This window comes from Convolutriloba macropyga, chromosome 3 (genome assembly GCF_964194025.1).
Source record: "Convolutriloba macropyga chromosome 3, txConMacr16.3, whole genome shotgun sequence".
In the NCBI taxonomy this organism is placed as follows: Eukaryota; Metazoa; Xenacoelomorpha; order Acoela; family Convolutidae; genus Convolutriloba; species Convolutriloba macropyga.
The window spans coordinates 50,321,122-50,385,535 of record NC_134470.1 but is presented as its reverse complement, the minus strand read 5'-3'; the positions used below and the strand labels follow the sequence as shown (position 1 = coordinate 50,385,535).

At 36.2% G+C, this 64,414-nt stretch overlaps 1 protein-coding gene across 1 annotated transcript; it reads left to right on the top strand.

The window, feature by feature from the left end:
• Window positions 1–8,061: 8,061 nt before the first annotated feature.
• On the top strand, window positions 8,062–43,095 carry LOC142336259 (SWI/SNF complex subunit SMARCC1-like). Its single transcript, XM_075384951.1, has 2 exons — window positions 8,062–12,525; window positions 41,952–43,095. Exons 1-2 carry the CDS (start codon window positions 8,077–8,079, stop codon window positions 42,300–42,302), a joined length of 4,800 nt encoding a protein of 1,599 aa, XP_075241066.1. The 5' UTR covers window positions 8,062–8,076; the 3' UTR covers window positions 42,303–43,095.
• The last annotated feature ends 21,319 nt before the right edge of the window (window positions 43,096–64,414 follow it).

Here is a 64,414-nt window from a genome sequence, read left to right as displayed (position 1 = left end):
GTGGAAATCTCTCATTTCCGAGAAAATTTGGGATCTTTTCCGTTTGTGCCCGCCAGCGTAGTAGTCGCATATTATTTACACCCCCCAGACGCACGTGCCATATTTTTACATGATTTACTATGTAATGGCACGTGCTCTGTACCTGGGGGAGGGGGAGGGGGAACAAACGGAAAAGAATCAAAAGTTGAAATACAATGAACTGTTTTTTCAATGATCGAATTTGCCTTGTTGAATGTATTTTCTCTTTAACCGTCTTTTATGTCCATATTTTTTGTTCAAACCCTCATTTTTACTGCCAAATTTTAAAGTTTGTTAACACCCCCTTTTAGTGCTAAATACCCCGGTCCGAATGGTTAAGCTGGCTGTGGGCCCAAAATTAAAAGTGCTTTGATTGCCCGGAATTCGGTACTGCTATTAAGCGAGTTAAATTGGATGTCATCAATGCCAAATTTAATTGCGCACGTTCTTGTTTTGCAACTTATAATCACCGGGGATCGCACGCAAGTCGGTAACATTGAAGCTGTATTTGTGCATCTCTAAAGAAACTCTCAACATTTAGAAAGGATTCGCGCATAAAATATTGGGTTGGTTCCTGCTTCTGCTCCTAAAAATTGCATCTGTAAAGCTGTCTTTCTTGATCGTTGATGATTTTGATAGCTGCTGTCAGGATTTGTATTGGAATGCTCATCTTCCAGACGTTGGCTTCGTTGATTTTGTTCTCTTCTAATGTATTGTTTAGTTTATTGTTTTTTATATTTGATGTGGGGTTTAAAAATTTTTTGCAGCTTTTTTCTCAGATCTTTCGCCAGGTATTAAATTAAATTAAATTAAATTAATTTGTTCCTTCAGGCATCAAATGGTACCTGAAGAGGACAGCTGAAGAGCGGGAAAGCTCATCTAGCAGCTGCCCCAAGAAGTATGAAATCAAACAAAGACAAGGAAACAAATAAAGACACGATAAATACAATGAATTGCGGAGTTCAGATTCAATTTAAAACCTAAAAAAAAAAAATTAAGTAGATACTACCTTATATAACTTATATATTGGTGCAACCCCCGACGGCATGCAGGGCGCCTCACAGCGCTGCCGACTTGAGAGTCTAAGTACATTCTGAAATGATTAGAATGACTTTCGAGTGCTCAATTAAGGCCACCTCGTGAAGAGAGGTTCAGTTCCACACCTTTGAGCACTGAAAGACACCCCGCACAAGCCAGAGGTTGCACCAACTCAAAAACAAAAGCAATACACTTTATGAGACTGTAGGGTTTATATTAAGGAAGTTACAAAAATTTTAAAACTATTTGAAAACTAAATCCACAAGTTGTGTATCGAAGAGTAGAATATTATCTTTAAAATTATGAAGTAATGCGTAAAAAATTGCCTCGCAGAGTTTTCTGTGGCGTTAACGTAGAATGCATGGGCTGTTTTTGACGTTGTAAATGAATTGACAAATACAATGTAAACAATTTGAAGTGTTGTTATTTATTGTTTTAGCCTTAAATACAGGTATTGTCCAATTTTGATGTTTTTAATATATTTGTGTCGTAAATGCCACAATTGACTTTAATTTGTGGGTCCATAAAGTTCGAATTTTGAAGTACACATATTAACTAATTTCAATTTATTTATTTCAATTCATTCGCGAATTAGAATTTATCTATTTTTCAGTCTCCTACAAAATTCTATGTGCAGTTTTGATTTATATTTCTTAATCTGTTCTCTTGAAAAGGAGTTTATATCAAAATATCATGATGAGAGCTTATATTTGTCTTTCTTTCTTCAGTAACTTCTCTCTCATAATAAATTATGTAATTTGGTTGTTTAAATGTCTGCTATAGATGAGGGCTAGATCTTGATAAATACATGGTTCATATGCTCAATCGCTCTCCCTAACGATCGGTTGCTGGCCTATCAGAATTTAGGAAATGTAGTGAAAACCTCATTGTATGTTCCAATTGAGCCAATTGATTACACAATAATAAACAAACGCGCGTATCGCATGGTTCAGCCAAAAAGGAAAAAACGTTTTGGTTAATTAATATCAGGTCCTGCGGGCCGCTGAAGCGTGGATTTCACGAGCTCTTCTTCTTAGTAGCCATTTTAGGTTTTTTTAATTTTTGTCTTTAAACATGGGAATCGAACAGTTAAACAGACGCTAAAGTTTCATAAAAGAAAAAGCAGCGAAAAACATTTAGTTTCCTTTGTTTAAAATCTTAATTGATTTTTCCAAACAATGCGGTGCCTTGCTGTTGTTTTTTTCTGAATTCGTGTCACAGAGAACAAATGCAATTGAACTATTATTAATTGCTCTTGAACGCAGTTCATAGCAATTATTGTAAACGTGTGTGTCTTTTTAAGCAAAATTTTCGCTGGACAATTTTGACTTTTCGAGTGACTTTTACGCCCTTGACTTTTTGCGTTTTGCGTGATCTAAAGTTCTCTTTCTATCACAATTTCAAGCAGCTGAACTCAATTGGCGGCAATTTAATACTGAAAGTCAAATGAAAAGTGCGCCGAAACTGGTGTCATTTTTTACTTTAAATCTTAATAGTTGGTATATGTTAACCTCTAATGTGATTATTTGAAGTTCACTGTTGAACTTCAAATACCCCCCCCCCCCGACTGAAGCAGGCTGCAATTGATTAGAGCTCCCACTAGTCGTTCAAGAGCAATTCTTCCGACGTTTAGTCGGTTATGTTTTCTCATGTAGAAGATTACTACAAATTATTTTTCTAGAAGAAAAGGAGATTAAATAGTTCGTTTATCTATTAGGTGTTTTCTCTGGCCTCTCAAAAAATTATTTTTTGTTCAAGGTAGGACCGCTGTATAGACCATTTGATGCAACGGCAAACGTATGGACTCCTTCTTCTTTAAAGAAAAAATCATAAGTTCCTTTTTTTTAATTAACTTAATTTTGTAAAATTCTGCGAGCAGCTGTGCTTAACTCAATACCGCCTCCCATATTTCATTTCAAATTTGATTTAATTGAGATTTCTAAGATCTAGCCGAATATGGGTTTTTTGAGACGAGAAAAACGTAAAACTTAATTTGGCAAGAAGGGATTTTTCACTTCTATATCAAGTTGATTGTTCCTGATAAATGTTCCTGGTGAATTTAAAAATTGAGCTCTCCCTTGGCGTCCGGTTGAACATTAGGTGAATAAACCGTTAAAATATGACCAAAAATATATTAAATTATAGTTAAAATATAATTGGCTTCAAATAAAAAATCAAGGGCGTTCTGACTCCTCATTTTATGCTTCCGGCAGTTTAGTTGTAAATCTGACTTCAAATAGCAGAACTGGTTCTATCAACGATCAGAAACATAACAACTGGAAAACAACGACGAAAGTGTTTCTTTTTCAATCTCCTCAATTCAGACTTAGATTGACTTGGATTCTTGCTCTATTCATTTGGTCTTATTTTAAATAGCAGACCGATTTAATGGAATTTCAATAGGAGTCCTCTATGTTTTTTTGGCTTCAAATATTAACTTCAAATATAAAATAATTAAATTTTATTGAGATAGCAAAATTTTTTCTCAGTCGCTTCAAACTACCAGCCAAAAACAACTACTCTAGTTAATTTAAAAAGCAACTACTCTAGTTAATTTAGGGTCCTATTTATCTGTGATCAGTTAAGAACTTTGAACTTTTTATCTGTGATCAGTAAAGGAAATTTGTAACAGATGAAAAGAGAAAACAGCCAGTTGAGAAGAAAATGAAAAATAATATCTTTGTCAACACTGCAACCGTCAATCAGCTTATGCTTGGCTGACTTTTAAACGTTCTTTCTCCATTTGAACCAAATGCTACTGAGTTCTCAAATTACAAAATCTACTGACGCGATTCTATAATATACGGAAAACATCAGTAATCAAAATACAAAAAGTTACTTCGAAAAATGTAAAAAATATATCCAAAACTATTCATCTAAAATATTTCGACTTTTCACTAAAATATTAAAAACTTTTTAATTCAATTGAATGAATTCAAAATTTAAAATATTTGAATTAAGCAACACGGTATTTAACATAGTTTCAAACAGAGTTCTTAGCAAAAATACACTTGACATAGACAACTTTTTTGATGAATTTTTGATATTCGGTTACATTTATTTTGAAAAGTTCTCCACTGGGTCCTCAGTCTAATTGGTATTAATTAACTATTTGGTAAAGATTTTAACAGTTACTGTTGGGGTTTAGAAAACAAAAACTCTCCAACCCCCTCCCCCTACATGCACCCAAATATAAATAATCGAAATTTTCTTTTTTTCTGTGCAATTTATTAAATCTGTACCCCTCTTTCACTTTAAACCGTTTCCCTTTAAGTTTGACTTCTTCAAAACAAAACTAGCCTCAAACAGCTACAACATAATGCATCTTTTTTCTCTACGATGTGTAAACAAAAAAGGAAATTTCGACTGAAAAAAAAGACGCACACCAACTCTTGCTAAAATATTTGAAAGCACTCCAACAAATGCTAGAACATGTAGAATAACACAATAAACAAAAATAAATTGTATTTTCTGAAAAATAAATCGCCGACTGACACCGTCATTTCATAAACTGAATCAATAAACAAAGTGGTAGAACGAAATGAAACTGTTTTTAGTATTTGTTAGATCTGGCAAAAGCTTTCAACTCAATTCCTAACGAAGGTGTTAAAAAATATCCAAGTAGGGATTTTGGTATAGAATCGAAAACTATGCTAGGATCGTTTCTATCTAATAGAAAACATTGCGTTAAAAACGGAATCATGTATTCAGATTGGGTGACAATTAACCATGGAGTCCCTCAAGGTACAGTCCTTGAATTCGGATTTTTATGCTGTATGTTAACAATTTCTCGCAAAATGTGAAAAGCGAAGAAGTTTTTCAATTCGCAGATGAAACATGCATTATATATCACTCCAAAACAGATCAGTAACTTCTAACATAAATTGAAAGCATTCTTTAAAAATTGATAATTACTTGACATAGAATATGTGACCATAGGATCACTATCACGTTAAGCAATTTCATTATAATGGTAAAATCATAAAACCGAAGGTCAGTTGTCGTTATCTGGGCTTAATGATTGACATTGAAATTTCACGCAGATGTGAACAAAATATTGACAGAAGTGGCGACTGCTATTAGATCAATCTACTTAGTAAGACACCTGATACCGTTAAAGACTAGAATTGTACTTTTCTTAGTCCTGTCGCAATTTTAGTGCATTTTTCTCCAATCGTTGCGAGCTTCATAATTTCAGAGAATAAATAGGCAAATAAATTGGGGTATTAAGGTTTGCCATATGCGTAAAATTTTAAGTGCCAGGGATCTGCTAATAAGAGATAAAATTTTATCTGCAGAGCTCTTCATTAAAACTTTTCTCAAATTTTTTGATTTAATGAAGCATTACAAAGAAAGCAGTCAAGTATTCGGAAAAAAACGATCAAAATTTAGGAAAATATGAAATGAGAGAAAATTGCCGAACTGTCCAGCTTTTTCCGAAAAATTGTTTTAATCTAAATGGAGTGACCGATCAGTAATCAGGAAATTCTCGAGAAAGTAACAACCTACCAATAGAAATCCGGAAAGAAAAAAATAAAAACAAATTTAGGGCTAATTTAACTAGAGAAATGATGAAATTACATGAACGCGTTCCAATAGATAAATAAGTACAAGGTTTTAGAAGTTATTCCTACTAATAAGTTACTATTAAACCTTTCATATGTTTAGAAAGTGACTCTTAAGATGTAAATGTTTAACCAAACTTTTTGTTATGCTTATAAAAATTTGAATTTACATTTTATAGATTACAAAATATATTCCCCTATTTAGGAAAAATTTGGAAACAAAAATAAATAGACGCTTAAGAAGAAAACCCATAACATTTTTCAAAATCATTGATCCAATTGTTCCATACTTTTTGCGTAACTGCTCTCGTTGGATGCAGCTAGTGATATATGTATCAATGTAGTTACTCGGGAGGCTAAAGCAAACTTTAAAGAATAATGCACAATAGAGGTTTATTTATAAGTAGTGATGTTTGGAGAACTTTCTGAAGAGTATTTATGACATCACAATTTTTTTTAAAATGTGATCATATTTACAATTCTCAGCTCACCACTCAAATACACATGTACAGAAATGGTCCTCGCCCATTGAGGTAGCAAATAATCTTAAGTTTGTATAAACTACGTATTATATATAGATATGAAGGAATCATTCTCCTCGCTAATGTCAAGGATAGTATAGAATAGATCAACAATGCCTTTTGTCTTCAAACTATGCTGCTTGCTGCATGTTTTCCCTCAAACTTTCTATTTTAATAAAAATTCGCGGTGCGGCACACAATATGGGCACTAAATCGCTATTTTCAGGTAACAGTTTTGCGCACTGGATCCTAGGGTAAAAGTTTTTTGGTCTAGGAAAATCGAGTATTAATTTGGGGCAAATTTTAAAGCAAATTACTTCAAGATTTCAATTTTGACGTGTAGCTCAAATCGTACTTGCTCACACATGGTTTACGTAGTTTTTCTTACATCAAAATGAAATTTTGCACCCTTTTTTAGTAAAACTTAAAAACGGTATTATCTTTTGTACTTGTGTTACTATTATCTCCTGATTACAGAAGCAAAAGTAGAAAAAATGTATTGATTGTTTTTCCACGCTGTTCACAAAGATTCGCATTATCAAGTTGCTCTCAAAAGAAATTCTTAGCAATTATTTGTGCATTAATCGTCTTTTTTGCGATTTTTCGTTGGATCAAATTTTTTTCTGCCGCTTTGAATCTTAAGTGTTGTCTTCCGCCTGACTTCGGTATTTTTGCTTGATCTTAACTTTTTTCGTTCAGAACTAAAGACGCTATTTTGATTCGCGGCACCTTCATACTAAAAGTCGAATCAAAAGTGCGCCAGTTTGGTTGAAATTTAATGCTTGGTAGTGGTATATAATGCTCTTCTACCATCATTTTACGCCCCTTAGTTTCATTATATGGCGTATACCACTAAATTAATGTACAATTCATGCCCATTTGTCGTTTGAGAGCAGTTCGACTGACATTGTTCAGTTATGTTTTCTTCTATTTATTGCAATTTGCGAGGAAGTTTATGTTGAGTAACTTTGACTAAGGTGAACAATGCAATGAAAAATCGAGAATTGCCCAAAATAGCCGATGCGTTGAAAATTCTCAATTGCTACAGCAACAGAAACAACTTTATTTAACCAGCAACGGATGGGTTAGAAACCTAAAATCTAATAATGTGAAGTGTTGTCGTTTTTCTAAGGAAATGGTTTAAACTCGGTTGGTATTTTGGCCTGATCTGCGCAATTGAAGTTGAAAGTAAAAAATAATGTAATTATGGGGGACGAGATATTAGGCGAAAACTCGATTACGCGAACACGTTTTTGTAGCCATCAGGCGTAAATTTTGAAGTTTTGTGGACATTTGGCGAGTACCAATTAAACAACTTATAAGAGGTACTTCAATCCACTTGACGCTATAAAGTACTCAAGTGTTCCTAACAAATCTCCTGAAATGAAAATGATTAAATAAAACCTATTTAAAATGTAAAATTTTTGCCCCTCGGTAACATTCAGGCAGAAGTATTTGGCAAAAAAAACGGAGGAAAGAGTCGAGAACATAAAACATATTTTTTAAGCTTTTATTATATGGGACACTCTATAGCGTCAAGTGGATTCTGAAGTATCGCATATAAGTGTTTGAATTGGTTTTCGCCTAATGTCCACAAAACTTGTTGTGCTCGCCTCGATTAGGCTAGCACAAATATGTTCGCCTAATCGGGTTCTAATATCCTGCGCCCCGTAATCTAAAATTCCCCATGAGATGCAAAAGCGGTAAAATAGAATTAGAAGTCTTCCCTGTCCTTTTTTGTCCTGTCGTATTGTAGTTACTGATTACTAGGGTTCTAGATAGGACACAATTTTTACCCTAATAAAGACTTCCAATATATAGAACTTGTTCGCTAAAATTTTTTCATTGTATATAGCTATAATATTATTAATTAGAAACGTTGATCCTTTGGAAGATATTGTCATTGTTAATAACAGCTGTGCTTCAGAGTAAGAATGATTCCTGACTTGATTCGTAAAGACGGACAGTCTTTGCAAAAGTTCTTCGAAGACAATGAAACTCTATCAATGTTGGAAGAGGTACGCAAATGGCTAACAAACAGCGAAGTGTTCAAAAAGTTCCTTTCGTCTGATGTAGTGTCAACTAAATCTCTGGCTGGACTCATTATCCAGATGCTTAATTGCTATGAGACGTCATTTGGACGTAACGTCAGTAAACCTGTCATGACTCGCTTGCCAGTTAAATTTTTCCTGGATTTCAAAGCTGGCGGAGCGCTTTGCTTGATTCTGGGAACTATGTTTAGAATTAAAAGTGAACGAAATTGGCGTCGGTTCGATTTCACATCTTCGAATCGATTGGACAGCGTAGCAGAAGCGTTTATGGCGATTGAGGAATGTCTAGTTCAAGCTAAGCTGTTCACAGTTCCGAATGTGTTCATAAGACCTGATGTTGATTCGAAGCTAACCGTAAAACTGGTCGAAATTCTCAAAAGGCATAAAGGGAATGTGACGTCAAGTTTCGAGGGCGCAACTCATGTTATCTACCCACCAGGACCGCCACCACCAACAGACGAAGATTTCGTGCGACCTTTATACAATAACGGAAGCAATTGTTTAGTACATTTGTGGTTCTATCCTGATAGTTGCAATTGCTTCCTCCCGTCTAACTATGTACCAACTATTGAACCGAGAATTGACCTTGAAGAGCACATTGGGTCTGCTGAGAAGTACGAAGTGAACGCCAGGTGGGTTTTGGATTTGGACGATTTCAATGAATGGATGTGCGAAGATGATTATGCGCTTGATACGAAAGACGGACAGAAATTCATGACAGCTCCTGTTTACAGGAACACAATTACGCGATGTATTCCTGTTTCTTCCATTAATGATCGAATTTCGGGCAAGCGAAAGAAGTCGCCCTCACCTGTTTCGAACTCGGACAGAAAGAAACGTAAGACAGCACCGAAAAAAAGACGCGCGGACGAGGATGAAAGCAGTAATGATATGAATTTTGACCAAACTAGTCAGAATTTACCGTCACCTACTAAACCCAGTGGGTCTGATTCAACTAGCAATGATATTCCCTCTTTCGCTGACAATGCAAAGCAAGGAACCCAATACCTCACTGCTGAATCAGATGTAAATTCGAGCTCGGCAACAGCATCAACTAAAGAACCCCTGGTGGCAAAGGAAATTAAAGAAGCAGTACCTCCAATTAGTGGTCCAATAGAGAAACCAAATCAGAACAATGATTTCACCAAAAATCAGGTGACTGTGTTAGAAACTTCAGCAGCTGCTGTTAAAGATAGTACTTCGAGACACGAAACAGCCACAGAGCAAACGCATCATATCATTATTCCGTCATATGCCGCTTGGTTCGATTACAATGCAATTCACGCTATTGAGAAGCGCGCTCTTCCGGAGTTTTTCAATGAGAAGAACAAGTCAAAAACACCCGAAATCTATTTGTCCTACAGGAATTTCATGGTGGACTCCTACAGAATCAACCCCCAAGAGTACCTATTTTCCACTGCTTTGAGACGCAATTTAACTGGTGATGTGTGCGCTCTTATGCGAATCCATGCCTTCTTAGAACAGTGGGGGCTAATCAACTTCCAAATTGACCTGGTTGACCGTCCAAAGCCAATGGGACCTCCATCAACATCCCATTTCCACATCTTGGGAGACACCCCGTCGGGGCTGAAGCCAATTCAGCCGGTACGACCGTCTCTGTTTATGGAACCCAAAAAAGAACCCGCAGGTGAGTCGAGAGAAGCAAAGACTTCAACTGAAGCATCTTCATCAATTGGTGGCCATGATGGTAACACTCAGAGCTCGTCCACTGCTCCTAGTACTTCTGCAGTAGCACTCGCTCAAAATTTAGGACTCAGAACGGACAAATACTCCAAACCTAAGGATAAGGCCTGGTCAGATAAAGAGATGCTGATGCTGTTAGAAGCGGTGGATCTTTACAAAGATGACTGGAATCGAGTTGCCGAACACGTTGGAACTCGTAATCAACATCAATGCATCATGCAGTTTCTCCAACTACCCATTGAAGACCCTTATGTTGATCCATCTAATCTGAACGGACTTGAAGATCTCGTCCCTGTGCCATATAGTCAACAAGGTAATCCACTGATGACAACTGTTGCTTTCTTGTCATCGGTCGTGGATCCGAGAGTGGCCAAACAGGCGGCGGAATCGGCTTTGGAGAAGTTTGAGCAGATCAAGGATGAATTGCCCAAGGCGTTTGTGGAGGAAAAAATTGAGAATGCAGAGAAACTTGGAGTGACGGATGTGAAGGGAATTGTCAAATTGAGTGACATCGCCGGCTGTGACGAAGAGGAGGAAGAGGAAGAAGAAGAAGAAGATAACGACGATGCCATGACTGAAAAGGCGGATGAAACTCCTGACGAAAAATCAAGTGAAGAAATCAAAAAGCCTGAAAGTGAGTCTGTGGAACCAGAAAGTGAAAGTAAGAAGCCGCCAACAGGTGCGCCTGATGAAACAGAGGAATCGAAATCGGACGAACCTATGGAAACTGATGTTGGAAATACAACAGCCTCAGAGACCTCTGCTGATTCTGACGCAACTATTGAAGCTACCGGATCTGGTGCTGGAAACAATACAGAAGAGTCAACTGAATCGTCGAAATCGGAAAGCAAACCAGAGCAAGCTGTTGCGTCAGTAGAGGACGAGACAGGTGATACCGAAGAGAAAATGGACGATGAAAACACTGCAGTTGAGGTTAAAAAGGAATTTGATCCTGAAGAAGCAAGAAAGAGTTTGACAACTGCAGCTTCTACTGCTTTGGCAGCATCTGCTGTTAAGGCGAGACATCTTCAAAGTCTAGAAGAGAGACGAATCAAAAGTCTGGTCGCTATAGTTATTGAGACTCAAATGAAGAAACTTGACATGAAGATGAAATACTTTGAAGAGCTTGAAACTATCATGGAGAGGGAGAGAGAAACGTTGGAGTGCCAGAAAGCTGAGCTGGTGAAGGAGAGACAACAATTTTACATGGAACAGATAAAGTCTACTGAAGACAAGTTGAAAGGAATTGGAATGGCAGATATGGCTCTAGAGACGCTTTCTGCCAAACAAAACTCGAGCCCTGCAGTAGCGGAGCCTTGTTCATCGTCAACTGTTGTCAACGAGAAGGTTCCTAGCCAGGCATCTGTACCAGATTATCGAAGTGGGCCTGGACCAGCAAGTCATGCACCTGTGCAACATTACCCAGGACAGTCTCAACCCTCTGGATCCTTTGCCCCTCCGTCGCAGCCAACTGCCCGTCCACATGCATCAATGCGATCATCGCCTGGACCCGCCAGTCACCCGTCTTTCGCGGGACCAGGTACTGCAGCCCATCTGCCACCACATCCTATGTCTCGTCCCATGCCATCAGCACCTGGACCTGCATCGGCGTCACTGCACGCAGGATCCGGATTCCATCCTGGTACGTCACATGGTCAAATGCCACCGCGTGCTCCAATGGGACAGCCAATGGGGTATGGATACCCGACGGGTCCTGGTTCACCAGCGAGTAATCCGAGCCCTTCGACGGGTAACATGCAAGCCGGGCGACCGGTTTCGGAACATCAGCATCAGGCTACTGTTCAACCGAGACCTAATTCAAGGAATCATCAAGCTCCAAACATGGCAGTTTCAAGCCAGGATGCTGTGAGTGCTGGAGCTTCTGCTTCGATGACTGGAGGCACTCAGGCTCAACCATCCTTCACAACCTCATCGCCATCATCTTCTGTCTCAAGTGTGAGTGGGTCTTCAGTAACCAGCTCATCAGTTCCACCACAGACTCCAGTCTCTGTGCCAGAGCCCGTAAAGTCAGGAGTGTTTCCCATAAAGCAAGTGGCGAACCCTTCAGCAGTGGCTTCTGCCTACCAGCAAACTCCGAGCGCCAGTCAGCAACAGGTAAGTAATCCATACCAACAGCCACAACAAAAGTACCCACCGGGACAATCAGTTGCAGCTCCGGTAGCAGTTTCCACTGGAATGCCAAGACCAGCTGGGGTTCAGAGCTCTGCTGTACCAGCAAGTGCTGCGCCTTCTTCGTCTGCTCATGCTGGTTCCAATAGTTCACAGCAACCCCATGCTCCAACATATGCTGGAACAGTCCCGACTCCGCAACCTGCGGCACAAGCCGCTACGAGTGCAACACCAGCGCAACCGTCTTCTGGGCAACCTCCTGTGCATTATGGATCGGAGAGGCCGGGATACACTGGACCAGCTCACCACCCCGGAATGATGCATCCTGCTAGTGGACCGTACCCTGGAGCACAGCAACCTCATGGGTATCCGGCCAGTGCTCCCCCACCGTCGGCCCACCCGATGTCAATGTTCCCTCCTCATTCTAATGCTCAAATGCCTGCACCGCAGCATAGAGGCTATCCAGGATCAGCAGAAAATCCCAACTACCCTCATCAGGTATTAAGGTTTAATTGCAATACAAATATATAAAGCTCCGAGCCCAACTTAGCAAAGCTTTATGGCAGTTGTGGTTAATTATTTTCAAGCAGTGATTTATGCCTGGCAATTTCCCTCCTGCAAAACGGGATAAATAGTTTGGGAGGTTTGAATGGACCAGTTTTTAACTGCATGCACACAAACACCCACACATACACGCGCAAAAGCACAAATAGACACCAACAAATACGCACACTTAATAAGACGTAATACTTGTTCTAATGGTAGTTAATTTACAGATGCTCGTGATTTTTGTATCCGTTAATACAGCATTACTACGCGCAAAACTGATCATTAACACTGAATATTACGTCAACAATCCTAACATACAGCTGCCTGTTTCAAAAAATGTCCAATAGTAGGTAGTATTATAAGACAGTTGATGTAATCTTCAGTATCAATGAACAGTTTTGTTTGTAGGACATCTTTATCAACGCCTGCAAAAATTCATGCACACTTTAAATTAAGCACAATAGACTACTGCTTTAAACACGCAATGTTAATTGTTTGACTCGGGCTCGTTTTAATCCATTAATAACTCGATAGGTCGAAAAGCAGTGGTTTCCTGTATACAAAGTTCCAATTTGCTTTAGTCATATGGCAGCTAATGGTTATAAGGAATTTGACATTTGGTTTCAAACAATATTTGTGAATGTCTTAGGGCTAGGGTTCTATTGTTCTATTTGTTACTTTGTACCTTAGTCCAAAAGTTGACTGGTCTCAAGTGCTTTTGTTTGATTGATGTATATTTCATTCTGTTCTAATAGTATAAAGTCATTGATTTTTATAAAGTCATTGATTGGCGAAGTGTCTTTAAAACAGGAAAGTGAAGTGTTTAAGTCAAATTGCGGAAGAGCTGAGACGAGAGGGGTTTTTCTGTTCATGTCGCTGATTTGAGAGAGCGCGAGAAAAGTAGGTGTAATTAAAAATTTCACTAAGCGAGGAAAATTTTTTCGCTCAAGTGCGGCTTTTTGAAAGCTGTTTTTCATACTAACTCCAACTTTTTCAGTGAAAGACGTTTCTTTCAAATATCTAAACTGGTATTAGTGCTATTGGAAACCTATTTGATCATCTGAAGCGAGTTTACACTTTTAGTATCAATCTGGTTTGTTTTGTTTTTTACATCAGTTTTCTAGCACGTTTGGTTGTCCCTCAATTTGAATGATTTTTAATTGTTTTTTTTTTTGCTTTTTGCGCATTTTAGTGTTTTCGTTCTAGATTTTGTTGATCAATTTTTAATAAAGAGCAGTTATCACCCGTAGATGTTATTAGTACGAAGTGACACCTGAAGGCTAGAGAGGGCTTTTTTCACTGAAAAAATTTATACACATTTCTAGTTTCTTCCAGGTTTTTTTCTTGGCATTTGTTGTTTACTATTTCTCTGCGAAGCATTGTGTTGGTGACTGATCTATGAAACAACCAAATCAATTTAATTCTCCGAATAATGGTCGAGAAATTGCTCTTTCTCGTTTTTTGTTGTGATTTCGTTTGAATTTTATAGATAATAGTAGTTTTTTTCCTTCATCAACTTTCCCTTTCCTATGTTTTTCTTTATCAATCAGTTACATTGTCTGTCAATTGGTTAAACTTGGGTGCAAGCTAACTGTATTCTTGTATCACAAAGTTTTTCCGACAATTCTTTTGGGGTGGCAACTTAAAGTGAAGTTTGTCAGATGCTTTGAGTTTTTGTCAGTTAATTTTCTCATGTCAATTTCCGGTTATTGTTTCAACATGTTTAGTATAAGCAAGTAGGAAGTACAATGGGTCATTGAGGATGGCCAATTTTTTTGTTTTCAGTCGTCTGGACTTTTGGCTATGTTTTACTTCGTCAAATAATTTGTTTGGCTTCACCTCTTTTGGCCGCTTTTTCGACATTTTGCATGAAATCTTTTCGACTTCTCCAGATTAGTTTCATTTTTTTGCGCATTCGTCTCAAATTGCTTTTAAACAGCAGCTGCTCAGCACATCAATCTAAATTGAACAGAATTAGCACGAAAAACTAAATAAAATTAGAAACGGGATAAACCGATAAAGTCCAATTTTAGTCTCCTACATGAACTTTATTATAAGATTTAGTTGTTATTTTTGGCACTAATACTAGCCCCTGTATCCTCTCGTTAAGAAACAGGAGTATTTCTGACTGATTGATTTTGTCCAACTATCAATTTTTTCATTGTTTTTTCTGTCCATACCAATCGGTGTTATGTGAATCAAAGGCGGCTTTTTTTCGGGCAATCTGCATGGTATGTTTTATTTTCGACATTTTTCTTGAAACTTTTTTGACTTCTCTACGCTAGTTTAATTCTGCTCATTTATCGATTTCTCTTTTAACTATCAAGAAGGGAAAGCACAAAAATTTGAAGAAGAAGATCGCTCGTCAATATAGCTCAAAGTATTTGTAAACAGTTGCTGCTCAGCATAACATGCTAACTAAATCTTTGATCATTTTTCGTTAAATCTCAATCCAACGATTAGGGACCAACTTTTTTCTGTGTTGAATTTAATTTTCTACTAGCATCTTGAAGACTTTCAATGGTCTCTTAAATGCGCACTTATTAAATTGAAATTTGTTGTTTTCTTGCAAAGTATAAGTTTGGTACCTATGGCTAGTGCAGATGGATTAGCTTTCTATGCCGAGGAACGCTAATTTTAGTTTTCTGAATAAAGGGTTGTACCCTTTTAAGACTGAAGTGATAAGAATGCAGCACAAATTGCGGATAAGCCCATTTCAGCAGCCCGGTCTGGATTTATCCAGCTATGTCTTTTTTGGTTCTATCAAAACCGCTTCAGCTTTCTTACGATCAAAATGGTGGATTGTGTTGTCGAAGCAGATATTGTAGCATAAATAAATCGATATCTCTTTTAACTATAAAGTAGGGAAAACACAAAAAAAATCAAGGAAGATCGCTCGTCAATAATGATCGAATGATGTTAAATTGAATTGAGTTTGTTTTGGTTCTCAGCTGGTTGCTGATTTTGAATACCGAATAAATGTTTTATGAACTCCCCGTTTAAATAAATGTTTTTTCAGTATACCAAAACTACTTTAAAGTTGTGTTCGTATGTTTTGCCTTTTCACTTACTCCTGGAATTGATTTAGTTTGATTACAATGCCGATTTATTGAATGGCATAGCACGTCTGGACCTAAAATTACGTCATTTTTCTGATGTTTTCTGTCTAGTTTTTAGTTTAATGTTTTTGGTTGGTAACCGCAGATAAGGTTTTGGGGCAATTTATAAAAACCGCCTAATTGTGAAAATTAAAATATTTGTTTCTTGTTAAACTTGTCTGTTGTGATAAGCTTATTAAATAGCATATCATGATTTTTAATGTAATGTATCGGTGCCTCTATCTGTATCACCGAAGAGGATAATATTTTGGGGAGCCCTTGCCTACGAAGGGATTTTAGTGATCTGGTTAATTATCGCCGTGCACGTCAGACCAATTTCATTGTTCCAGATTTTCGACAGCTCCGGTTGCTCTCAACTGTACTGCGCAAATTGACATCACTGCTAATGTTATCATTTATTTTATCTCTATAGTAAGACAAAGCACTCTGGTGCAGTGAAAAAGTTTACTAGGTTTCTCGATATCAGATCTTTATGCTGTAACTAGATATCTTTGTGCAACACTCTAAAGCGGTACTGTGAGTTAGAGAAATTTCGACTACCTACAGAATGGGTCTTCGAACTCGATAAGATCTTAGCTCTGCTAGCGACGATATAGTTGAAAATTGGACCGGCATTTCGCGTGAAATAAAAAGGGTGAAGTATTAATCTTTCGTGGTGTAATTTACGAAAGGAAGAAAACAGTCTAATAACATAACTGATGTAAAACTGATCCTTAACACTGAATATTACGTCAACAATCCTATAATACAACTTCCTGTTAAATAATGTCCCATAATAGGTAGTATTATAAGACAGTTGATGTAATCTGCAGTATCAGTGAACAGTTTTGTTTGTAGGACATCTGTATCAACGCCCGGAAAAAGACATGCACACTTTAAATAAGGCACAATAGACTACTGCTTCAAACACGCGTTGTTAATTGTTTGACTCGGCCTCGTTTTAATCTGTTAATAACTCGATAGGTCGAAAACAGTAGTTTCCTGTATACAAACTTCCAATTTGTTTCAGTTATATGGCAACTAATGGTTATAAGGAATTTGAGCACATTTGGTTCCAAGCAATATTTGTGAATTTCTTAGGGTTAGGGTTCTATTGATCTTTTTGTTACGTTTTACCTTAGTCCAGACGTTGACTGGTCTCAAGCGCTTTTCTATGATTGATGTAAAATTCTTTCTGTTCTGATGATTTAGTGTAAAGTCATTGATTTTTATTAGCTGCGATAGCAATAACTGAGTGGAGCTAATAATGAAGTTTTCTTGGTTTTTTTTATTTCCACCACTTCTTCGATCTGTGGTGTCAAAAGCTAACCACGGACCAGTTTTTTTATACATATACGTTATTGTTCATATTGTTCATTTCTTATTAATTCGTAATTTGTTAGCTGTTCTCATTATCTCAGCGGGCTATTATTGTGCTCGTATTTTTACGACTCGAAGAGGAGTATTGGTGAAGTGTCTATAAAACAGGAAAGTGAAGTGTTTAAGTCAAATTGCGGAAGAGCTGAGAAGAGAGGGGTTTTTCTGTTCAAGCCGCTGATTTGAGAGAGTGCGAGAAAAATAGATGTAATTAAAAATTTCATTAAGCTAGGAAATTTTTTCCCTCAAGTGCGGCTTTTTGAAAGCTGTTTTTCATTCTAACTTCAACTTTTTCAGTGAAAGACGTTTCTTTCAAATATCTACACTGGTATTAGTGCTTTTGGAAACCTCTTTGATCATCTGAAGCGAGGTCTACACTTTTAGTATCAATCTGGTTTGTTTTGTTTTTGACATCAGTTTTCTAGCACGTTTAGTTGTCCCTCAATTTGAATGATTTTTAATTGTTTTTTTTTGCTTTTTTCGCATTTTAGTGTTTTCGTTCCAGATTTTGTTGATCAATTTTTATTAAAGAGCAGTTATCATCCGTAGGTGTTATTAGTACGAAGTGACACCTGAAAGCTAGAGAGGGCTTTTTTCACTGAAAAATTTTACACATTTCTAGTTTCTTCCAGGTTTTTTTTCTTGGCATTTGTTTAATATTTCTCTGCGAAGCATTGGGTTGGTGACTGATCTATGAAGCAACCTAATCAATATTATTAGCTGAGTAATGGTCGAGAAATTGTTTTCTCTCGTTTTTGTTGTGATTTCGTTTAAATTTTATAGATAATAGTTTTTTCCATCAACTTTCCGTTTCCAATGTTTTTGTTTATCAATCAATTACATTTTCTGTCAATTGGCCAAATTTGGGCGCAAAAAAACTGTATTCTTTTATTATAATTTTTTTTGACGGTTCTATTGGGGTCGCAACTTAAAGTGAACTTTGTCAGATGCTTTGTCTTACTCCTGGAGCTGTTTATTTAATTTACAACGCCCGCTTGACCTAATTTTCTGTCATTTTTCTGATGTTTTCTGTCTAGTTTTTAGTTTAATGTTTTTGGTTGGTAACCGCAGTCAAGATTTTTGGGCAAATTATAAAAACCGATTAATTGTGCAAAAAATATTTGTTTCTTGTTAAACGTGTCTGTTGTTATAAGCTTATTAAATAGCATATCATGATTTTTAATAAGTAATGTATCGGTGCCTCTATCTGTATCACTGAAGAGGATAATATTTTGGGCAGCCCTTGCCTACGAAGGGATTTTCGTGATCCGGTTAATTATCTCTGTGCACGTCAGACCAATTTAATTCCTCCAGATTTTCTACAGTTCCAGTTGCTCTCAACTGTACTGCGCAAATTGCTTATTATAGTATTATTAATAGCAGGCTATTATCTTTTCTGCCGGCTATTATAGCGCTCCTATTTTTTACAATTCAAAGAATTTGAATTGTATTGGTGCGCTGTGTTTTTTTTAAGATGTGTTCACACATTGTTCAATGACTTTGATCTTTCAAAACGGGATAAACAGGTAAAGCCCAGCGGGCATTAAGTTTCATTAGAGGCCGAATGTGGGCTTTATTAGTCCTTCAAGTGCTTATAGTAGTGCAGCTGCTGGTATGGCCTTAATTTAAGGTTAAAAGACCATTTTTAGGAGTCTCTGGGCTCAAAATGGTGCAATTTGAGTAGTGAAAATTGGGGTGGTCTACCGCACAGAAAAAGGATCCCTTGATTCTAAAGGCTCGAACCTCAGTCTATGTTCTTTATGCTTGATATTTTTTCTTCTTTTAGTGCCTTAACCATTGTGCCACAGGGACATCAGATCTACAATTTTTCGGATATTATTATACCATTATGTTTCAAGGTTAGTCCATACATTGAGTTCATTGATGATCATCATTTACTGATTTATCTTTGTTTGACATATACCAAACTGAATAGTTTGCTTACTGTCCGTTTCGCTTCTGTTTTGTGTGCCTTTAATAGCTATCACGCGTCTTGTGCATGCTTTGAATTATTGAATCCGTAGCACTAAAGTGTATCAAAGAATTGCTTTTATTGTATGCCCTGAGCTATTTGTTATCAAATTTTTGGTTCAAAGTTTATTTCATTTTCAAGGTACGTTTCGATTTGGCCCCACCACTCAAAATTAACTAATCTGACAGCCGTTTGTCAGACTGTATTTGGTAACTTTGATAACTTTCTAGTCTTTCAGGAGAGATTGGTTTTGGTAATAATAAATTGAAGAAATATTATAAGATTTCACCAAAATTGTGAATAAATTCACAAGGTAATACATTTAAGTTATATACATAGGATTTACATAGTTAGAGTTTTAATAGTTTTCTTCGTCTGAGGGAAGAACTATAACGTCTTCATCATCAGGGGTTTCCTGAACTTTGGGAATTTTTCGAGGCTGAGGTTGAACGGATGCGGTTGGTTTTTCTCTCTTAACTGCTCTCTCTCTCTCTCTCCCCCTCTCTCTTTCTTTGAGTTCTTGTAATCTCTGTTAAATCGCAGTAGAGCTGGCATTTCTCTCAACCCCAAGGACACCTAGCGCAGCTCCCACATATCACCTTTTCTGTCAAATCTCTTTATATGGAAGAACACGCTGAGCAATATGTCCTCGGGGTCCAAGTACTTCATGGACAATCGGAAGTACGTATTGTCGTTATCTAAACAGAGAAACATTCATTAGATCAATTTCTATCTTTAGCAATAGACTCCTAAGGTTAGAGTTTTATATTACGCGTCACTTTTGCTCTGATAAAGTTTAACTACTGAATAAACTTGATCATTTGAAGAATTATATTACCTCTGAGGTCCCTGATGACTTCACAGCTTTTAGAGTCCAACCGCATCCGCTCAGAAGCCTCCTGATGAACTACAAGTTTGCCCTCTGGATGTATTCTCCCGTCGATGATGACGCGCAGCAAGTCCACCTCCATCAATATGCTGTCCAACATTGATTGGAATTGATGTTCGGGTATGCTTATCGTTTGGTAGACAAATTTTTCGGTATTGGAAAATTTGTAGAGCACAATTTCAATATTTGAACCCTCCGATTCAGCTTCTCGCCACACCTTTACTAGGCGGGTCGATGTTTTATATTCAAATTGATAACTAGGAGAAGTCATGTCGTTGAGTAGTACTGTATTTGTTCACTATTTTAGTGTAGGTGAAATCAGGTTCGGAGGAGTGATTTTGTGGTAAAATTGAGGGCTTTTTATAGTGTTTATCGGTGCATAACTCAAAGTATCTAAACAGGTTGAGATTATTTTCAACTAATTTTACATAGAGAAACCTGGGAATCAGCTGAGAATGGGGCGTGTATAGCCTTTTGAAGTCATTTTTATCAGAAACTGTGTGAACAAATTCGATTGAATACCTTGAAAATGGCCTCATATGGTACGACCTATGCCCTACTGATTAAGTTTTGTATCAAGCATTATTGGTTGGATTAGATAATTGGGCTCCTAAGTTTTAGGGTGTATTTTTATAAATCTAAACCTTGACAAATAGTTGGTAACGCTCCCTATTTTCTTTCATCTTCTAACACAGATTAAATTTTATTGCAATTGGTTTGAACTTACCACTTAGGTAAACTGTTACTATATACGTTCATAGTAACTATTGAAAAATTTTGATAGGATATCGGGGTTGCTATAGATCGAAAGGAATATTCAGTCGAAATCTCTTGGGAACTTTATGCCGGGTTTTTCTAAAGAACTGTGCTCTCGTTTTTTTCTACTTATGCTTCCAATTTTTTCGATGATAATTCGAGTATCAAGTCAAAATTTTGAAAAGAATTTTATGCCAGGCTACTGTGAAGAGCAACGCTCTTCTTGTTGTTTTTTGTATCCGCTCATTGATATTTATATCATCGATAAGAGCGGAATTATTTTTCGCACCGATAATATCAATATAAAGCGAAAGCTGCGCACTTTCTCCAATGATGTTTTCAAATAGAAGGCATCTTCTTTTAAAGATTTAAATGTTCCATGCATTATTCAAATTCTGGAATATTATTAAACCTGGGTAGATTACGAACTTGTTAGTCTTTTGACAAGATTGTGCAGAGTGTCAAAGTTTATCCTCACCCGGAGGGTCTGTTTAGAGTCACTGTTTACGGGACGCTAGTATTAAAGATAGATCATCTAATGCATGGGATGTAATGTTATTTATAGTTTTTTAAATATAACTATTAATAATTTATGAAATCTGACTTTAGCTGAGTATAGTAAAGTTCAGCAATTACATTCACCAAATTCGATCATATTACGAGTATCAAATCACAACTTTGAAAAGAACTATATACCAGGCTACTGTGAAGAGCAGCGCTCTTCTTGTTTTTTTTTGTATCCGCTCATTGATATTTAGACCATGGATATGAGCGAATTAATTTTTCGCATAGTTTATAGCAATTTGAAGCGAAAAGCTGCGGAGAGCTGCGCTCTACAGAATTTGGTATAAAATTATTTCATATACTTACAATTGCATATTGTTTAAAAACAATGCTGTTTTATATTGTTTATAAAACAATATAAAACAGCAGTAACTATATCTCTGTATAACTCTGTTTAAACAACAGTAACTATATCTCTGTATAACTCTGTAACTATATTGTAAAAACTATATTACAAAAATAACTATATTATAAAAATGTTCTGGAGATGCAAGAATAGCTGCTTGACGAATTATTCTTCAAAATCTCATTAGCATGCATTCAAATTTCTTGTTGCTTTGCAGCTCCTTGCGTCACTGGAATACTTTAAACTTCCTTCTGGCTTTTGTCAGACCTGGCTACCTCTCGTCGAAGGGGCCAGGCTGAAGTCATGTGGAGGATAGTCGAAAAAAACAGTCTACGAAACCTAAGGTTTTAAAGACTGTTTTTCCGACTATCCTCCACCTGAAGTATTTTCAAATCAAAGATGCCTGGATTCCCGGTTTTATTTAAACTGGAGCCTCGCATCTTTGCTGGGTTGTTCCTGAGAACAACACCAGATTACCTAGCCTTTATAAAAAGACGAGGAAACCTAAACTAATATTTGGTTTAGGAATCATGTTCAAATGCAATTTCTGCAGTCAGGACTTCGCTAAACGAAAAGCATGATGAAAAGCATGTTGACCACTCAAATCAAAATTTTGTTTGCGGACATTGCTCGAACACTTTTACGCTAGCGAAAAACTTGGTTCGGCATTTGAAAAGTGTGCATAAATTTGCGCGTTCTGTTAGATGCAATTCGTGTCAAACGTTTTTCGGAAATTAGCAAGCGTTGCGAAAACATTGTGCAGACGAGCATTCTGTGGTGGGCTCAGTTATTCGAACTGATCCATCCAATTTCTCTCAAGAAGATCGTTTTATTTTGGAACGTGAGAGAAAGTCAGTTCGCGAGCACTTCCAGTCATTCCGACTCAAAAACAACCGACGGTTCAATTTTTGACCCCTTTGAATTTCTCGTTCTCCAGGAACGAAAAATTACAGATTTTATCACGACGAAGCTTCGGGATTTGGTGACTGCGAAATTCGGAATCTGCATAGAGGTGAAGTTCACCAAGCCTCTAACTGATGATAGTACTCTTTGTTTCTTTCACAGTCCAATAGAGAGCCTCTCGACATCATTGACTGCTGAAGAGTATTTCGGTCATATTGACGAACTATTGACTAAAATAAACGTGTATTGCACTGCAGGAAGTGGGTGGGTGATAGAAAAGTTAAATGTTGTCGAATTGAAGATTTCAAAATATTCCCCTCTTCGCGCGGGATCCTATATTGCAACGCCTCCTGAACTTGAAACACAACGCAAATCAGTCTTGAATATCAAAAACATGAAAGGCAATCTGTGCTTCATTTACTCTGTTTTAGCCGCGCTCTTCCCCGTAAGACGTTTCTTCCACTGTATTTGACGTTGCTCACAGTAGTTGCAATTTGTTGGTTACGGTTGGTAGTTTTCTTCCTGTTTTCTTCCATAACTTGCCTCGTTATGATGCTCATCATATTATAGAGTACATGAAGCTGGAAGAAAACGAGACTCTCTCAGCTATATCTAGGACAGAAGAGACGTTTATTTCATTCTCAGTTCAGGTTCCCATTAGAAGTTACATAAACAAATGTGGTGTCGAGAAACTTGTACGCAATGAATTGCGCTTCCTGGACAGTTTTTTTTGGCCTCGAGCCTTGATTCACTGGCACAAACTTTGCAAGATGCCGACTTGAAATTACTCCGATTCCACTTTAAACAATTTTGTGATTCAGATTTCAAGAAAATAAGAGCAAAGGGAATATTTCCTTATTCTTATTTAGACTCATTTCGTAAGTTTGAACTTGGCTTTCCTGCCTACGGTGACCATCGGAAAAACACTCTAACCGGTAGAATTGATGTTACTCAAGAAATGTATACACGAGCTGTTGATATGTATCATCTCTTCGGTTGTTAAAATTTTGGAGACTACCACGATGCTTATCTGCAGACAGATGTGTTCTTGCTGGCAGATGTGTTCGAATTGTTCCGCTCGGTGTGCATAAGAGTTTATCGTTTGGAGCCTGCTTATTTTTATAGTGCTCCTAATCTAAGCTGGGATGCAATGCTGGTAACAAATGATGTTGAGTTGGGGCTTCTGTCCGACGTTGACATGCTGCTTTTCTGCGAAAAAGCTATTCGAGGTGGTCTCAATGGCGTGGGAGCGCTGAGACATTTTCGAGCTAATAGAAAATATCTTCAGAATTTCGATAGGAACGAAAAATCCGTTTTTGGCGCTTTTGATGTTACCTCACTCTATGGTGGCATCATGATGAAAAAGTTTCCAAAGGATGGCTACAAGTGGAGCGAGTTTTCAAACATCGATGAGCTAATTGGAAAGTACAGGTCAAATACCGACTTTGGCTACTCCGTTGAAATTGATCTAGAATATCCACGAGAAATTCACGACGACCACTCTGAGTTTCCCTTGGCTCCCGAAAAACATGTTATCAAAGACGATTGGTTGTCTGCGTACAGCAAAAACTTAATGGTTAACAGATGTGCTGTTCCGAAATTGGTCGAAACTTTGTTTGATAAGCCGAATTATATATGTCAAATTGAAAACTTGCTATTTTACATCGATCAAGGTTTGAAAGTTGGGAGACTTCATTGCGTTCTACAATTTAATCAGTCTGATTGGTTGGGTCCCTATATCGAAAAAAATACGGTTATGCGTAAGCAAGCTTCAACAACGTTCGAAAATTTTTTTTATAAACTGATGTCGAACGCTTGCTTTGGCAAAACAATGGAAAACCAACGAAATAGAAAAAATATTCAGTTTGTATCTGAAGAGGCGAAAGCCTCCAAGCTTACGTCGAGGCCGAGTTTCAAGTCATTTCAAATTATAAGCGAAAATTTGTGTTCCGTTTATTTTTCCGTACCGAACATTAGATGGGACAAACCAACTCCCGTCGGAGCAGCCATCTTGGACCTTTCAAAACTTGCTCTGTACCATTTTTATTATAAAGAAATGAGACCGAGGTACGGGAAACGGATTTGTGTCACTTACAAAGACACTGACTCGCTTCTGTACAGAGTTGAAACCGAAGACTTGTATGAAGACATGTACGAATTTAAACATTTATTGGATCTCAGCGATTACCCAACTTCTCATCCTCTGTTCGACGCGAGTAATAAAAAAGTGCCTCTGACAATGACTGACGAGTTGAATGGTTCAGTTTTGGAAGAGTGTAATTCTTCGATCTAAGATGTACAGCATCAAGTTTCAAAGTGGAGTAAAACAGAGTGCCAAAGGCGTGCAAAAACTTGTTAAAAAGACTCTGCATCATGACAAGTTTCTTGAGTGTCTTCTGACCGGAGTTAGCAGTCGAGCACCAATGACGTTCATTCAGCAAACCATCAAATAAAGGTGACAACAACAAACAAAACGGCTCTAAGTTGTTTTGATGACAAAAAATTCATACTGGATAACGGTGTTGACACTTTACCTTATGGCCACTACAGCCTCAATCAAACTCCAACAGTAACCTTCGAATCGGATTGTCCATCACTACAGGATAGTGACTGTGAGAACAGTTCGATTTCATGTGAAGAAGAGGAGAAGGAGAAGGACTTCGAGCTGGTATCGACAGTAGACCTTTCTGACTCCTGCTCAATAGCTTCTACTACGGTGTCTTCTTTTGGTAAAAACGCTTTTTGCAGTTCCGTTTTCACGAAATAATTATTATGTACTTAGTTTTGTTTCAGCTCCGCCCGATCCTGGCTTTATACCTCGAGAAGTTGACGACTCGGAGCCAGTCATTAATTGGAGTGATCTCAGTGATGAACAGGACAATAGCGACGAAGATCGTCGTCTACTCCGGAATCCCTTTATAGATGATGAAGCAATTGAAGGAGAATGTAGTAACAGTAGTGGTGATGAATCTTGTATCATTCAGCCTGTGCCTGCAAAGAGGCGACGACCTCTTGTTTCCTACCCAGACTCAGATTAAAAACACATGGTTAGCCATACAAATTAAATTATAAAATGTTCAATGTGTAATTGGTTTGAGGTATACTACTGAAAAATCTTATCAAATTCAACTCATTAAGCCAATATTTTTAACTGCGTTTAACACTAGAAATCTGAACTGCTTCGTTGCCTTAAGGCGATCCCGAAACTTTGTGTGATGTGTACAGCCCACCTTTTGAAATATTTCTAAGGCTGCATACAAGCAATACAGCCCGCATAAGTTTGAAGATAAAGATTGAGGGGGAGGCGACCTAGCAGTTTCGTGAATGTCAAAACGAACTGATATTTTATACAGTGAATTAAATCGTTCTTGGAAATGAGTGAAAAAATTAAGCGGAATTTTCGGGCTGTTCCAGGTTAATTGTTTGTTAATTTCTTGTTTCTTTTTTGTTTGATTGAGCTTTTGAATGTTGATTGAATGGCTACAAGTAATATCCAATGAGTTCCCTTGAGGTTTTTTGGAGATGTATTTACAATTTGAAAGCGGGGACCTGATTTCATTCTTGGAAAATTGTCTGCCGACCAAACACCTCCAAAAGAAAATTTTAATAAACGTAATTTGCCGACTACTCTTTTGATCGAAATGTTATCCATTGAATATAGTTTGGTTTTTTGAAATATTCCTTTTGGTGTCAATAAAAACTTGACGGAATCTCTCTCTGATAATGAAGAGTTCAACTGCTTCTGTGAGGGCTTCAGAGAAGAATAGCTTCAGAGTAATTGGCGCTCCTGTCAGTTCGGGGAATAGGGTAAGATTTTTTGACGCCTCTTGTGATGAGGTCAAGTCGAAACTGACAATTAATTTGTTATCAAAATCCTGCAGAGAAATTTTATTGCCGCCGTTTTTAAAGCCTAGCGCTGTTAGTGTGTTGTGATATATTCTGACATTATTTTCAGTGTCAATTGGTGTGCCTGCGATAGGTAAGCCATTTCCTCGTATGATTTCAATTCATTTTATTTTATACTTGTGGTACAGAAAAGGGTTTGTATCTTTCGATCCTCTGAACTTATCGTTTGCTACTATGCACATTGTTAAACGTCTGATTTGCTCCGTTCCAAAAATTCATTCTTTAACATAAGAATTTTGACCTGATTGCATGATAAAACTTTTGCAAAGGGATTCTACATAGGGGTACCTTGCTGGTGATTTTAATAATGCCTTCTCGATTGAAAGTCGTACTGATTCAGTGACAGTTATCTTGCGGACAAACATGGAAGCTTTTTCTATTACTGCCGTAAACAGTTTGCCGTTATCGTCGGCCAAGCTGATAAGACTGAATTCGTTACTTGCGCGGTAGAGTTTAACTCGAATGTCGACTTCAGGGACCATACGCTTTTCGCAACTAAAAAAGTCGACATAAAGGGAACCATAGAGGTTAAGTGTGTAACCTGACTCCAAGGTTGCTTTCAAACGGTTTTGACGCCACTCAGATTGATTGGCGTCTGACGAAGGCTCTGAGTCGTAACTATCCTTGACAAGCGGCCCAAGTCTCTTTGCTATCGCTGTTCGTTGTTAATTCTGTCTCAAGAAATGCTCGGTGGTGGTAAGAGTTGTTGCTATCAGAAATCAAAATACCGTTGGCGTAAACTTCGAACTGTGAGAATAGGCTGTGTAGCGCATTGTTTGCAAATACAACTTTGCTTGCGTCACTTGCTTTTACGCGATCTTTTCCATCTGGCGTGTAGATGGACACTTGAATTCCTAGTTGAATATAGTTAAGGTCAATGCAGTTGCGCTGGTCTCCGCTGAATAAAAAGTCTAATGTTGGTCCTCTTGAACCGACTTGTGGGTAAATTTCTTTATCGAATCCGCTCTCATAATTGACAAGAACATTAGGTTTTTCAAAAAAAGTCTGAAGCTGTGTTCGTTACAGGATTGGCGATATCTGCTGCAATGCTGGTGAACTCAGTCATTTAGAATCTTACATTGGACAAAATATCTGATCGACTGCGTTTCGTCTTGGTTGTCTTCAAAGTGGTTTTGGCTGGCCTCTTGCGTGATGGTATCTCTCTTGTCTCTAGTTTGTTTGTTGATAAGGGGTTTTGTGTTAAGCTGCGCCCAGCCGCCTGGCGAGCGGACTGCGCGGTAACCCGCGGCCGCCGGACGCGTGCGTCGATTGCAACCGTTTAGGCGGGCGCGGGCGGGAACGATCGGCTGCTGTCGATTCTGAAATTGTTTTTGAAACTGATTTCTTCAATGAGTCTTTTGCTGCAGATTTTAGTTTCTTTTTTCCTGCTATCATTTGCGCAATCTCAGGAATTGCCGCTGTAATAAGATTGCGTCCAATTTTTTGGCAAATGGCAAAGCGTACTTTTATAGTAGTGGTAAAGTACAGCGACCAATTCGTACAGCTAATGCGCCCAATCCTGCGGCACCAGATCCGAACTGCCTTGCCGGACCGCCATGAGTCAGAAAGTTTTCTTGATTTCTCGCAATTTGTGCTTCATAGTGTGCATCCATGCTTCCAAACAAACCAACTGTTTTTTGGGTAGCCTTTGCGAATAATGATTTAATTTGGTAAAAATTGAAATTTCAATGTCAAGCAGCTTTGGCCCATTGAGAGAAATGGCATCAGTTGTCCGGTTTCGTCGCAAATCGTTATGTTTATAGATTGAAATGATGACTTGACTACATTTTTCCATTGCAAGTTTGAGAACGATTGATGGCAAATGATGGCGTTTTGTGTCTTTTGTGCCGAGTTGTTTGGAAGAGCTATTGTTCTAAGAAGCAATGTTAATTTGTTTCCAAGAATCTGATCTTGTATCAAATCACAATAAACAGAAATTGTGTGACGCCCACCGGAGATGTCTACTGGATATTTTGGGTTGACACCAATTTTAAGTATGTGTGTTCCAAGAATGTTTTGCAGATCTGGTGAAAGGAGTTTTATACTTGTGTGACTTCTCTGTTCAGTTTCGTCTTCTGTTAGTTTATCTTCACTGTTCAGTTTCGTCTTCTGTTAGTTTATCTTCACTGGAACTAGCAGCGGTCATAAAACCATCCTCATTCCCTGTTGATGCCTGGTCTTTTTGGCCACTATTGCTTAATAGCTTCGTTTTCTGAGTATGGCTTGAAATGCACCATATGGTGGGCCAGTCATTTTCTTGTTTGGTTCTAAAGCTTTTGCGAATATTTTTTGCATCAGACTTTGAATTGTTGGGTAAAAACCAGTGCCAATTTTGCATTTGAGGTTTGCCTTTTTCCGAAGATGGTACTGTTTTCTGTCGGCCGGTCGACGACGGCGGCGGTGACCTATATCAGTGAAAAGTTTTTCTGCGCTCGTTGGTTCTATTGGCTCTTCATCATCCGAGGAGGAATCTGTTTCGTCCATATGTGGCTCTATAAAACCATGTGTAACGTTTTTAAATTTTGCTGGCCATGATATTTCGAGAAGTGCCACTTGCCATGTTTTGAATGTTTTGTTTAGATCTATTGGTTTGGGCAATAGATTTGTGAAAGACGCCATCAACTTGCCGGGGTACGTTTCCGCCGAAGCGTTGGAGACTAAATTTATTGTAAAAGTATTTTCAGCTGGGTCCGTTTTTAATTTTCTGAAAAGTTTGTCAGTTCTGATTCGTAAAATCGGCTGACTATTTCTTCTCCTGTTTCATGAGAAACAACGCGGTAAATTGGAGGATTGAGTGTGAGGACTTCGTCTATTCTGAATATTTCGTGACTGAATTGAATCTTATAAACCCGATGAAACGTTTCGATGTTGCGTTTGATTCGAACGGTCTCACCAACGGCAAATTTGGGCTTTTGTATCTTGTCGTTTACGTTTAGTGAAATAAGATAACTTGTGTGCTGTTTGGTTACGCTCTTTGGAGCAAGACCTGTTATCCTGTTGACTCGAAAGTTAATAACTTTGACAAAATTCTGCAGGTTATTTATATATGTGCTGGTATGATTTTCGTTTAAGAACTTATAGATTAAAGACTTTATGGATCGAATGTTACGTTCTGCAAACGAACTTTTCTTTTCGTTCCGAGTTTGGTAAATTGTTATCTCTTTCTGCTCGCAAAAATTTTTGAATGATCCCAGAAATTATTTTCCTTCATCAGTCCATAATTTTTCCGGTTTGATTTTTGTCGTCATCAAGGCGAAATCGCGTCTGGTTTTTGATGCGTATTTATCTTTCATAGGCTGAACCCTAAGGAATCTACTAAGTGTATCGACTGCCACCAGTAGATATTGAGTGTTTCGATTTTCTGTGGACAATGATTGCATATCCGCAAGATCAATTGACCATATTTCATTCAAACGATATGACTGTATTTTAGGCGTGGAAAACGGTGACGTGTTTGTTTGAACTTTGTGTATATTGAGCTTGTTGTTAGGTAGGTTTCCACTGTTTTACGTTTTAGGCCTGTTGATTTAACCAGCCTGTTGACGCTGCCGTAGGCTGATGGATTATTCGTGTTTGTATAATTTTGTTGAATAGTTTGCAGGTCCCTGCTGTTTGTGGTTGCTGATGAGATGACCCTTTCGTTTTTGCATTTTATGCATGTAAAGTTTTCTCTGTCATACTCTTCAGCCTTCTCTATCCCTGAACATTGATTGTGTACCCAACCACAAATTGTGCAGTAAAACAGTGGTTTCTTTCTTGTGCTTTTTCCCAACAGTCTCCTACAGTTTCTACATGTCAGCTTTCTCGGAGGACCGGGGTTTTGCTCTATTCCACTGATTTGGAGAAGCAACTTAATAGGCTTTCTACATAATAGCTTTACTATCTGTAGCTGAACATGGAAAGCCATGTAGTGTTCGAATCTTCTGCAAGCCTTGGGCTAACCGATTTGGCGTTTGTGTTGGCAACTAGATGCTGAGCAATTTTCAGCTCTTTTATTAGGGTGAGATCTGCTGGAGAATTTTTTTTGTAGGGTGCTGAATGGTTACTAAAAGCTCAAACAAATTGCTCTCAGATGGAGGTCCTCCAGTTTTGCTTTGAATTTTGCCTGTATGCTTATCAATTGTAACGGTTGTTGAGTTTTGTAACAGTTTAATAATTGTTTTCGACTTCTCAATTTTTCCGCTCGAAAGTCCGGCGAGAGTCAGTTCTTCTAATATTTGATTTGCTTCGTCAGCGCTAAGATTTGTTTGATAATGTTCTCTTGTTATTATCTCCTCTGTCTCCTCTCCCGATTTTTGCTCCTCATTGAACGTGGCTGCAACACTTAGTTGGGCTGCGACATCGCTTTCGTTAGAATTTTTTTTGGTTAGTAAAATTTCTTTGGCTGTTTGGGGCTTTTGGTAGCTCTCGTTGGCTGCTTCGAGCAATTTGTTATAAGTTTGTAGTTGAATGAGAATGAATTTCTGTGCCTCCGTGTTATTGCGCATGTTTCTTGAAATGATTTTGAATGGGATTGTGAATTAGTTTAATTTATTGCAGGCCCTGATTGGCCGCCAGCATTTTTGGTTTTTGAGGTAATTTAACTTTCTTATCAAAAAGAAGAGAAAGAATGGTTTTAAATTTCTTGAACTGCTGTTTGGTTATATAAGTATTAGCTAACGAGACATGGCCTTGAACAATATTGTATAAACAGTCAACTAAAAATTTGATAAAATTATCATCGAGATGAATAAGCGCGAAGCGCTTCAGAACAGGTTTGAAGTTGATGAGCAGTTTGAAAGTAGTCAGATGTTGTGAATTGTTCATCGAGTTCAATTTTCTGCTGCGAATTTCCTACTATATAAAATATGCTGAGGTCGTTTGTTAAATGTGAGCAGAATCGTAGGTGCTCGCTGCATCTGGGATCCTAATCAATCAACAAATGACCGAATGGTTCTTTAGTAGCTAATTTAAACGCTGACTGCACAAGATATCTGCTCCCCAACAGACGACCTAGAACATCGACCTGAACTCTATCTCGGGGATTTTTCAGTAAGAGCATCTGTGTAACATTCACGTCGATTGTCTTCGAATTTGGACTTTTTTGGTACAAATTATGCTTAAAAATTATGGCGTGTTGGTTTTTGTGCCGTCCAGAAATGACCAAATTCAAAAACTCTTCTTGTTGGCTGGCTTCATCGTATACATCATCAAAAATGATCAGTCGACGGTGTGTTTCGGGATGAGAATTGATCTTGCTCCAATTGAGTCCTTCGATAAAATTTATTGTCGTTCCGAGTTTTGCTTTGATTTCTGTATATACTTCTTGCCAATGCTGATAAACGTAAATTATTTTGTCAAAATGAGGATAAAACAGTTCTCTTTGTTTAATTATGATATCTGCTTAAGGGGTTGATCGGGATTTACCTGATACACGGGCCAACCAACATCATCAGTAAGTGAGGTTGAGTAACAATTATTTTGTTCATTTTGGTGTTGGAATCAAACAACCAATACTGAAAGCGAGCACTGACCTAATTTCTGGGCGTTCTGTTGAGAAATTGGCAACAAAATGAAAATTAAGGCTGCTTGTTATTGCTGCGAATAAAAGAAAAATGTGTATGCTGTAAAATATTAGTGACCTTTCAATGCTACCACAAAGCTTCCACGGGGGGGGGGGGGGGCGCTCTTCATCGTTTTGGTCGAATATTATTTTACTAGCAATATCCAAGTGACAACCTGGAGAGTCAGTCATTGCTTTAAGATGCGCGAGGGGGTGGTGCAGGTGGTGGAGACTGACTAGATTGTCGTGATAATGTAACAAAATACTCTAATAGTTTAGAAGCTTCGGCTAAGAGTTCAATTTCAGAAAGTGATAGATCAATTTCAGTTTGTACAAGAACAAAACGTTGACCCACTTTTTTCCAGCACTGTTTTCTCAGCAATATTTCTGTCTTGTCATTGGCTTGAGATAGTTGTAAAGCTGCCAGTTTCGAAATATGCAGTGTGGGTCGTAATTATCGGGGTTAATTATCGGGGTTCCCGAAGTTATCGGGGTCGTAATTGGTCATTCTAAAATGGCAATGCTTCAAAATAAGACCAGAACACGAGCTTAAAAATTATCCAAAATAGGACACCAGAAGTGCCCAAGCAGAAAGTGACTAGGAAAATTTGAAACATATACACATATACTGGTCCGAGTCCGTATTCTTCTTTCATGAATCCATACGCGTCATGAAATGCAGCATGTGCTCGTAGTATTTTCAAATGCTTAAGATACTCATGCAGTCTGCTATTACCGGGTCCTATTAGTCCTCCAAGCGGGGCCAGTTTATTGATGACTTGAAGGTCAGAATTGGGATCAACTAACATGCAAACTGCAAGAAATGCATTTTTTGTTGTTTCGTTCTGAGGGAAATGCCTAGAAACAATTTCAAAATTGCTCAAAACTTTATTAATATCGGGAATAAATATCATTAAATTGGTAAACCAACCGATTTACGGATCGCTTTTTTTGGAAAGTGGTAGTCAGTGAGAGTTTTTTTGTTATCAGTTTTCTGTTGTTTGTTTAGATGAGTCATCGGAATTTTCTGTGTTTTCCTCCAATGAAACATCCCAGCATTCCCAACATGTGCATTGCGCATTGTTCATTCCACATTGAACTTCCAAATAAGTTGAATGATCCGTTCTGTAGATCGATCCCCAACCGGTTGCCAGTATGTCGATGTAGTCCTCCAGTGTCTGCTTGAAAGGAGATTCTGTACTCTCGAGACTCTCTATCTTTGCTAATATTCTGCGCTGGTATTCCGTCATGGTAGCACATTCTTGTCGTCTACTTGGACACGAGCGTTCTATCTCCCATACTGTTTCCATCAATCTGTTTCGTTTTGGGGAAATATCCATTACTGTATCAGCGTTTCTTGTGAATTGTTCGAAGATGTCTCCTCGTCTTGTAATGTCTGATACATTGAATCATTGGAATCGCTGATTGAACGTTTGAAATGCGCTTGTTGGTACGAAAATTTTTGCTTTGATCTCGAGCAGTACTTTGCTTTCATGGCGAATATAGGATTTGATAGTCTTCATGTGTTTTGGATTATCGTTTGTATAGACCAGAATGTGTTGATGCTCAAATGATATGTCGTCGCACCATCTGTATTGCTGTTGCATCTTTTGAGGATCTTGATGTACAACAGCAAATTGATCTGTAAAGTGATCAATCCAGTTAGCGAGGCCCTTCGGTTGAAATTGTGTTGCCAAATTTGAGTCTCTTGTATCAATTTTGCGTCTTTTTGTTTGCGCCTCGAATGAATTGTGAGGGAATCAAACTTGAGCACTATAGACAATGTATCGAAAATTGTCAGAAATTTCTGCGCTGTTATTCATGGCACTTGGAATCTGTTGAGAAATGGTCTTAGTTCGTGTTTCTTGGTATATATAGCTTTAGTTATTTGTTCAGTACTGATAATTGAGAATTGAGATTACTTTAAAATGATAAAAGTGTGAGCTGATTGAAAAAGACACAGTTTTGCCCACAAGGTTATTCGAAATAACATCTGTGCCAAAGTTTCTCTTTGTACGGCATTGTAGTTGATGATTTTCATTCAGTAAATTTAAAACTGCATGTGGGGTAGTTCAATGGCATAACTATAGTGTATACTTATCAATATGGTCGTGCCTATAGAATTGTTTAAGTTGTGTAGTTGTTGGATCTTGTAGTTCAGTGGTGCAGACGTCTTTCCTATTGTAATTAAGATTGATTTTGGCGTAGGTTCGAGACTAGATAGGAGGGATCCTAAATCTGTGCGGTAGACCACCCCAAATTTCACTACTGATTAGTTTTAGGCTGAAGCTTTTAAAAGTTGATGAAGGCCTTTTGCGAGACAAAATTTTTTTATGACCATTTCATGAGCTATATATTTAGGTATTACAAACATAAACACGCAAAATGATACTAATTTCTGTAATTTTTTTCAGGTTTTTTTGAAAATTTATATTTTGAGGTTTTTAAGCCCTAGGTGTCAAGAAACCTCCTCTAGGATTTGATAAAGGGCTTGATGATAGATTTCTAGTGCTTGGTTTCTAGTGGTAATGGAATGGTTTTCAACTTTTTAGCATGATTTTTAGCATTTTTTTGACAAAACTTTCAGCATTTTTTTCTTCAAAACTTCAACATTTATTGTCATTATTCAAGTTGTTTGAGTCCCAGGGGCCAGAAAACCTCATCAGGGGTTGGACGATAAGTTACTGAAAAATGTTGAGTTGCCCTTGGAATAGGTTTCAACTTGTTAATATCACAAATTTTTTGCAATTTTTTTTGACAAAATTCGCATTTTCAGGTTTTTAAAAATTTTCGTCATTTTTTCAGTTTTTCCAGCTTCAGTGACCAGGCAATCTCCTTTAAGGTTTGTTTATGGGGCATTGCATAGTTTGTAGTAGCATTGGAATGGTTTTTAACGTTTTAATAGCTCGAATTTTAGCTTTTTTTTGATAAAATCTGCAATTTTTTTATGGCTTCCTTAAGTTTTTGTCAGTTTTTGATATTCGTCCATTCTCAAGCACGAAAAAACAGATTCTACATTCTGATAAAAAGTTACTGCATGGTTTTTAGTTTCAATGGATTTGTTTTCAACAATTTAAACTTTCGACTTTTTTAAGTTTTTTGATTAAATTTGCAATTTTTTTTCACGTTTTTTCAAAACATTTGTATTTTATTTTTTTCTTGCCTCAGTAGCCAGATAACCTCATCCAGGGTTTGATAGTATGTTATTAAATAGTTGCTAGGGGGCAATTGCATGGCGTTCGACATTTTAATAGAACGAATTTCTATTTTTTGAAGTTTGAAATTTTTCTAAAAATTATTGCCTTTTGATCTATGATCCAATGAGTTTTTTAAAGCTTGGAATTGGGTTACTGGATCGCCTCTTACATATTTTTGGAATAGATTTTTTTCAAGGGAAATAATATTGCCTTAGGTTTAAAAGCTTCAAGAGTTTCAGCAATGAGTATTTTTTTGTTTAGTTTTGATTCTTTTAGTTTCTCAATTTTTTGATGATTTTGTTTGTTTTGGCTGGCATTGTTCAATTGATCTGCTGTTCAGGTAGAGTACGTCAGAGTTTTTCATTCAATTCCTTGAATTGTATTTCAGGAATTGTCCTGCTATGTTTTTTTAACTTCATCGAACTTTTTTTCGCTATACCCATTTTGCCGGTTTTTCGACATTTTGCGTGAAATCTTTTTTGACTTCTCTAGGCCATTTTCACTCTTCGGTCGTTCTGCTCAAAGTCCTTTTAAACAGCAGCTGCTCAGCAAAGCAATTCAAATTGAAGAGAGTCAGTATAAAAAATCAAAGTCAGAAATAGAAACGGGATAAACCCATAAAGCCCATTTTTAGATGCCCGGTACTTGAGTTTCGTTATCATAAGTTTTAGTTACTATCTATAATGCTTATTGTTATTGATACTAGACCCTGTAGCCTCTCAGTGAGCGACAGGAGTATGTTCAATTACGAGTTGACATCATAATAAATCGCACTTAAAAATGTTTTTATACAAAAATCAATTTTTGTTGATATTTTCTTTTCTTTCAATCCCAATGGAGTTATGGGAACCAACGGCGGATATTTTCCGGCAATCTGCCGGGTTTGTTTTATTTTTTCTCTACAGTAAGCTACAACAGTGCTCTCTGGTGCAGTGAGATAGTTTACTTGGTTTATCGACATCAGATCTTTATGCTGTGACTAGATATCTTTGTGCAACACTCCAAAGCGGTACAGTGAGTTCGAGAAATTTCGACTACCTACAGAATGGGTCTCCGAACTCGATAAGATCTTAGCTCTGCTAGCGACGATATAGCTGAAAAATTGGACCGGCATTCCGCGTGAAATAAAATGGGTGAAGTATTAATCTTCCGTGGTGTAATTTACGAAAGGAAGAAAACCCTCTAATAACATAACTGATGATGCTCTAGTTGAAAAAGTTGCAATAAATATTGACGTATCGCTCAAATATTTTTTTCAGTGCAAAAGAATTGGAAGTACGCAATTTAGCGCGAGGATCAAACTCTTGCATCAAATCAACGTTAAAGACATAATTAAGAGTGAGATAGGGTTTTTACGGAGTTCGAGCACACTGAGTAATTGTGAAAGCTTGGAAAATGCTATCATATCACCTGATTTGACGCCGGAATCCTTTAAATTTGTATCAAGCTCGAAGAAGGAGAGTGTAACAAGATAAATGGCTAATGCCAGAACAGTCATCATAAATTAAATTATTCTAAATGCGCACAGCATTCTCTTTCGATCGAAGGTTAAGTTTATACCAGGACCTTAATATAGAACAACCGGAGGATAATTGTCTCACACAAACGTGGATAGACATTTGTTTGCGAGAGTGGTGTCTTTGGCTGGTATCATTGCAGGTACTGTCCACTCCAGTCGATCATTGGGACGTGTGGGAGGAATGTTGCGTGCTGTTAAAATTAAGTTTTTGGTCTCTTATGAAATACTGCACTCCTTAACGCGAGCAGGAATGTGTTATGTTGCTTAGAGATAATTTTTTGTGGAACAATCCTTACACCAAAATCCTGTCTAACAATCCTGCCGAGCAACAATCCTCTGACTCAGATTTATTTATTTATCCCCAAAAGGTTCTGGCACGCCCACTTTGTAGAAAATCGGGTGAGCAATGTTTTTATTCAAAGTCAACTTCTGAGCGGCTAATCTCTGATGAGTCGGTTGTGCTAGGTGACCTCAAATTTTCTTATGTTCACTAGGAATCAATATGATTGCCTCATTTAGGCGAGCAATTTCTGCTATGTCATTGTCAAATTACATTGTTCACAAAAGTTTTATAGACGACGCATAAACGTGGGAACTTTCTAAATTTGAAAGTCTTTGCTCTAATCCAAAGCTCTGGCAGGTCTGTATTAGAAATTGGACATGTACTGACCGTTAGCCTGTCCATTTTGCGTTCTAACATATTTTGTGCTTTTCAGATTCCCATACATTCAGTTCTTTAAAAAAAAGAACACGTAAATTCCTGAAATGATATATCAAATAAATCATGCAGGTAGTGTATGTAATTAATAAATAAACAGAAAAAGTTATTTTTGAATTGTGAACACCAATAATTGAAATGGTAGATAAATAGATAGATTAATAAATACATAGGTAGGAACAGCACACATCATGAACTAAGTTTGAATTCACGCCACGTTAATTGGCCAAACTGAATTTGGCCTGGATCCTACTTGAATTTTTGTAAGTAGTGAGCTTTGTATATTTTTGTGGCAGTTACAGAAGATTTTGACAAGGTTTCATTCGCCCTCAAAATTTCATTATGATATCTTACACCACTATTGATCACCCCTTGTTCAATGTATTTAGTTCTAGCAATGAGTTTATTTACTAATTTTCTCGTCCGACTAGCAATGATTTTATTAACTAATTTTCTCGTCCGATTGTGAAAATAAAAGTTCGCCGTTGGTAATGGAATGCCAGAAATATTTTCAAATGCTTGCTTTTTGTAATTAAAAATTTGTCTGGTGTATAGTGCAACCCTATATTGTATTAACATTCGAACAGGTAATATGTTATTCATCAGTTTAAGATCGTGAGATGAATCAAACTTTTTACGATTGTAGCAAGCTTTGACTGCCCAGTTTAATTGTTTTTCGAGAATTGTTATAAGATTGCGATAATGAGCACAGAAGTACTGCTGGATATTGCAGGTGACTTATAACAAGAGAGTTAATAAGTGTTTTTTGAAGCTTTCAGTAACGCAGTTCCCAAATGTATAGATTGATTTTATGCCTTGTGCCATACTTCGTAAAATGTTAACTCGGATTGAAAGGTGAGTTTTTCATAGTAATCCCAAGATATTTTACTTCCGTTTTTTCTTTAATTTTTTGTGCATCAATTGTAACTCATGTCTTTAGATTCTGTGGAGCCGAAAACAATGAATTCCGTTTTGTCAGCATTAAGCCTAAGAGAATTGCAATCAAAGTAATTAACCAATTTTTTTACATCCTCTTCAACAATTTCGAGACTATCTTGAACCTTTTTTTCGGAGGAGAAAATGACTGTCATCTGCATATTGAACTATATTAGAGACTATATTGAATTGCAGGTCGTTTGCGTAAATATTGAATAAAAGGGGACCAAGAGCCGTACCCTGCGGAACCCCTCTGATTTATTTTAACCAGTCCGATTCTACATTGTTTACTTTAACACAGTGAAACCTATCATTAAGAAAACTTTTGATAATGTTCTTGGCTGAACCGGTAAAACCCGCGGTTTCAAGTTTTGCTAATAAATTCTCGTGGTCTATCGAATCAAACGCTTTTGATAAATCAAGGAAAATGGCTGCTATATGGTCTTTTTTATCAAGTTTGCATCGTATTGTTTCTGTTAAATATACAAGTGCGTCTATCGTGGAATAATTTTTCTGGAACCCAAATTGCGTTTTGTTGTAGATATTGGCTTTGTGAAGATATTCTTCAATTTGCTCTTTAAGTAGTTTTTCAAAAACTTTTGATAAGGCAGGCGTTAAAGAGATTGGTCTATAGTTTAATGGATTGTCATTATCACCCTTTTTAAATAGAGGACTGATGTGAGCAAATTTTAGTTGCGAAGGATTTTGTTCGGCTTTCAAATTTTCATTAAACAGAAAACACAACGGTTTAGCTAGTTCTGGTGCTCCTAATTTAAGTGCTCAAGCGGGCAAGTTAGAAGGACCCAGTGGTTTATCTTTGTTAAAGTCAAGGAGCACTCTTAGGCATTCATGGCTGGTTACAAATCTAAAATGAGGCGGAGTTTAGTCGCCCCCTCTCTCTGACTCTCAAAATCATTCGCTGGTGACCCACTACAAAAACCTTACTTTTCTGGTTTTTTCAGAGTTTTCTCTGCTCCCTCTTTTAGAGGCAGCCTTTCTCTGCGCCTTTTTTTAGTGTCACTGACTGCAAACGAATGAAGGCACTGCCTGAGTAAATTGTAAATTGCAAAATGAAGAACAACTTTACTAGTGACCTTAAAAAGGAATTATATTGGTTGACATGGACGAGAAATTTTTGCTTATCAACGTCAACACATTAAAACGACTGAATCATTTGCTTTCTAAAAATCTAAATCTAGCGCAAAGGAGATAGTTTTTCGATAAGTTGACTTCATCTGATGATTAAGAGAGTACATATTTTTAACAAGTTATTTGTCAAATCTTAGAGCAAACTTATTTAGAATATTTGGCGGTAAACCGTCGCCAGGAGCAGAGCTGCCTGGAGGAGTAAAATAAAGATTGTACAGCTTTTCGCCGCAAAAACTGATATGCGAGATAATGGTCTGGTTGCCATAAACCAAATTGCTGCATTCTACTTTAGTATCGGTCTGGAGAACAATGAAATAACTTGTTAGTAGCCGCACAGCGATAGTTGGGGCTATTATTGGCCTGCCCTTGGTTTTTTTTACAATTAAAAGAATTGGAGTTGTATTGGGGCGCTGTCTTTAAGATCTGTTCACACACTTTCATGATTTTTGAATTGGAGAACTGATTTTGGTCACGCTGAAACAAGAATTGGAGCGAAAAAGCGAGTGGCTCTGCGGCGTAAAATTTTTTTGCTCTAATTTTAAAGGAAAACGGTGTTTGAACAAAAATTCGCTTTCTCGCTAGTGGTTTTTTGTTCACATGTGGCAATTTCACTTTGATGTTTACTGTTTTTTCGATTTTTTTGGATTGGATTTCTAAATGGCTTTTACAGTCCGTTCGAGGTCTTTTTCTGTTTAGTCAATGAATATTCTTTGAATTGTACGTCAGCGATTTTTATTTTGTCGTAGCGATTTTTGTTACGACCATATGTCACAACAACTTCAAATCTGCTTTTTGTTCATTCGTTCATGCAATTTGAACTGAAGTGTGTGCATGACGTCATTTTTCGCTCTTAGTGGAGCGAGTATTTTGTTCATTCGCGTGATTAAATTTTTGGTCACACTTGACTTATCTCACTCTCAAAAATGACTTCCTCTCTTTGAAATTGACTTTTATTTACTTTAATTCAAAGAGATAAGGTGAAATGGGTTTGTGTCACTCTAAATGAAGGCTATTTGAGAGCAGATAATAGAGGAAGCAAAAACTTATACAGATTTTAATCAAAATATAACATATCAGCCTTCAATGAAAAGACGATTACTGTCTTACTGTTTTTTGAGACTGCAGATCTACGAAGCTATTGCGGCTATTTTCTGGCAATCTGCCAGCTATGTTTAATAATATGTACTCTTTGTTTTCCAGATCGATACTAAAGTAGAATGCAAAAATTTGGTTTATGGCAACCAGACAAACATCTCGGATATCAGTTTTTGCGTCGAAAAACTGTACAATCTTATTCACTCCTCCAGGCAGCTCCTGGCGACGGTTTACCACCGAATATTCTAATTAAGTTTGCTCCAAGATTTGCCCCATTTAAGTAGCATATTTTTACGTTTATGGCTCGGCCAAATATTAAAGTGTGCTTTCGTTACACCGATTCGCAGAAAGGGAGAACTATTGACCAATCTCAATTCTGCGCGGGCTGACATTGACTTTTGAAAAGATTTTAATTTTTTGTCACAAAATAAAAGAAAAACGGCAGAATAGCATAGTATATTGGTTGCAGGCAATACTTTTAACGGTTACTCAATTAGTTACTTTTCTGCTCGAAATGTATCTGATTTTTGACGAGATTATTGAACAAGTAATAGTTTAAGCAAGGCATTTGACCCTGCCAACCACACATCCTTGTGTAAGATACCTCATTTTGGTTTTCACGAGGTATTCTTGGATCCTATGTCATTCTACTTGTCTTATCAAACTCAATTGGTAAAGGTTGGAAACTCTTTTTTGATGAGTTACGGGTGCAGTTCCACGGGGAAGTGTTATTGGGCTGGTTTTATTTTTGTTGTATATTAATGATATGATCAATGTTCCCGAATTATAGAGTGGTCTGCTACGCTGACGACTCAAATTTGCTCTGTCAAGGTAATTTATGTTTGCAATCAGATCAGAATGATCTGAGCATCCTTAGGTTATGTTTGTGTTCTAATTATCTCCTTTAATTCAAACATTGCATACCTACATATAAACTAAACATTGTGGCTGTTTCTGGGGAATAATGATATCTGGTGTTAACAGTATAGCTGATCTTGCTGTTGAGTTTCGAAATCAGATTCCCTGTAATTTTCTGGCTTCTTTATCGGATTCTGACCTCGGTTCATAAGAAATAAATATACAGGACAAGATGAAACACAATTAGACAGCGTTCTGGTCCAATCGGAAAGTATTCACTAAGGGTATTGCAGCAATTAATATAATATCTAGTCAGGCAAATGCAGCACAAGAACTTTTTGATACTGCTCTATTAATTTTTCGGGCCAATGCTTGGAAGTTTTGTTGGTATAGAATAATTGTTTTGGCTAGCGGGCTCCCCATCGTCGCTGTACACTTAACGCAAAACTATTATCAATTTGTTCTCTTTGTTAACAAAACGAAACTTGGTTCACCGAGGAGATTTAGGCCCTAATTCTTGTAGCTCTAAATTTTGCGTAATGTTCTCTAGGTTCATCAAGGATATCACCCTGGATATCCTGGACCAGGTCAACCTTACCAACATCACCCACATATGCCCCCTCCTCCTCCTGGGCATGCACAGCAATATCCTCCCCACATGATGCCACCGCCTTCAGGACAACAGACACAACATCATATGCCTCCCCAAACACAGGGTGGTCCCAATGCACCAACATCAGTCGGAGGGATGTCCGGAGTCAGTGGCAGTGGTATCGGACAACCCGGCGACGTAGGGGCTAATTCGGTAGCTCCTCCAACTTCGCTTCAACATGGAGATATGGGACAAATAGCTGCCGAAACGGAATCGGGTGACAGTGAGCGAAGTATGGACCAGGATTGAGAGCTTGGTCATCGAATGCCAGAGTTTCCAAAACTGGCTAAGAATTGAAGATATACATGAAAGGAAGTCTGGGAAATAGACCACATACTGAAGGTAACTTCAATTTGAATTGTAGAAGATTTTCCATTTCCCCTCTAAAACAAGCTCAGAAAATTTGTACTGATCTGAATAATACATTTTGATGGAAAATGGAGTGTATTTACATCCTAAAGTTGCTGAAAAGTTGAGAATATTTTTGAGTATTGTGTTTACGAGTTTGTACTTTTTTTTGGAAAACTTCATTTTGCCAGTTGTCTAACAAAAAATTACCCCGTAAGGCGACATTTTATAGAAGCGAAAACTGTTTCTACCTTCCATTCGATGGCAGTTATGAAATTTTTTTAACTTAACGAAAATACAGATTGAACACTGTGAGCTATTAATCTGCACTTATTCAATTTTAATCGTCGGGTCTGATTAACTGTCGCCTTGGCTCTATTTTTTGCTCCAAGAATTGTTCTCTGAATTGAAACGTTAACTGTAAAAACAATGCTTGTATGAGGTAAAATGTTATCGACGCTCTTGATTTGAACGATATGTAATTGCATGACATTATTGAAAAACAAAACTGAAGTTGCGACTACATGAGTCTATATGTGGAGTGCTGCAAAACGTTATTTCGGCAAAACTCATTGTTTTGCTACTTGTATTGACAAAGTGTGCTGTATCTGTTCTTAGTTATTTCTTTTAACGTTAATTTATCTCTATATATATTAAATCTAGTTGTGCAGTAATTAAAAGTTTTTCTGTCCTGTTTTTTTCCCGCCCACGAGGATGTGAGGGTTGATGAATGAAGTTAATTGAGCTGCAAATGAAAAAGGCATTGTTCCGACCTCAGGTAATGAGCGAAAGGAATTCTGGTAGCCTAGTGTTTTTTTTTGTCATTTTTGAATCGCCTAAAATTTTATCTGAGAAGGGATCAGAAAATGTCATCTGAAAGCGCTCACGGAGAGCAGAATTGTTACATAGACTGTATACTGATTAATTGCTCTTGAACGAAGTTCATTGCAATTATTGTAAACGTGTGTCTTTTATGCAAAATTTTTGCTTGACAGTTTAGACTTTTCGAGTGACTTTTACGCCCTTGAATTTTTGCGTTTCGCGTGATCTAAAATTTTCTATCACAATTTCAAGCAGCTGAATTCAATTGGCGGCAATTTACAACTAAAAGTGAAATGAAAAGTGCGCCGAAACTAATGACATTTTCACTTTAAATTTTAATAGTGGTATATGTTAACCTCTAATGTGGTTATTTGAAGCCCACTATTGAACTTCTCAGTCCCATTTAAGCTACCACCCGCGACTGAAGCAGGCCGCAATTGATTAGAGCTCCCACTAGTCGTTCGAGGACAATTCTTCCGACGCTTAGTGGGTTATGTTTTTTTAGCTGCTAATCTTAAGATGAGAGTAGCTATTTTGCTGTACTCTTGGTTTGGGTTGACCGTCTTTGATCGATAACTTGGTTGGATATGTGTATTTGAAACAGGAAGTGGAATGCGTGGGAAGAAAGTGTTTTGGTCAAATTGTTCAAGGGCTGAGTGAAGAGAGTATTTTTCTGTTCATGTCGCTTATATGTCAGCGAGAAAAGAAAGTGTGAAAATTGGTGACCGGAAAAGCGGAATTTTTTGAGCACGTACGGCTTCCTGGAAGCATTTTTTTAAGTTTTAACTCGTTTTTTCAGTAAATGGTGTTTCTCTCCATTATCTAAATTGGTAATATAGTGCGTTTGGAAGCTTATTTGGCCATATGAGACGAATTTATCGGTACCACTTTTCAGCTATTTTTGCAATTGTGCCTTGTTTCAGCATTTTTTTGTATTCCTCTTCAAACTTTGATTGCATTGGCTAATTTTGCGGTTGAAATCAGTTGTTCTAACTGTTTTGGTTGTCCCTCATTCCGACTGCTATGAACTTTGAGTTGTTTTTTAAAAGAAAATCGAGTAAATTTGTGCAAATTCTTCTCTATCGGTAAGTTTGCCTATTTTTTCCAATTTTGTTTCTCGCTGCCGTTTTTCCTGATTAATCCTTAAGAGAAATTTCTTAGCCGTTGTAATAGTGAAGGAACACTTGAAATCTAGACAGGTCACTTTTCATTGAATAAATTTATAGCATTTTCTAATTTTTTTCAAGTTTTAATCTTTGCTTTTTAGTTACTCTCTAACGAAATTTGTGGCAATTATATTAGTCCTGATGGTCTTTTTTAATGTGATTTTTTGCTTGACCGATTTTTCGTCTGACCCATTTAAATTTTCGTCCTTAAAAACGGGATAAACGGTTAAGGCTGAGCGGGCATTAAGTTTCATTAGACGCGTTATGTAAACCTTCAATTGCTTAGTGTGGTGAAGCTACTGGGAAGGCCGTAGTTTAAGCTTGAAACGTCATTTTTAGGAGTTTTTGAGTCCAAAATTTTGCAATTTTGTCACTTTTGTCACTATTGGCAACTTTGTTTGATCAGTCTGAAATTGAGGCTGTTTGAAAATGATAAAGGCATTTTGCAAGACAAAAGTAATTCTTGTGACCATTTTCTATATGTTTTGGTGCTCCAAACAAAAACACGCAAATTTATATTTATTTTCACAATTCCAAGTTTTTGAAAGTTTTCATTTTTTGTTTTTTTTAATCTTAGGTGTATGGAACCTCCTCTAGTTTCATAATAGGTTACTAAATAGTTTCTGTTGGTAATGGAATGTTTTTCATCGTTTTAACATCACGAATTTTAGCGTTTTTTTTAGAAATCTTGCAATCTTTTAACATTTATTGTCATTATTCAGGTTTTTCCAGCCCAAGGGGGCAGTAAGCCTCATTTTAGAGTTTAATAACAATTTACTGAAAAGTTTCTATTGGTCTTGGAATACTTTTCAATTTTTTAATTCCTTAAATGTTAGCTAATTTTTGATAAAACTTAAAAGTTTTTTGAAAGTTTTTGTCATTTTAAGTTTCCGACCTCCAGAGCCCAGGAACCTCTTCTAGGATTTGATAATAGATTACTGACTAGTCTCTAGATGTAATGGATTGCTTTTCAAGGCTTTAAAATCACGACTTTAGGCAAATTTTCAAAAAATATTTGCAAGTTTAAAATAATGTCATTTTTTTAGGTTTGTCCATTGTCAAGAGCCAAGGAACTTCCTCTGGGGTTTTCAAATAGGTTACTGCACAGTTTTTAGATGTAATGGAATGTTTTTAAAGATTTTAATATCACGAGTGTGAGGAATTTTAATAAATAATTGTAACTTTTTCAACTGTTTTGAATATATGTTTTTCCCCGGCCCCTGCGGCCCTCGGATGTTTGGTAATATGCTGCTGCGTAGTGTCTAGAGTTAATAGAATGGTTATCAATATTTTAATGAATCGCGCTTTAGCAATGTTTTGATAAAATTAATTTTCAATTTTTCGAAAAAAATTTTTATGTTCCAATTTTATGCATCTTTGAGCGATTGGAACTATTTAAGACTTGAAATAAGGATACTGGATAGTCTCTTGAGACAATGAAATGGTTATAAAGATATTAATGTCACAAATTTTAGCAAGATTTTGTGAAAGTTTGCAATTGTTTTTAAATTTTTGTTCTACTTTTTTGAATTTAACGAAACTTTTTTAGTCTTGCAGATGGGCTACATGACACAACTGAAGAGATGAAAAAAGCCTCTGAACTTTTTTTCACTGTGAAATATGAAAACTTTTCTTTTGAATTCTGCATTTTCAGTTTTTTCTATGTTTTAATTACTAACAACGCTAGAAAACTAGAAGTTGAAGTGTCGAATCTCATAATGGAAGATATTCCTTGCGCTGTCTCTCTCTCTCTCTCTCTATCGGTTGGGGTTTCAATCGTTCTTTCTTGTTCACGTTTTATCACTCGTACAATCTATCTCTTTCCTTAACCACTTCAGCTGCTGTTATGTGGTGTGATATCATCTATTACACTCAATTCACGCCCGTTCAATAAAGCCAAAGCTAGCCTCACTAAACTGTTGTTAGCTACTGACGGAGTCAACAGATCGCCGGTTGTTTGAGAGCAATTCGCCCGACGTTAGTTGGTTGTTTTAAACTATTTTTTTAAAATTTTGCTCTGCAAAATTTTGGGTGGGTGCCTAACTAGTGGAAGATTGAATTAACAATTTTCTCTGATTAATGGTTCGGAGGTTTACTTTTTATCGTTTTCTATATATAGAGATTTTTTTTGAATTTCATACAATTTTTTTTTATTTTGTTATTTGCCATCATTTTCCCACCGCTGATTTTTTATGAACCTGTTACATTGTCTGTCAGTTATTACTATGCTGTTGTGAAATTCGTGTATATTACAAAATCTCTTCAACAGGACTTTTGGAGCTGTAAAGCATATTTTATCAGACGATTTTTTTGTCAATTAGTTTTCTCGTGTAATTTTTTCCTGTTATTGGTTCAAAATGCTTAGTGTAATCTAGTAGGAGGTGCATCAGGTCAGCGAGGTTAGAGTTCTTGTTTAGTGTCTGACAGTTCATTTTTAGTTCCACATTTGCTGTAGAACATTTTTTGGCTGACTTTTGAATAACATTTTCACGCTTGGTTTCTTTCTCGTGATATATTTTGGGGTGTGCAAAGGCGGTATCGCTGTGTGGTTAAGTTTGATGACCGTTATTGGGTCTTCACTGTCGGAAGTTTTTGCTCCAATCGAACAAGTCAAATGTCTCCATTGTTGAAATTTGTTGCATAGTTTTTAAGAAGCGCCGATCATTTCATGTAACGTTCATTTCATTTCATTCTATGTTCTTGAATTTTGTTTTTTGTAAACATTTGGTTTCGAAAAATCAAGGTTATCACTAAAATGGCTGGTAAACGTTATCTTAAAACATGAAATTTAATGATTTTATCATTTTTGTAGCATTGGCTTAATTTGAACAGAAGAAAGTAAACTGCACTGTGATCAATTATTGCAACAAAAAATAAGTTTTCGGACGTAAATGCGTTAGCTTCTTTCATTCAGCATATTTCGAACTACCGAAATGCATCATAGGCAAGATGTAGCCTGGTTCAATAAAAGTTGATGCTGTTTAAACTGAACAATCGTTCAAACTGAACGGTTTGTGAAAGTTGAACTGGAAAATGTGACTTTTCAGGAGCACTATGTTTCGCGAAACCATTTTCAATAATGATATCAAATCTAGAACAAAATTTGGAACGCATTTTTGGGTTGCATAGCATAGATTCACTGGACTGCTTCTGAATAAATAATCAAATTGAGCTCATATTGCTTAATGGAGAAAACTTTTGAATAACCAACATTTTTCCAATTGCATTTTTTAAACTATTTTATGTAAACTCTAGTTCAATAAAAGGTGCTCATAAAATAACAATTGAATATCAATACGGAAAACTTTTCTGAACTAAATAATTTAAGAGATTTTCAATTTTTTGTCCTGTTGTCGAAAAAGATATATCTCATAAGAGAATTAGAAAATAAATTATTTTGATCGGTAAGTATCGGTTAAGTAGCAGAGATTTGTCTATCGGTTAAGTAGCAGAGATTCTCAAGATTGAAAATGGATTCAAAATTTTAAGTTTGTGCTATTTACACGTTCAAGAAAAAACCTTCAAAACAGAAATTTTCCCGTCAAATGCCTTGAACACTTGGAGTTTCTATTCAAACTGTCGTCTTTAATTTAGCTAGAAATATTAGAATTTTTTAACTGCCAGAAATGGTGCTAAGAATCAATAATCGGTTCAAACTGTTCAACTGATAAATTCAGATTGCTATTATTAGGGTTAGATTTTTGATGTAGAATCTGCCCGGCACGTTTTGAATGAGTTTGATGCCACCAAAAGTGAAATTGAAGTCTGAAAAAAGTTCAATTGGATTCTTAATATGGTATCCCCTTTCGACTGATTTCTGGGGATTCTGCGGAAGCAAACCGCAAGCGAGACCCACTATAACTCTTTGCACTGAGAATAGTTTTGTATCTTAACTTTTTTGCACTGATTATGTGTATGTATGCTGATTTTTGAGTCCTTTTTCATCCCAAAATTCAGATTATCAATTTCATCTATTAATCCTAATCATTCTCATAAGTCTTTAAATTTTATTGTAAAATGTCATTGCTATTCCCTCTTTTTTTTGAGAAATTAGTTCCTTTACTCTATTAAAAACGATTTTTTTTCGCCTGTGAAAGACCATAACCCAACAGGTTAAGGGCCCGGTAATTTTCTAAGTCACAAAATTAATTTCTAAAGCAAGAATAACGAGTTCTTGACCGTTCTTGTTGATAAACCTGTTCTTCTTCGTACCTTTTTTTCACGTCTGTTTTGTCTGCTCATTCTTTGATGGAATAACAGACAGGCTGCTGACCTACAGGCTGCTGACCTAACAGGCTGCTGACCTAACAGGCTGCTGACCTACACATGAAATGCACATGTTGTCCCAATTTGGAGCACAGATGGTCCTGACGAAGGGACTTTAAAATCACAACCGAAAACTGAGGAGCAACCAAACAGCCTGCACAACGGGCCAACGGGGCAAGAGATGATGGGAAGACGAACCACAAGGTGCTAAAGGATGCATATCCGAAGGAAGTTACAAACATCAAGGAGTTACAAAACGAACAAATTATGTGTTGTCTACTGGCACCGACTCAAGGTGCAGTAACAATCATGCTGCTGATACATGACGGAGTGTGAAATGACCGCATATGAGATGAAGTACAGGCTTCGAAGATTTTGCAAGAGAGGTGGAGACGCCGACGGCGATGACTTTGGTGGCATAGCTGGCTCAACTACAACTCGAGGGTTCTGAGCATTTGGCCGGCTTCTTCCTTCATCAGAGAGGACAAAAGCTACCCACAAGGCTATAAGAAGCAGGCAAGCAGTCTCATAGAACCTTTTCAAGGCCTTGGTCCTCAATGATCTGCCAACGACGTATGAAGTTTTTGTTGTAAAGGCAAGCTTCAGCCTGGCAACTTGCTTTAGACAGTTGAGGAAAAGGCTGGAGAATTTTTAGGAGCATGGCACAGAGACCGAAGGTACAAAGTGGTTCAATGGCACTAACAGTGAAGCTTGACTTCAAGAAAGGACTCAAGAAAGAAAACTGCCTTGTGCATGGGATCCCTGGAAAATTTTCCAAAGACTGCATGAGGAAGGAGACAGCACAATAAAGCCATTCTTGTGGGAACGGTCACCTAGATAGGGCATGCCACAGACAAAGTTGGAGGTAAACCTAAATAAGTAGCGAGGGGTCAATTTTTTGCTGCACTGGGCGGCTCTTTGCCATTGGAAAACAGCAGGCAAGCTAGAGGACAGTGGTTTAACAGATCATATAGTGACAAACATCCATGCGTTCCTGGATTTTGTGCCCCCACTAAATCAATGATTGGAAATCCCAACGGAGAGGCCTTCAGAGTGGTTAGCGGAGGCTGAGTGACAATCAGCGTAGCCTCAAAGGAGATTTCAATGCGAACTCGAGAACTTTTGTGTGCAATAAGTGCGCATTGGTCTATATCACAAAGATTTCACTACCAAAAATGGCAGAAAACCAAGCTGAGGAGAAATTAGTGAGGTTGTTCACAGAAGTGATCGGACCATTCAGAGTACAGTAACTATCAGGTTGCCAATTTTGCTTGGTGTTTGCAGACGAGAGTATAGGAAGTTCGTGTTTTGAGACGTTGTTAAGACGAAGAGTGAAAAACTGACCAGCCTAAAGAAGTTTGTACCCAGCGTAGTGCGCTCAAAGTTTTAGACAAGACAATGCAACGGAGTTTTTCTCAGATCAATTCAAGACGTTCTGTTTAGACGCAGGAATTTCACAGGAGATCATACCAGAGACGCCACAGCAAAACATGTTTGCTGAGAGGTGCGAAATTACATTGCTGGAGATGTTTCCTCCTTGACTCAGAAGTTCCCAAGATGATGTGAGGAGAAGCAACTTTCCACGCAGTGAATATCAGAAATTTGTTTGTGAGATGAGAAGACAGATTTCCAGCAGAGTTGATGCGAGGTGCAAAACCTAAGCTTTCAATTAGTAAATTATCTATTGTTGTTTGCACAGTCTCCATGTGGAAGACGGACAGATATGTCAGCAAACTTGAAGTCGAGGCGCCGGAAGTAAAATTTGCGCGTTACACTGAATTATGGCAATGGAAACCTCGTGTTCATACTCAACTAACAAAAGATGAAGGCAGTTTGAGATGTGATCATCAAGTAATCCGCACTGGGCTCAATCCCTGACAACACTTAGACGGCTGACGTACTAGATAAGGGGTCTGAGCAATTCTAGATCAGACACCCAGATTATAGTCACTAAGAAGATGGCAAGAAAGTGAGACAGGGCACATCTACTGCAGTAGAAGAAGAGTGCATAATGCAGACAGCGTGACCACTCAAGCACGACGATGAGAGATGTTGAGGAAGCAGCACTAGATAAAGCCTCGACTGCAACAACAAGGAGTCTCAGAGACTCAGTTACTGGAACACAGTGACACACAAGACATCTCACACTCAGAAAGAGTTAGTTTTAATGAAGATGCATGGTAGCTAGTGGACATCAAAGATCCCAGAGGAGTGACACGAGCAAGGAATGTTCCGCATTTTGTGAAGAAATCAAATTCCATCTTGCTGTGACTGCGGATAACAATATAGCAATTAAGGAGTTTTAACTCATCAGAAGCAGGCTAGCAGGGCATGGCTGCAATAGTTCAAAAAGCATTGTTAATGAATCAACTTGTGGATTTTGGCATCCAACAGAAGGTGTCAAGAGCAAATAGAGAGAAAAGACAGAGTTCTATCAGACTCCACCAATACCCAGTCATGCGCAAGAGAGCAAATTCACGAGGCAACATTTCACATCATTCTGGACAAGACGGAAGAAAAGTCATTTCGGTTTAAGACATTTGTACTGACAAAATGGCAGCGGGCATCTTCATGAAATCATTACCGTTTAGAAGGAATAAAACAATTGGAATAGTTTTGATGAGAGCAAACTCTAGGCAATCTGCTCAAATCTAATGAGGAGTGCTATAATTTCGCTAAAATCTATGATCTTAGGCTCAGTTACCCATGCCAAATAGTTGTTAAAAAATTGTTAATTTGCGATTCTCTATTTGCTGTCCTGTTGTCGAACAGGATATACCTCAAAAAACAAAGAGAATGATCAATAGAAGGATCCAATGGCAATTGGAGAGGAGAGACAGAATTGTATCAGACTCCACCAAAACCCTATCAAGCACACGAGAGCAAATTCATCAAGCCAAAATTTCACTTCATTCGAATCAAGACGTAAGGTAAAGTTAGTTCGGTTTACTGCGTTTGTATTGGCAAAATGGCAGCGGGCATCTTCATGAAATCATTACCGTTTAGAAGGAATAAAACAATTGGAATAGTTTTGATGAGAGCAGACTCTAGGCAATCAGCTCGGGTTTGATGGGGAGTGTTGGTGTTAGAATTTGGGTTCAATATATAATCTTAGGCTCAGTTACAAATTTCAGAAAGTTTAACTTACCAGTTTAATTATACAGGAGCAAATTGATTCAAGTCACTAAATACTCGGTTCAAACTGATGATTCTAGATAGCTATTATAATGGTTAAAAAATATTTGATATAAAGTCATCCCTGCATTTATTGAATGATTGTGATCCCACTGGAAGCTTGAATGAATTCTTAGATTAAAGCAAATGCGTTCTATGTATGTTATCCCAAATGACTGATTTTTAAAAGTTTGCTGAAGCAAACCATATTGTGTAACCCTTGCGACCCCCTTTAAAATTCTTGGTGCTAAATTTATTTATATTTTTAGTGAACAGCAGTTTTTGATGTTTTTTCATCCAAAAAATCAAATCAGCATCTTGATCTATTAATTTCGTCCAATGTCTCCTGTAAATCTCAAACTTTTGTTTCTCTAATTTTTGTGTCTTGTTGTCGATAAAGGCTATACCTCATAAAAGAATTAGAAATTGTAAAACATTCAGTTTTTATCGAAAAAATCAAATGACCATACTGATCTATTAAGTTAATCTCATGTCTTCTGTAAATCTCTAAACTATATTGTAAAAAGTCTGTTTTGCGATTCTCTATTTTTTATCCTGTTGTAGAGAAAGATATACCTCACAAAGGAGTTAGAGAGTGTAAATTATTTAATTCGAGGAAATTTTTTGTCTATGACTGGTTACGCAGCAGATTTCCCATAATTCAAAATGGATTCAAGTTTTGTTTGTTCTTTCTCTGTTAGTTACATTTATGTGGATCTCAGACGTCCGAGAAAAACCTTCAAAAATTTTTCGGTCAATTATCTTGAATACTGATAGAATTTTGACTCACTATAGTCTTAAGCTCAAAGTAAAAAATTAGAAAGTTTGTTTTACCAGTTTATTAGGACAAGGACAAATTGGTTCAAGTCACTAAATAGATGCATCTGAATCTTCAAGAATTGGTGCTGTGAATCAATATTTGGTTCAAATTGATAAATCTAGATAGCTATTATGAAGGTAAAAGAATTGATGTAAAATCTTCCCTGCATATATTGAGTGATTACAATACCACCAGATGTGTGAATGAGTTCTTAAAAAAGTGGAAATCTATTCTGTATGTCATCCCTTGCAACTGATTTCTAAGAATTTTGCAGAAGGAAACAGTAGTGTATAAATCTTTTTTAACTCCACTAAGAATCTTCGTGCTGAGATTAGTTTTATTTCTTAACTTCTCGGATCGGATCACCATCTTGATCTATTAAATTTATCGAATGTCAATTTTAAACCGCTAAATTTTAGTGTATAATATCATTATGTGATTCTCTAAATTTTGTCCTGATGTCGAACAAGATATACCTCATAAGAGGTTCTATCTGCGTTAGGTCTATCTGCGTAGAATTCAAACGTTCAAGACAAAACCTGCAAAATATTACCGTTCAATTGTCACTAATACTGTTGGAATTTCGATTCAATCTATAGTCTTAGACTTTGTTTTAAAAAATTAGCAAGTTTATTTTAACAGTTTTTTAAGACCGTGGCAAATTGATTCAATGCACAACATTGATTTTATTGAATATTTAACAGTTGTTGCTGCGAGTCAATAATCGTTTCAAATTTATAAATCTAGATAGTTATTATGAAGGTAAAAGAATTGATGTAAAATCTTCCCTGCATATATTGAGTGATTACAATACCACCAGAAGTGTGAATGAGTTCTTAAAAAAGTGGAAATCCATTATGTATATGTCATCTTTTTCTCACTGATCTTTTTCTCACTTTTTCTCACTGATAATGTGTATATATACACCTGTTTTTGAGCCGGTTTTTATCGAAAAAGTCAAATACCCATACTGATCTATAAAGTTAATCTCATGTCTTCTGTAAATCTCTAATTTTTGTTGGACAGCATCTGTTTTGCGATTCTCTGTTTTTAATCCTGTTGTAAAGCACCATATACCTCTTAAAAGAGTTAGAGAGTGTAAAATACCTAATTTGAGGGAATTTTTCGTCTACGACCGGTTACGTAGCAGATTTCCCATAATTCAATATGGATTCAATTTTTTTGTTCTATCTCTGTTAGTTACATTTATGTGGATCTCAGACGTCCGAGAAAAACCTTCAAAAGTTTTTCGGTCAATTATCTTGAATGCTGATAGAATTTTGACTCACTATAGTCTTAAGCTCAAAGTAAAATATTAGAAAGTTTGTTTTACAAGTTTATTAGGACAAGGACAAATTGGTTCAATTCACTAAATAGATGCATTTGAATCTTCAAGAATTGGAATGTGGAATCTTCCCTGCATATACTGAATGAATGATACCACCGGAAAAGTGAAAAACCAATTCTTAGAAAATTCCAAATGCTTTCTATATTTGGTACCATTTGCTGCCGATTTCTAGGAATTTTACAGATAGAAACCATATTGGGTAACCCGTGTGATCCCACTACAAATCCTTGTGCTAAGATTACTTTTCATTCTTGTCTTTTTCTCATTGATGATGAGTGTATACGCAGATGGTTTTTGATTCAGTTTTCATCCAAAAAATCAAATCACCATATTGACCTATTAAATAATCCCATGTCTACTGTGAATCTCTAAATTTTATTGTAATATGTTAAATTACGATTTTCTCAATTTTTGCTTTGTTGTCGAACAAGATGTACCTCATTGAAAATTTGGAAATGTAAATTTAAGAAACTTTTTTTGAGGGAATTTTTTCGTCTATGATCGGCTACGTAGCAGAGACTCTCATATTTCAAGACTGATTCAATTTTTTTTCTATCCAGCCTAACTACATTTTGTGGAATTCAAACGTTCAAGAAAAAACTTCATTAATTTTTTTTTGTCAATTGTTTTGAATTTAGTTAGAGTTTCGATTCAATTTATAGTCCTAAAATTAGTTAAAAAATATTAGAAGGCTTAACTTACCAGTTTATGGAGACATGGACCAATTGATTCAAGTCAATAAATAGATGCCATTGAATCTTCCAGAATTGGTAATGCGAATCAATACTCGATTCAAACTGATAATTCCAGAAAGCTTTTATTAAGGTAAAAATAATTGACGTAAAATCTTCCCTGCATATATTGAGAGATTACATTAACACCAGAAGTGTGAAAATTTTTTTAGAAAAGTGGAATTGCAGTCTGTATATGTCATCCCTTGCGACTGGTTTCTAAGAATTTTGCAGAAGAAACCACTATGAATCTTCGTGCTGAGATTATTCTTCTAATTTGAGGGAATTTTTCGTCCTTGACCAGTTACGTAGCAGATTTCCCATAATTCAATGTGGATTCAATTTCTTTTGTTCTATCTCTGTTAGTTACATTTATGTGGATTTCAGACGTCCGAGAAAAACCTTCAAAAGTTTTTCGATAATTTATCTTGAATGCTGATAGAATTTTGATTCTCTATAGTCTTAAGCTTATAATATTAGAAAATTTGTCTTACCAGTTTATTAGGACAAGGACAAATTGGTTCAAGTCACTAAATAGATGCATTTGAATCTTCAAGAATTGGTGCTGTGAATCAATAATCGGTTCAAACTGATGATTCTAGATAACTATTATTCAGGTAAAAAAAAAATGATGTAGAATCTTCCCTGCATATTCTGATCGAATGATACCACCGGAAAAATGAAAAACGAATTCTTAGAGATTTTCAAATGCTTTCTATATTTGGTAACCTTTTGCTGCCGATTTCTAGGAATTTTACAGATGGAAACCATATTGGGTAACCCGTGTGATCCCACTACAAAACCTTGTGCGAAGATTGGTTTTCGTTCGTGTCTTTTTCTCATTGATAATGAGTGTATACACAGCTCGTTTTTGATTCAGTTTTCATCCAAAAAATCAAATCACCATATTGATCTATTAAATAGTCCCATGTCTACTATGAATCTCTAAATTTTTTTGTAATATGTTAATTTACGATTTTCTCAATTTTTGCTTTGTTGTCTAACAAGATATACTTCATTGAGAATTTGAAAATGTAAAACATTTTATGAGGGAATTTCTTCGTCTATGATCGGCTACGTAGCAGAGACTCTCATAATGCAAGACTGATTCAATTATTTTTCTATCCAGCTTAATTACTTTTTGTGGAATTCAAACGTTTGTGGAATTGTTTTGAATTCTGTTAGAGTTTCGACTCAATTTATAGTCCTAAACTTAGTTAAAAAATATTAGAAGGTTTAACTTACCAGTTTATGGAGACAGGGACCAATTGATTCAAGTCACTAAATTGATGCCATTGAATCTTCCAGAATTGGTAATGCGAATCAATATTCGATTCAAACTGATGATTCCAGAAAGCTATTATTAAGGTAAAAATATTTGACGTAAAATCTTCCCTGCATATATTGAAAAATTACATTACCACCAGAAGTGTGAAATTTTTTTTAGAAAAGTGGAATTGCAGTCTGTATATGCCATCCCTTGCGACTGGTTTCTAAGAATTTTGCAGAAGGAACCACTATGAATTTTCGTGCTGAGAAAAGTTTTCTAATTTGAGGGAATTTTTCGTCTATGACCGGTTACGTGGCAGATTTCCCATAATTCAATATGGATTCAATTTTTTTGTTCTATCTCTGTTAGTTACATTTATGTGGATTTGAGACGTCCGAGAAAAACCTTCAAATGTTTTTCGGTCATATATCTTCAATACTGATTACTGAAAGATTTTTGATTGTCTATAGTCTTAAGCTTATTCATTAACATCGGATCAGCATCTTGATCTATTAAACTTATCGAATGTCAATTTTAAACCTCTAATTTTTATTTTTTAATTTCATTATGTGATTCTCTAAATTTTGTCCTGATGTCGAACAAGATATACCTCATAATAGAAATAGAAGATGTAAAATTTTTAGTTTGATGGAGTTGCCATAATGGTCAAAACTGATCACTATGGCAACTCTGATAGATTACCTAGCACAGTTGCCATAAATCAATACGGATTCATTATTTTTGTTCTATCAGCGTTAGTTACGTTTATGTGGAATTCAAACGTTCAAGAAAAAACCTGCAAAATATTTCCGATCAATTGTCATGAATACTGTTGGAATTTAGATTCAATCTATAGTCTGAGAATTTGTTTAAAAAAACTGGCAAGTTTAAATTAACAGTTTTTTAAGACCGTGGCAAATTGATTCAATGCACAATATTGATTTTATTGAATAATTAACAATTGTTGCTGCGAGTCAATAATTGTTTCAAAATGATAATTCTAGATAGCTATTATGCAGGTAAAAGAAATGATGTAAAATCTTCCCTGCATATATTGAGTAATTACAATACCACCAGAAGTGTGAATGAGTTCTTAAAAAAGTGGAAATCCATTATGTATATGTCATCTTTTTCTCACTGATCTTTTTCTCACTTTTTCTCACTGATAATGGGTATATATACACCTGTTTTTAAGTCGGTTTTTATCGAAAAAGTCAAATACCCATACTGATCTATTAAGTTAATCTCATGTCTTCTGTAAATCTCTAATTTTTGTTGGACAACATCTGTTTTGCGATTCTCTGTTTTTAATCCTGTTGTAAAGCAACATATACCTCTTAAAAGAGTTAGAGAGTGTAAAATACCTAATTTGAGGGAATTTTTCGTCTATGACCGGTTACGTAGCAGATTTCCCATAATTCAATATGGATTCAATTTTTTTGTTCTATCTCTGTTAGTTACATTTATGTGGATCTCAGACGTCCGAGAAAAACCTTCAAAAGTTTTTCGGTCAATTATCTTGAATGCTGATAGAATTTTGACTCACTATAGTCTTAAGCTCAGAGTAAAATATTAGAAAGTTTGTTTTACCAGTTTATTAGGACAAGGACAAATTGGTTCAATTCACTAAATAGATGCATTTGAATCTTCAAGAATTGGTGCTGTGAATCAATATTTGGTTCAAATTGATAAATCTAGAGAGCTATTATGAAGGTAAAAGAATTGATGTAAAATCTTCCCTGCATATATTGAGTGATTACAATACCACCAGAACTGTGAATGAGTTCTTAAAAAAGTGGAAATCTATTCTGTATATGTCATCCCTTGCAACTGATTTCTAAGAACTTTGCAGGAGGAAACAGTAGTGTATAAATCTTTTTTAACCCCACTAAGAATGTTGATGATAAGATTAATTTTTTAGCTTGACTTTTTGTCACTGATAATGGGCATATATACACCTGTTTTTAAGTCAGTTTTTTTCGAAAAAATCAAATGACCATACTGACCTATTAGGTTAATCTCATGTCTTCTGTAAATCTCTATATTTTTTTGTTCAATATCTGTTTGTGATTCTCTATTTTATATACTGTTGTAGAGCAAGATATACCTCACAAAAGAGTTAGAGAGTTTAAAATATTTAATTTGAGGGAATTTTTTGTCTTTGACCGCCGTAGCAGATTTCCCATAATTCAATATGGGTTTAATTTTTTTTGTTCTATCTCTGTTAGTTACATTTATATGGTTTTCAGACGTCCGAGAAAAAGCTTCAATTGTTTTTCGGTCAATTATCTTGAATACTCATTACTGATAGAATTTTGATTGTCTATAGTCTTAAGCTTAAAGTAAAATATAAGAAAGTTTGTTTTACCAGTTTATTAGGACAAGGACAATTTGATTCAAGTCAATAAATAGATGCATTTGAATCTTCAAGAATTGGTGCAGTGAATCAATCCTCGGTTTACACTAATGATTCTAGATAACTTTTATTCAGGTAAAAAATATTTGATGTAGAATCTTCCCTGCATATACTGAATGATTGATACCACCGAAAAAGTGAAAAATGAATTCTTAGAGAAATGCAAATGCTTTCTGTATTTGGTACCCTTTGCTGCCGATTTCTAGGAGTTTTGCAGATGGAAACCTTATTGGGTAACCCGTGTGATCCCACTACAAATCCTTGTGCGAAGATTGGTTTTCGTTCGTGTCTTTTTCTCATTGATAATGAGTGTATACACAGCTCGTTTTCGATTCAGTTTTTGTCCAAGGAATCATATCACCCTCTTGATCTATTAAATTAATCCCATGTCTACTGTGAATCTCTAAATTTGTTGTAATACGTTAATATACGATTTTCTCATTTTTTGGTTTGTTGTCGAACAAGATATACTTCATTGAGAATTTGAAAATGTAAAACATTTTTTGAGGGAATTTCTTCGTCTATGATCGGCTACGTAGCAGAGACTCTCATAATGCAAGACTGATTCAATTATTCTTCTATCCAGCTTAATTACATTTTGTGGAATTCAAACAATTGTGGAATTTTTTTGAATTTTGTTAGAGTTGCGACTCAATTTATAGTCTTAAACTTAGTTAAAAAATATAAGAAAGTTTAACTTACCAGTCTATGAAGACAGGGACAAATTGATTCAAGTCACTAAATAGACGCAATTGAATCTTCAAGAATTGGTGCTGCGAATCTATACTCGATTTTGTACTGATGATTCCAGAAGGCTATTATTAAGGTAAATATAATTGATGCAAAATCTTCTCTACATATATTGAATGATTACATTACCACAAGAAGTGTGAATGTTTTGTTAGAAAAGTGGAATTGCTGTCTGTATATGTCATTCCTTGCGACTAGTTTCTAAGAGTTTTGCAGAAGGAACCACTATGAATCTTCGTGCTGAGATTAGTTTTATTTCTTAACTTCTCGGATCGGATCACCATCTTGATCTATTAAATTTATCGAATGTCAATTTTAAACCGCTAAATTTTAGTGTATAATATCATTATGTGATTCTCTAAATTTTGTCCTGATGTCGAACAAGATATACCTCATAAGAGGTTCTATCTGCGTTAGGTCTATCTGCGTAGAATTCAAACGTTCAAGACAAAACCTGCAAAATATTACCGTTCAATTGTCACTAATACTGTTGGAATTTCGATTCAATCTATAGTCTTAGACTTTGTTTTAAAAAATTAGCAAGTTTATTTTAACAGTTTTTTAAGACCGTGGCAAATTGATTCAATGCACAACATTGATTTTATTGAATATTTAACAGTTGTTGCTGCGAGTCAATAATCGTTTCAAATTTATAAATCTAGATAGTTATTATGAAGGTAAAAGAATTGATGTAAAATCTTCCCTGCATATATCGAGTGATTACAATACCACCAGAAGTGTGAATGAGTTCTTAAAAAAGTGGAAATCCATTATGTATATGTCATCTTTTTCTCACTGATCTTTTTCTCACTTTTTCTCACTGATAATGTGTATATATACACCTGTTTTTGAGCCGGTTTTTATCGAAAAAGTCAAATACCCATACTGATCTATAAAGTTAATCTCATGTCTTCTGTAAATCTCTAATTTTTGTTGGACAGCATCTGTTTTGCGATTCTCTGTTTTTAATCCTGTTGTAAAGCACCATATACCTCTTAAAAGAGTTAGAGAGTGTAAAATACCTAATTTGAGGGAATTTTTTGTCTATGACCGGTTACGTAGCAGATTTCCCATAATTCAATATGGATTCAATTTTTTTTGTTCTATCTCTGTTAGTTACATTTATGTGGATTTCAGACGTCCGAGAAAAACCTTCAAAAGTTTTTCGGTCAATTATCTTGAATGCTGATAGAATTTTGACTCACTATAGTCTTAAGCTCAAAGTAAAATATTAGAAAGTTTGTTTTACCAGTTTATTAGGACAAGGACAAATTGGTTCAAGTCACTAAATAGATGCATCTGAATCTTCAAGAATTGGTGCTGTGAATCAATATTTGGTTCAAATTGATAAATCTAGATAGCTATTATAAAGGTAAAAGAATTGATGTAAAATCTTCCCTGCATATATTGAGTGATTACAATACCACCAGAAGTGTGAATGAGTTCTTAAAAAAGTGGAAATCTATTCTGTATATGTCATCCCTTGCAACTGATTTCTAAGAACTTTGCAGGAGGAAACAGTAGTGTATAAATCTTTTTTAACTCCACTAAGAATCTTGATGCTAAGATTAATTTTTTATCTTGACTTTTTCTCACTGATAATGTATATATATACACCTGTTTTTAAGTCAGTTTTTTTCGAAAAAATCAAATGACTATACTGATCTATTAGGTTAATCTCATGTCTTCTGTAAATCTCTATGTTTTATTGTTCAATATCTGTTTGTGATTCTCTATTTTCTATCCTGTTGTAGAGCAAGATATACCTCACAAAAGAGTTAGATAGTGTAAAATATTTAATTTGAGGGAATTTTTTGTCTTTGACCGCGGTAGCAGATTTCCCATAATTCAAAATGGATTTAATTTTTTCGTTCTATCTCTGTTAGTTACATTTATAGGGATTTCAGACGTCCGAGAAAAAGCTTCAAATGTTTTTCGGTCAATTATCTTGAATGCTGATAGAATTTTGACTCACTATAGTCTTAAGCTCAAAGTAAAATATTAGAAAGTTTGTTTTACCAGTTTATTAGGACAAGGACAATTTGATTCAAGTCAATAAATAGATGCATTTGTATCTTCAAGAATTGGTGCAGTGAATCAATCCTCGGTTTACACTGATGATTCTAGATAACTTTTATTCAGGTAAAAAATTTTTGATGTAGAATCTTCCCTGCATATACTGAATGATTGATACCACCGAAAAAGTGAAAAATGAATTCTTAGAGAAATGCAAAAGCTTTCTGTTTTTGGTACCCTTTGCTGCCGATTTCTAAGAGTTTTGCAGATGGAAACCATATTGGGTAACCCGTGTGATCCCACTACAAATCCTTGTGCGAAGATTGGTTTTCGTTCGTGTCTTTTTCTCATTGATAATGAGTGTATACACAGCTCGTTTTCGATTCAGTTTTTGTCCAAGAAATCATATCACCATCTTGATCTATTAAATTAATCCCATGTCTACTGTGAATCTCTAAATTTGTTGTAATACCTTAATATACGATTTTCTCATTTTTTGGTTTGTTGTCGAACAAGATATACTTCATTGAGAATTTGAAAATGTAAAACATTTTTTGAGGGAATTTCTTCGTCTAGGATCGGCTACGTAGCAGAGACTCTCATAATGCAAGACTGATTCAATTATTTTTCTATCCAGCTTTATTACATTTTGTGGAATTCAAACGTTTGTGGAATTGTTTTGAATTCTGTTAGAGTTTCGACTCAACTTGTAGTCTTAAACTTAGTTAAAAATATAAGAAAGTTTAACTTACCAGTCTATGAAGACAGGGACAAATTGATTCAAGTCACTAAATAGACGCAATTGAATCTTCCAGAATTGGTGCTGCGAATAAATACTAGATTTATACTGATGATTCCAGAAGGCTATTATTAAGGTAAATATAATTGATGCAAAATCTTCTCTACATATATTGAATGATTACATTACCATAAGAAGTGTGAATGTTTTGTTAGAAAAGTGGAATTGCTGTCTGTATATGTCATTCCTTGCGACTAGTTTCTAAGAGTTTTGCAGAAGGAACCACTATGAATCTTCGTGCTGAGATTAGTTTTATTTCTTAACTTCTCGGATCGGATCACCATCTTGATCTATTAAATTTATCGAATGTCAATTTTAAACCGCTAAATTTTAGTGTATAATATCATTATGTGATTCTCTAAATTTTGTCCTGATGTCGAACAAGATATACCTCATAAGAGAAATAGAAGATGTAAAATATTTAGTTTGAGGGAGTTGCCATAATGGTCAAAACTGATCTCTATGGCAATTCTGATAGATTACCTAGCAGAGTTGCCATAATTCAATACGGATTCACTTTTTTGTTCTATCTGCGTTAGGTCTATCTGCGTGGAATGCAAACGTTCAAGACAAAACCTGCAAAATATTCTCGTTCAATTGTCATTAATACTGTTGGAATTTCGATTCAATCTATAGTCTTAGACTTTGTTTTAAAAAATTAGCAAGTTTATTTTAACAGTTTTTTAAGACCGTGGCAAATTGATTCAATGCACAACATTGTTTTTATTGAATATTTAACAGTTGTTGCTGCGAGTCAATAATCGTTTCAAATTTATAAATCTAGATAGTTATTATGAAGGTAAAAGAATTGATGTAAAATCTTCCCTGCATATATTGAGTGATTACAATACCACCAGAAGTGTGAATGAGTTCTTAGAAAAGTGGAAATCTATTCTGTATATGTCATCCCTTGCAACTGATTTCTAAGAATTTTGCAGAATGAAACAGTAGTGTATAAATCTTTTTTACCCCCACTAAGAATCTTGATGCTAAGATTAATTTTTTATCTTTATTTTTTCTCACCGATAATGGGTATATATACACCTATTTTTAATTCAGTTTGTTTTCGAAAAAATCAAATAACTATACTGATCTATTAAGTTAATCTCATGTCTTCTGTAAATCTCTATATTTTATTGTACAATACCAATATCTGTTTTGTGATTCTCTATTTTTTATCCTGTTTTAGAGCAAGATATACCTCACAAAAGACATAGAGAGTGTGAAATATTTAATATGTGGGAATTCTTTGTCCTTGACCGCCGTAGCAGATTTCTTATAATTCAAAATGGATTTAATTTTTTCGTTCTATCTCTGTTAGTTACATTTATATGGATTTCAGACGTCTGAGAAAAACCTTCAAATGTTTTTTGGTCAATTATCTTGAATACTGATTACTGATAGAATTTTGATTGTCTATAGTCTTGAGCTTAAAGAAAAATATTGGAAAGTTTGTTTTACCAGTTTTTAAGGACAAGGAGAAATTGATTCAAGTCACTAAATAGATGCATTTGAATCTTCAAGAATTGATGCTGTGAATCAATACTCGGTTCCAAGTGATGATTCTAGATAACTATTATTCAGGTAAAAAATAATTGATGTCTAACCTACCCTGCATATATTGAAAGATTACAATACCAACAGAAGTGTGAATGAAATTATAGAAAATTGGAACTGCATTCTGTATATGTCAGCCCTTGCGACTGGAGATGCATAATCTTCCCTGCATAAATTGAATGACTACAATACCAACAGAAGTGTGAGTGAATTTTTAGAAAATTGGAATTGCTTTCTGTATATGTCATCATTTGCGACTGGAGAAGAGTTTTGCTGAAGGAAACCACATTGAGCAGGACTACCAAGACTACCACTATGAATCATGGTGCTAAGATTAGTTTTCTTTCTTTATTTTATTTCACTGATAACGGCTGTATATACAATTGTTTTTCAGTCAGTTTTTTATCTAAAAAGTCAGATCACCATCTTGATCTATGAAATTTATCCAATGTCACTTGTAAACCTCAAAATTTTTTTTGTAAAACGTTACTCTGCGATTCTCTCATTTTTTGTCCTGTTCTCGGACAAGTAATAGCTCATAAGTGAAGTAAAAACGTGGAATATTTATTTTGAGGTAACTTTTTTCTCTGTGTTTGTTTAAGTAGAACAGATCCTCTTTTTTCAAAATTGATTGAATATTTTTATCTAAGTTAGTTTCATTCATGTGGAATTTAAAGGTTCCAGAAAAATCCATGCAAGTTTTTCCGGTCAATTGTCTGGGAAATTGCTACAATTTGGATTCAAGTTTTTGTCTTAAACTTAGTTAAAAGTCAAAGCAAGTTTAACTTACCAGTTAATTAAGACAGGAGCAAATTCTTTCAAATCACTAAATTGATATTAACTAATTTGCATGAAATTGTGCTGGAAGTCAATAATCG

Coding starts and splice junctions, on each gene's coding strand:
- LOC142336259 (XM_075384951.1), top strand. CDS start 8,077: ATGATTCCTGACTTGATTCGTAAAGACGGACAGTCTTTGCAAAAGTTC. Junction 12,526..41,951: donor ATCCCAACTACCCTCATCAG/GTATTAAGGTTT, acceptor AATGTTCTCTAG/GTTCATCAAGGATATCACCC.